This window comes from Heteronotia binoei, unplaced genomic scaffold (assembly GCF_032191835.1).
Source record: "Heteronotia binoei isolate CCM8104 ecotype False Entrance Well unplaced genomic scaffold, APGP_CSIRO_Hbin_v1 ptg000419l, whole genome shotgun sequence".
In the NCBI taxonomy this organism is placed as follows: domain Eukaryota; kingdom Metazoa; phylum Chordata; class Lepidosauria; order Squamata; family Gekkonidae; genus Heteronotia; species Heteronotia binoei.
In genome coordinates, this window is record NW_026800029.1 from 61,601 (window position 1) to 132,071 (window position 70,471).

The 70,471-nt window shown below is 49.6% G+C and overlaps 2 protein-coding genes across 2 annotated transcripts; one reads left to right on the forward strand and one right to left on the reverse strand.

Moving 5' to 3' along the window:
• Positions 1-3,853: 3,853 nt before the first annotated feature.
• On the reverse strand, positions 3,854-25,155 carry PNO1 (partner of NOB1 homolog). The gene is made up of 7 exons (XM_060263598.1): positions 24,834-25,155; positions 22,811-22,960; positions 22,603-22,686; positions 14,898-14,958; positions 11,046-11,163; positions 6,859-6,929; positions 3,854-4,169 (listed from the first exon to the last, which is right to left on the reverse strand). Exons 1-7 carry the CDS (start codon positions 25,032-25,034, stop codon positions 4,102-4,104), a joined length of 753 nt encoding a protein of 250 aa, XP_060119581.1. The 5' UTR covers positions 25,035-25,155; the 3' UTR covers positions 3,854-4,101.
• Positions 25,156-26,883: 1,728 nt separating this feature from the next.
• DNAAF10 (dynein axonemal assembly factor 10) lies at positions 26,884-50,459 on the forward strand. The gene is made up of 8 exons (XM_060263599.1): positions 26,884-27,169; positions 30,466-30,566; positions 33,465-33,595; positions 37,319-37,420; positions 38,531-38,646; positions 41,798-41,932; positions 44,796-44,893; positions 49,752-50,459. The coding sequence occupies exons 1-8, from the start codon at positions 26,909-26,911 to the stop codon at positions 49,957-49,959; spliced, it is 1,152 nt and encodes a 383-aa protein (XP_060119582.1). The 5' UTR covers positions 26,884-26,908; the 3' UTR covers positions 49,960-50,459.
• Positions 50,460-70,471: the final 20,012 nt, after the last annotated feature.

Below are 70,471 nucleotides of genomic sequence, written 5' to 3' on the forward strand. Positions count from 1 at the left end.
GCGGTTATAATTTAACAAAAGAGAAATACAGTTGATGTTTTAAGAAACATAACATGTTGCAGCAAAATCACTGAACATATTCAAAAACTAGCTGCTTGTATTTCTTATTAAAGGAAAAGGTAGTCCTGTGCAAGCACTGAGTCATTACCTACCCATGGCATGATGTCACATCACGTTTTCTTGGCAGACTTTTTACGGGGTGGTTTGCCATTGCCTTCCCCAGTCATCTACACTTTACCTCCAGCAAGCTGGGTACTCATTTTACCCACCTCGGAAGGATGGAAAGCTGAGCCAACCTTTAGCTGGCTACCTGAACCCAGCTCCCGCCAGGATCGAACTCAGGTCGTAAGCAGTACTGCAGCTTTACCACTCTGCGCCATGGGGCTGCTCATGCTGTCATGCTTGGGAGACAAAATGAGAGGAAGACAACTCCCATGGCTGTTATTTCTGTCAGCCTAATGCGTTGAGCTCTGTCCCTGCATGATTTCCAACGTCTGCCTGTAGCATTTGCAAAGCAAGGCTATTTTAAATGTTTAGCAATATACAAACTTTAAACATATAACTGTTTTCATCCCTACCTGCTAGTACTGCAATTTAACTTGCATATAAAAATATGCCTGTTTTTGGGTCATGCTTGTGTATGGAATGGACATTTTGTCTCCTGCTAAACCCAGCACAGAGTTGCAAATGAGTTTTGGGATTGTTTGATTTCACAAACAACTAGCACTTTCTACTCTGCACCATGCAAAGTAAATTTTGCAAATGTGATTGCTTTTTCCTGCCGGAGTTTACGGAGTACCAGCTCACTCACCCTCTTTCCTGACTTCTCCCATGCATAAGAGTTGCAAATGAGGGTTGCCTGCTTCTCTAAATTGCAGAAACTCCACCTCCTTTCATGCTGCTGATCTGAAACTTTCCCAGCTTTGGAAAGTTCCTACCCGTTAGCATTCAGAGTTTACTTGAAGTTTGTATCTTGATGTAATTTTTGGTGCAATTGCAAAACAGATGTTGCTGCAGTTAATTCTGAAAGAAGCTGATATTAAATCTCTTTAACAAATATTTCTGCAGTTGACACTTGCGTAGTTGTAGAGGAACATTTCATTAAGCCTTGCATTAATGCAACACTGTCTATTCATTTTTTAACTTGTGGTTATATCTGAATGGTGGTCAGGGAAATTGACAAATGAAAAATAAAATTTTAGTGGCAACCCTGTTAAAAACCTCATAGTGCTTCCCTAGTGAGAGTTTGAATAACTGCAATGGGAGACCTGGAAAGAGTCCCGGAAGTTTGAAGCTAAGGGGCAGAACACCCAAGTACAAGAGGCTCGAAGAAAAGTTCAGAGCACAAAATGGACTCGGAAATAAGACCCTGAGAAAAGAAAGGCAGAGAGAGGACAGGAAACGGAGGCAAGAGAAGCTCTGAAAAAACTTATTGTCAAACTAGGCTTCCCAATTTTGCTAAAGGACTTCCAAGCGGGACCGTTCCACCATATATGGATGGCGGGATCTTTAGCTTTTGAGCACTGCCAGCATTGGACACTGACAGTCACTGAAGCCTGCGAGTTTTTTCCAACCCTGATTTATAATTTCTGCTGAAAGGTCGAAGCTGCCATGAAGGTAGAATAAGCAACCAAGAGGTACACGGGATGAGACTCGGAAAAGAACAGCCGTGAGTAATTAACGAACAATATCCAAATATATCCAATAACTAGAGATTTGAGGGTGGAGACCGGGACACTGGGGTTTAGGGAGGGGAGAGGCTGTGGTAGGGTATAATGCCATGTAGACTGCAAGGCATTATACCTTCCAAAGCAGCCATTTTCTCCAGGAGACATGGAATAAATGTTTTAAACAATTTTTTTAAAAAGCGATTTATGCAGTCTTGAGATCAGTTGTAGTTCCATGAAATCACCAGCTTCTAACTGGAGGTTCAAAAAAAAGAAACCCACCAAAGAAAACACAATGCACTGTGTACTATATTTCATGCAGTTCATTGGAGTGAAAAAAGCATTCACAATAACGTATGTACTATGTTTCATACACTTCATTGAAGTGAAAAAAAACACTATCATTCTGAACAATGCAATGGGAGAAAATTGATAAATATTTGCTGTCTCCAGATGTTTCATCATATCCCCCAAACCTTCAAACATCTCAAGATGGAAACCAGTGATCTCATTACTTCTTTGGGGAGGGACGGTGGCTCAGTGGTAGAGCATCTGCTTGGGAAGCAGAAGGTCCCAGGTTCAATCCCCGGCATCTCCAAAAAAAAGGGTCCAGGCAAATAGGTGTGAAAAGCCTCAGCTTGAGATCCTGGAGAGCCACTGCCAGTCTGAGAAGACAATACTGACTTTGATGGACCAAAGGTCTGATTCAGTATAAGGCAGCTTCATATGTTCGTATATGTTCATATCTTCAGGACTGAAAATCGGCTTCTTTACAATAAGAGTCTGGAGTTACGGTTGGCAAAGTCCCTCTCTTTCACTCCATTAAGGCGGGGAGGGGGAAGTGCTTATAGTGATCTTTGTTTCGGAAGAACACCGCAAACACTTTTCCTGCTTTAATGGAATGTCAGAAACGCTGGCGCTTGAAGAGACTTAAAACTGTAAGCTGCAAAATTACGCTTGAGTGTTATGGACAGGGGTATCATGAATTATTTATATTAATGAAGATATATTTGGATGTTCTTTATTTACGGCTGTTCTTTTCTGTTTGCATCTCCTCTGAAGGAGCCGCTCTGCGCAGTCTGCAAATTAGCTGCAGTTCTGAGGAACTGCCAGCCGTAACTCCAGACTCCTTATTTTAAAGCAGCTGATTTTTAGCCCTGGTTTGGAGGGCCCCGGGTAGCTCAATCTCATCGGATCTCAGAAGATAAGGAGAGCCAGTTTGGTGTCGCAGTTAAGTGCGCAGACATCGGGAAGAGCTGGGTTTGACTCCCCACTCCTCCGCTTGCACCTGCTGGAATGGCCTTGGTCAGCCATAGCTCTGGCAGAGGTTGTCCTTGAAAGGGCAGCTTCTGGGAGAGCTCTCTCAGCCCCACCTAACTCGCAGGGTGTCTGTTGGGGGGTGGGTGGGAAGGTAACTGAGATTGTGACTGCTCTGAGGTTCAGAGTATAAGGCAGGATATAAATCCAATTCCTTCTGGTTGGTACTTGAATGGGAGTCCAAGGAACTCCCAAGGTGGCTACACAGAAGAGGGCAATGGCAAACCATCTCTGATGGTCTCTTGCTTTGAAAACCGTACAGAGGCACCTTTAGTTAAAAGAGAATAAGGACTTGTCTTCATCCTGGCTGTCCTTTCGCCTTCTGATCTCCTTGCCGGCCTGGTCTCTCTTACTGTGATGTCATAGAAGATGATGATGATATTGGATTTATATCCCACCCTATACTCTGAATCCGAGTGGTCACAATCTCCTTTACCTTCCCCCTCCCCCACCACAAATACCTTGTGAGATGGGTGGGGCTGAGAGGGCTCTCCCAGCAGCTGCCTTTTCAAGGACAACTTCTATGAGAGCTCTGGCTGACCCAAGGCCATTCCAGCAGCTGCAAGTGGAGGAGTGGGGAATCAAACCCGGTTCTCCCAGATAAGAGTCTGCTCACTTAACCAGGGGGCCACCTTGACCTGGACGGCCCAGGCTAGCCCAGAAGTTAAGCAGGGCCCGCCCCAGTTAATATTTGGATGGGGGACCCACCAAGGAAGTCCCGGGTTGCTAGGCGGAGGTGGGCAATGGAGAACCACCTCTGAACATCTCTTGCTTTGGAAACCCTACAAGGATCGCAACAGGTCAGCTGCAACTATCGCCAATCGTTGCATTGCATTGACCTAACAGAAGAAACAGATCAGAAACTCACATTTTGTCTGTTATCATGATGCGAAAACTATCAGTAGATCCTCTTTATTAAATAGAAATCCTCTTTCAGGAGATGAAACTGCCAGACCATCCAAAGATCCTCTGCGCCCCCCCCCCCCAACTCTCTTCTACACATAAAACTGTACTGGAAGAGAATGGACTATCGGCATTGTCGCAGGACGACGACTGCACACAAGCCGTTTCCCGGCCCTGGTGTAGAAGAAAATTCCGTTGTTTGAACTGTTGACTCTTAGAATCTCTCCGCCGCTCTGCTGGCCACAGCTCTGATGTTACCGTACACCTTCGACGGAGGACTTCCTGGAGAAGAAAGTCACATGTTAATACGGCTCACGCAGCGTTCTGATACTTCAAGGCTTAGATAGCATTTATGCTTAGGACGGGGGTGTCAAACTCATTTGTTATGAGGGCCGGATCTGACACAAATGAGATCTTGTCGAGCCGGGCCATGTGCGTCATAAAATGTAATGCCAGGTAACAGACACATAAACCTTAAAAGGACACAAACACAATAATTTTTTTTAAAAAACTTAAACCGTGTTTTAAAACGACACCACCTGTTGGTCTTAAAAGGTGCTTTCTTTGTATCTCTCCTGTGCGATCTAAGGAACTGGGTGAAGGAAGCTCTGGCCCTTCTGTTTCTTTTCCAGGGGACTAGGAGAGGGAGGAGCCTCAGCCAACAGAAGGGAAGAGAGGCTTGGCTCAGTGGCTCTGCTGTGCGATCGAGAGAGCCTGGCAAAGCAAGCTCTCCCTCCCCCCCCAAGGAAGGAGACTCAGCCAATGGAGAAAATAGAGCCTTTGCTGTGTAGCTCCTGTGCGATTGAACAAGCCTGGCAAAGCAAGCTGTGATGCAGAAGGAAGGGGGAGAGAGGAAGAAGAAAGAAGATGACAGACAGTTGCTCGGGGGCCTGATAAGAGCCTTCTGGGGCCTGATTTGGCCCCCGAGGCCACATGTTTGATACCCTTGCTTGTAGGGTTTTCAAGGCAAAGATGTTTGGGGGTGGTTTACCATTGTGTGGTTCTGAGTAGCAACTAGGGCTGACCTTGTTTAAATTCCAAGCCTGGCCCATCCAAGTCACAGCTTGGTTCTTTTATACCAGGGGTGGCCCAATTTACTTAACATAAGAGCCATGTAGAAAAAGAAGACTGCAGATTTATACCCCGCCCTTCTCTCTGAATAAGAGTCTCAGAGCGGCTTACAATCTCCTTTATCCCCCTCCCCCTGTGAGGTGAGTGGGGCTGAGAGGGCTCTCACAGCAGCTGCCCTTTCAAGGACAACTCCTGTGATAGCTATGGCTAACCCACGGTCATTCCAGCAGTTGCAAGTGGAGGAGTGGGGAATCAAACCCGGTTCTCCCAGAGAAGAGTCCGCACGCTTAACCGCTACACTAACTGGCTAAGTGGCCACTATAAACGTGAGAGCCACAAGACATGAATGTCAGATGTTTGAGAGCCGCTACGAAGGAAGGCAGGAAAGCAAATAGATAGGGGGAGGGGAGAGGTAGAAAGAAAACAACTTTAACTGGCTTGGCTTGGAGAAGTAATTTAAAGAGAAACGCCTTCTCTGAGCTGGCCAATGGAGCGGTGGGGGCTTTGAGAGCCACACAATGTGTGTGGCCACCCCTGTTTTATACTAACATCTAAAGCATTCGTGAGCTGCACTGACCTAACGAAAGAAGCCAGATCACTGGTTCCAAGCCTCTTCGGTCTAGGCAGGGGCGATGGCTCAGTGGAAGAGCTTCTGCTGGGCAGGCAGAAGGTTCCAGGTTCAATCCCCAACATCTCCAGTTAAAAGCACCAGGCAGGAGGTGATTGGAAAGACCTCTGCCTGAAACTCTGGAGAGCCACTGCCAGTAATAGCAGACAACAACAACAACAACAACAACTTTTATTTATATCCCGCCCTCCCCGCCGGAGCAGGCTCAGGGCGGCTAACACTGGCAGAGACTGACCAAGAGAGAGCTCTTGGGGTCATGGTAGAGAACCCACTGAAAATGTCAAGACAGTGTGCGTTTGCAATAAAAAAGGCCAACGCCATGCTGGGAATTATTAGGAAGGGAATTGAAAACAAATCAGCCAATATCATAATGCCCCTGTATAAATCGATGGTGCGGTCTCATTTGGAGTACTGTGTGCAGTTCTGGTCGCCGCACCTCAAAAAGGATATTATAGCATTGGAGAAAGTCCAGAAAAGGGCAATGATTAAAGGTTTGGAACACTTTGCCTATGAAGAAAGGTTAAAACACTTGGGGCTCTTTAGCTTGGAGAAATGTCAACTGTGGGGTGACATGATAGAGGTTTGCAATATTATGCTTGAAATAGAGAAAGCAGAGAAAGAAGTCCTTGTCTCCCTTTCTCACAATACGAGAACTCGTGGGCATTCAATGAAATTGCTGAGCAGTCAGGTTAAAACGGATAAAAAGAAGTCACAGAGAGAGAGAGAGAGAGAGAGAGAGAGAGGAGTGTGTGTGTGTGTGTGTGTATGTATATATATATATATATTATTTTTTGGCCACTGTGTGACACAGAGTGTTGGACTGGATGGGCCTTTGGCCTGATCCAACGTGGCTTCTCTTATGTGACACAGAATATTGGACTGGATGGGCCTTTGGCCTGATCCAACATGGCTTCTCTTACGTTCTTATGTGACATAGAATGTTGGACTGGATGGGCCATTGGCTTGATCCAACATGGCTTCTCTTATGTTCTTATGTGACACAGAGGGTTGGACTGGATGGGCCACTGGCCTGATCCTACATGGTTCCTCTTATGTTCTTATGTGACATAGAATGTTGGACTGGATGGGCCATTAGCCTGATCCAACATGGCTTCTCTTATGTTCTTATGACCAAGGGTCTGATTCAGTACCAGGTAGCTTCGTGTGTGTTTATGCCTACCGCATCAAGAACTACTAGGGTGGTTCTTTTACTCAACTGGAATATCCCTGCCCAGATGCAATTCAAGTCCCCTTCCGTCAAGCGAGTCTTACCTAAAATGAGATTGCAGATTGCCGTTCGCGCCATTTTGATGTTCTGAAAAGATCCTAAAATGTGAACTTTCCTGAAATAAAAACAATCCGGCGTGAAACGCTGACAGACTTGGAAACGCACTCCAAACGCTAAGACGACAGGCTGGAGGGTATCGCTTATCCGTTCTGCAATTTGGTGCCCACAGCTCCTGGACGGTCTCTTCCCGCAGTCCCCGACTGATGGTGGCCACCCACTCGACTCCCAGCCCTTTAGAAATCCTTCGCGCTAAGCACTGCCGCGGCCTCGATCGGCTTCTTCTCAGAGCTGCGCTGCGTGGTTAACGCCTACCCCAGCTGGCAAAGAGCGCCTGTCAGTTCAGGATTCCATTTTAATTGAGCTAATTTCTTATCTCTTCCAGCACCGGCATGGAACTCAGTACCCTTTCCTTCTAGCCTAGGGTTACAGCTGCCTGGCTTTTGAACAGCCTTCCTGCATTTGCAGACTATCGGGAATAATTCTCAAAAAAAAAAAAAAAGACAGCATGCAAACAGAGTAGAAATTGCTGTGATACGCAGGAGTCCACCTACATCTGCCGCTTATTAATCAGAGGCATCAACTATACTCATTCGGGCTGCAAGATCTGAGAGCCAGTTTGGTGTAGTGGTGAAGGGCACGGACTCTTATCTGGGAGAACCGGGTTTGATTCCCCACTCCTCCACTTGCACCTGCTGGCATGGCCTTGGGTCAGCCATAGCTCTGGCAGAGGTTGTCCTTGAAAGGGCAGCTGCTGTTAGAGACCTCTCAGCCCCACCCACCTCACGGGGTGTCTGTTGTGGGGGAGGAAGGGAAAGGAGATTGTGAGCCGCTCTGAGATTTTGTCCTTGAAAGGGCAGCTGCTGTGAGAGCCCTCTCAGCCCCACCCACCTCACGGGGTGTCTGTTGTGGGGGAGGAAGGGAAAGGAGATTGTGAGCCGCTCTGAGACTCTGTCCTTGAAAGGGCAGCTGCTGTGAGAGCCCTCTCAGCCCCACCCACCTCACGGGGTGTCTGTTGTGGGGGGGAGAAGATATAGGAGATTGTAAACTGCTCTGAGTCTGATTCAGAGAGAGGGGCGGGGTATAAATCTGAAGTCTTCTTCTAATAAGACCGGTTCTCCAGCAGTCTTACGCCGCTCTCACTCCCACTCTCCTCCACGGGGGCTTCTGTTGGATTTTCCAGAATCTGAAAGGCAACGTTCTGTTCTCGTTCGCTAGCCTGTTGCTACCAGCGTAACATTCTGTGGGTTTTTTGGAGCGCTCTTCATGCAAGTGTCTCCAGATGGACAAGTTTTATACTGATCAATACACAAGACTGAAAGAGCTGAAATCTGTGAGCGGAACAAGTTTAGGATCCACCTCAGATACATCCTAGAATGTTTTGAAATCCCCACTCATTAAAAAAAAAAGAACCTAAGAAGAGCCCTGCTGGATCAGAGCAGTAGTCTGTTCAATCCAGCATCCTATCTCACACAGTGGCCGACCCGTTCTTTTGGACAGCCAATGACAGGGCACGGAGGCTGAGGCCTTCCCCTGATATTAAGAACATCATAAGAGCCTTGTATCCTGTCTCACAAGATGGCCAACCAGTTCCTCTGGAGGGCCAACAGCAGGGCAGAGAGGCTGAGGCCTTCATAAGAACATCAGAAGAGCCCTGCTGGATCAGACCAGTGAGGGTCCATCTAGTCCAGCGTTCTCTCTCACACAGTGGCCAACCATTTCCTCTGGAGGGCCAATAACAGGGCAGAGAGGCCAAGGCCTTCATAACAACATAAGAAAAGCCTTCCTGGATCCATCTAGTCCAGCATCCTGTCTCACACAGTGGCCAACCAGTTCCTCTGGAGGGCCAACAACAGGGCAGAAAGGCTGAGGCCTTCATAAGAACATCAGAAGAGCCCTGCTAGATCAGACCAGTGAGGGTCCATCTAGTCCAGCGTTCTCTCTCACACAGTGGCCAACCATTTCCTCTGGAGGGCCAATAACAGGGCAGAGAGGCCAAGGCCTTCATAACAACATAAGAAAAGCCTTCCTGGATCCATCTAGTCCAGCATCCTGTCTCACACAGTGACCCACCAGTTCCTCTGGAGGGTCAACAACAGGACATAGAGGCTGAGGCCTTCATAAGAACATCAGAAAAGCCCTGCTGGATCAGACCAGTGGTCCATCTAGTCCAGCATCCTGTCTCACACAGTGACCCACCAGTTTCTCTGAAGGGCCAACAACAGGGCAGAGAGGGTGAGGCCTTCATAAGAACATCAGAAGAGGCCTGCTGGATCCGACCAGTGAGCGTCCCTCTAGTCCAGCATCCTGTCTCACACTGCGGCCAAGCAGTCCCTCTGGAGGGCCAACAACAGGACATGGAGGCCAAGGCCTTCCCCTGATGTTGCTTCCTGGGTCTGGGGTTCGAAGGTCAAATGCCTCTGAATGTGAAGGTTCCCCTCAGTCAACCATGGCAAGTAGCCACTGATAGACTTCTCCTCCATTGATCTATCTAAATCCCCATTTAACGCTGTCCATTTCTGTGGCCATCACTACGTTCTCTGGCAGGAAATTCCACGTTTTAATCCCTACCCGTTTAAAGCAGTATTTCCTTTTGCCTGTCCTGAATCTGCTGCCCGTCAACTTGACGGAATGCCCGTGAGTTCTAGTATTTTCCATAGCCCGTGCATAATTTTACAGACCTCTATCACGCCTCCCATCAGTCACCTCTTTTGTAAACTGGCAGCAACAAGATTTAGGGCAGGGGTGGCCAAGGGTAGCTCTCCAGATGTTCTTTGCCTACAACTCCCATCAGCCCCAGCATGGCCAATGGCTGGGACTGATGGGAGTTGTAGGCAAAAAGCATCTGGAGAGCTACTGTTGACCACCCCTGATTTAGGATGTTTTTACACCGACAGTTTGTGACTCTCTATCACCGCACTGGAAACTCACCGTTTACATTACCTAACGTTCTCACAACCATTTTGCATCTACATTTGTTTCGGTGAGATGAGTTCCGGTGTTGCTGCTGCAAGGTTTTTCTCAAAACTCGTTTTGATCCGGTCATTTCTCAACAGGCTTTTCAAACTTGCATTGTAGAAGTTTTCATGCGTTTTAAAAGACCCCTCCGAAAGCCACAAGGTGCAGTAATTTGCATGAGAACTGACAGCACTTGAAATTTTTACATATCATTGCTTGCCTCATCTTGTAATTTAAATTTGCATCGTTTTTTGCAGTGTTGACACCATTTCCAAGCAATCGGATACATTTAACTAAGCACTGGTATTTTGCCTGCCTTCTGATCAGAGATCCCCCCCCCCAATTGAAACGCTTTCAGCGGGAAATATAGAAATCTGGCTACGCAAAATGAGCAGAGTAAGTTCGCAAATGTAAAAGGAAAATAATTCAAGTGGAACAGTGGCAGGCGATTTGAAGACTCTAAAACTCTGGATCAAACTGAATGTAAAAACACCCTTATTTGGTTGACCATGTCTTTTTTGACTTCCGTAAATTCTCCGAACTGAGAGCGGAACCCATCTCCCCATGATTTAGTCAGAAGCTTCCCCTGCTGCTCAGGGGCGAAGATAAACCAACCACCTTGTGTGGGGTGAAATTGTTGGCTGTTGTTCAGTTACACGATAACTGACTTTTAAGCTCCCCACCCCCGCACCATGGGATGAGGTTTTGCTGTTTAGGACTGAGGTTGTGAAAACGGAAGTAGAAATAAAAAAAACAACAATATACACGCTTGTGGACTTTCTCAAAGAACTCCAGAAGGACGGCGAGACAGAATTTCATCAAGAGTCACAGACCGTTAGAACGCAAACTATTCTCTCCCACCTACGTCATTCCTGGTACCCGTTTTTATTAAGTGGGTGGGGCCGGCCGGGGCTTTTGCCCAGCAAGGCTTCTGATTGGCTATCGGAGATCCAATCGGCTGTGCAGATTTTTAAAGGCCACTGCCTCGGCTGCAACAGCCACCACTAGCACAAGGATCTCCGTCGTGCGATTGGAGGCAAGACGTTCTCGCCGTTTTGTGCCTGCCCTCGCCTCTCGGGGGGAGCCAATTGGCAGAAGCCGTTTCGCGGCTGTGCCCGGCCTGCCGTATCAGAAATCCAAAAGGCTGCAGAACCCCCAATCCAAATGGGATTTCCATCACGCTCATGAGGAAAACAGACTGGGAAACGTAACTTACGAGTCTGCGAGGACGATTCGCGTCCGCGTGACGTTTTCGATCGTGAACTTGGTTTTCCCGCCTTTCCCGGCGATTCTCCCGATTGCTCTAGAAAGGTGGTCTCCTTTTAACGGTTTGACTGCGGGGAAAACAAAGAAAAGAAAATGCCTTGTCTTTACATTCGCAGCTGAAACAAGCTTTATTCCAGGCCCAACAAATGATCCTTTTAACTCCACGACTCTCGAGTTTACTAAGGAGCCTTTGATGAGGAACTTTATCAACAGCTTTCTGGAAGTCAAGGTAAACAACATCTATCGGGTCCCCTTTGTCCACATGCTTGTTCACCCCCCCAAAGAACTGTAACAGGTTAGTGAGGCAAGATCTTCCCTTGCAGAACCCATGCTGAGGCTTCCTCAATAACCCGTGTCTATCCACGTGCCTACTCATTCTGTCCTTGATAATGGTTTCTACCAACTTTCCCGGTATTGAAGTCAGACTGACTGGCCTGTAGTTCCCCGGATCTCCTCTGGAACCCTTTTCAAAGGAGCAGCCTGAGGAACCCAGAGGAGCCGGATCTCGTCAGTCTTTGGATGGGAGACCACCCAGGAATTCGAGGGTTGCTACGCAGAGGCGGGCAACGGCAGACCGCCTCTGCTGGTCTCCTGCCCTGACGAGGATGAACCGGGCTAGCCTGATTTCATCTGGTCGCGGAAGCGAAGCTGGGTCAGCCCGAGGTATTAACTGGAGGGGAGACCACCCGAGAAGTCCGGGTTAGTCACGCAGAGGCAGGCAGCGGTAAGCCGCCTCTGTCTCTCGCCCCGAGCGGGATTGGCTCAGGCTAGCCGTGGTGTTTGGACGGCAGACCGCCGAGGAAGCCCAGGGTCGCTACGCAGAGCCAGGAGATGGCCGACCACCTCTGAACGTCTCTTGCCTTGGAAACCCTCCGGGGTCACCGCGAGTTTAAAAAGGACAAGGAATTATCTTCATCCTGCCCTCCTTAGCCCGACTGTCCTTTTCCCCTTCTGATCTCCTTGCCTGCCTGGTCTCTGGTGTGCTGTGGACTGGGCCTGTGAGGTCACAGAGAGTTTGTGGGTTGCCAGGGAGGGTCACTAGCCTAGTTGCCCTGGTTTCGGGGAAAAAAGTCCTGCATAATTTGGAGTCACCTTCACCTGGATGGCCCAGCCTAGCCCAGTCTCTTCAGATCTCAGAGACTGGGTCAGCCCTGGTAAGTGCTTGGATGCTTAGTGCTTGGATGGGAGACCACCAAAGAGGTCCAGGGTCACGACGCAAAGGAAGGCAATGGAAAACCATGCATAGACAGCTTCAAGAAGGGATTGGATAAGCATATGTAGCAGAGGTCCATCAGTGGCTATTAGCCACAGCGTATTGTTGGAACTCTCTGTCTGGGGCAACTGATGCTCTGTATTCTTAGTGCTTGAGGGGGCACAGTGGGAGCGCTTCTAGCCCCACTGGTGGACTTCCTGATGGCACCTGGTTTATTTGGCCACTGTGTGACACAAAGTGCTGGACTGGATGGGCTATTGGCCTGATCCAACAGGGCTTCTCTTATGTTCTTATGTGACACAGAGTGTTGGACTGGAAGGGCCATTGGCCTGATCCAACATGGCTTCTCTTATAATCTTATGTGACACAGAGTGTTGGACTGGAGGGGCCATTGGCCTGATCCAACATGGCTTCTCTTATGTTCTTATGTGACCCAGAGTGTTGGGCTGGATAGGCCATTGGCCTGATCATACATGGCTTCTCTTATGTTCTTATGTGACACAGAGTGTTGGGCTGGGTAGGCCATTGGCCTGATCCAACATGGTTTCTCTTGTGTAACACAGAGTGTTGGACTGGATGGGCCACTGGCCTGATCCAAAATGACTTCTCTTATGTTCTTACCACCTCTGAAGGTCTCTTGCCTTGAAAACGCTACTCAAAATTCATAAACTAGAGCTACAACTTAAGGAGATGCTTGTGTTGAAGTGCTTTTGTTTCAGGAGATTTGCCTTACATTGGCATTTCCCAATGGCAGGGTTGCAACGTGGCACTGGGCCGTGGAGCCCTCAATGCCGGGCCGCGGGACCTCCAATCCTCCTGGCTGCCCCTCCCTATCCCGGGCTAGCCTGATTTCATCTGGTCACGGAAGCGAAGCTGGGTCAGCCCGAGTTATTAACTGGAGGGGAGACCAGTTAATAACTCGGCATGCAACCCTCCCCCGGGTTCCATGCCTCCATGCCACCTTCTCCCTCCCTTCCCCACCACAGGCAGGTCAGTTTCATGCTGCGTAAATCCCTCCCCCCGATCGGTGGGAAATTGGTGCTGAGCTCACTCCGCACAGGGCCAAGCCAGCCCCAGGTCGAACAGACCATCGCCGAAAAGGGTGCATGGCTCCTCCCTCCTTGGCACTTCCTTCCCATCCAGGAAGTGCCAGGGAGAGAGGAAGGAGGAGCCATGTGGCGTTTTCGGCCGCGGTCTGTTCAACCTGGGGCTGCCTTGGCCCTGTGCGTAGTGAGCTCAGCGCTGATTTCCCACCGATTGGATGATCAGTCGGGGGGGGGGGGGGGGAGAAGGGCTTTACGCAGCATGAAACTGACCTGCCCGCGGTGGGGAAGGGAGGGAGGAGGCACACAACCCGGGGGGGGGGGCAGCGCAGTGCAATGCAGGGGAGTGGCTAGGGGACTGGAGGCCCTGCGGCTTGGCATTGTGGGCTCCGTGGCCGGATTTCCCTCCAAGAGTGAGCAGTTTTAAAGGTGAGTTGCTCCCATCCTGTTTCTTTTCCTTCCTTTTCTCTTTCTTCCTTTGTCCCTCCTTTCTTTCACTCCTTCTCTCCCTTTTCCTTCCTTCCTATTTCCTTTCTTTCTTTTTTTCATATTTGTTTCCAACTCTCCCCGCTCCCTCCCTCCCTTTCTTTCGTCAGTCTTTTCCCGTCTTTCTTCCTTCTCTCTCTCTCTCTCTTTCTGTCAGTCAGTCTTTTCCCCGGTCTTCCTTCCTTCCTGTAGCCCTGGGTGGGTGGGTGGGGGAAGCATTTTATATATCCCAGGCTGAGAACGTTTTATATTTTTAGTTTTCTGCTGTGTGGTCCTTGTGCTTTTTCTTAATGTTTTACTTTTAAAACTGCATTGAAAAATCCCACTATTCTCCTACCTTTCCTAAACAAAAGATTGCAAGAGTTTTAGGCTTGTCTGTACATCAGTTCCTGTCTCCCGGCTCCACCCCCAAATTTTAGTGGGCCATGAAGGAGAAGTGTAAAAATAACCGGGCCACGGGGCAGGGGGGGAAAGTTTGGGAAACCCTGCCTTACATCATAGGAAAGGGGAAAGAAGGTCTTTCCTTCCAATACTAAGTTTTATTAGAGGGGTGTCGAACTCATTAGTTATGAGGGCCGGATCTGACATAAATGAGACCCTGTTGGGCGGGGCCATGTCAGGCCAGGCCATGTATATACCTATTTAAGATTAGGTAGCAGAGATATAAACTTTTTAAAGGACACAGGCAAACATGACTACAGATTTTTTGTTTAAACTTAAAACATTAGCACTTGTTGGTCTTAAAGGTGCTTTCTTTGTATTTCTCTGAGGGGATCCAGGGAGCTGGGCAAAGGAAGCTCTGGCTCTTTCCCTCCCTCCCCAGGGGACCAGGAGGGGGAGGAGCCTCAACCGATGGAGAAAATCGAGGTTTTGCTCTGTAGCTCCTGTGCGATTGAGCAAGCTGAGATGCAGAAGGAAGAGGGATAAGGAAGCAGACAAGAGCAAGTAGCTCTGGGGGCTGATAGGAGCCCTCCGGGGGCCTAATTTGGCCCCCAGGCCACATGTCTGACACCCGTTTTATTAAATTTTGTGCTCTTCAGCAGATTTTTGGAATACTCACCGTCAGTTACTTCGAAGGATTCTAGGAAAAGATCGTCTAATCTGACGAGCGCAAGGGCATCCTAAAACGTTTAAGAAAGAAAAGTTAAGGTTTCACAAGGGTCAGGCGCAATCCAAGGCAAATGTAGGAAGTGGGTGCCCCCTATATCGCCCCCCCCCCAAAAAAAAAGGGCTCCTGAGGTCTTCTTGGAAGAGAACAATTTGTAGTTAATGGTAGGGGGTGTCATGCCTGCCCCTGCTGACTCAGAGCAGGTGCCTGCTTCTGACCCCGCCCCTGCTGTGCAGATGCCTCTACCAACGTCGGACGTAAGTCCTGAAGGAGCAAGCCAGCAGCAGGGGCCACCTGAAACCGATCAGGCCACACCAGGCACTAGCTCATCGCCTCCCGAATCACCACCACCTGCAGAACGGCTACGCGAGAGGAGACGGCTGGAGTTCAGAAACAGGCGTAGAGAAGCACGCAGGCGTACTAGGAGAGATCTGAGCCCAGAGTTCTAACAAGCCAATTAGCCAGCACACTATATCTGGGATCCTGGCCTCAGGCCAAATTGTGCTGGCAACGAATGATCACCCTCCGACGTGACCGCGCCCTGCACCCCCTTGCCTGCTGAACGAACCTGTCTGCTTCCCGACCCGGCTTGACTTTGGACTGGAAACTGGACTCTGCTTTGGCTAAGTACTTTGTATACATTCGGCTTGCTTTCCCTGGTTGTTGACCCTTCTGCATTCCTGAGACTCCGCGCTTCGCTACTCCCTTCGGCTGGCCTGATTTATGGTACAGACCAATTAAGGACTGTAAAGATAACGCTCGTGCTGCCTTTGGAAACACCCCAGCCGACAGCCAGCGTCCTGGCCGATTGCCAGGGCAACAGAAGCTGCCCGTCGTTGTCTGCAGGTCTGGGTCCTGACAGCTTGCCAGCACCCAAAACTCACCAGGCACACCATGACCGACCCAGCGGCGCGGGGAGGCGCGGACTCCCTGCCGGGGCTCCTGGATCAGGTGCAGCAGCTGACACAGGCCGTAATTGCTCTCCAGCAACAGACTGCGTCCAATGCCGTGGCCTTGGCTGCCCACGCCGTTCCCCGCTCTCGCTGCCCGGTGAGCGTCCCTGAGAAATTTGCTGGAAGCCTGGAGGAGTTCCCTGCCTTCCTCGCCCAGTGTGAATTATACATGGAGATAAGGCAGGGCGACTTCCCTACGGACAAGACTAAGGTCTGCTTTATCTTGAGCCTGCTTAAAGGGCCAGCGGCCAAATGGGCCACTCCTCTGCTGCTAGAGCCCTCACCACTGCTGGCAGACTACGCCCGGTTCAAGGCCCACTTCACGGCTGCTTATGCCAACCCCGTGCGTGCTGAGACGGCTAATCGTAAGATACGGGCCTTGCGCCAAGGCCAAAACTCTGTGTCTCATTATACCACAGAGTTCCAGCTATTGGCCCAAGACCTGGCCTGGAACGAAGCTGCCTTGGTGGACCAATATACTGAAGGTCTCTCTGATGCTGTCCTGGATGAACTAGCACGCAGTGACCGCCCAGCCGCCCTCCAAGACCTGATCCTGCTGTGCCTACGCATCGTTGGGCGGCTGCAAGGTCGACGCCAGAGGCAGAAGAGGGGCCACACCCCACCCAGGGTCCCCACGGCAGCTCCTGCTTCAGGCACCCCAGCTCTTCCGCCGGCTGCAGAACCCATGCAGCTGGGCGTCGCCCGCCCTCGCCTGACTCCCGAGGAGAAGAACCGACGGCGCACCAACAACCTGTGCCTGTATTGTGGTGGAGACGGGCATTTCGCAAGCTCATGTCCGGCCAAATCAAAGCGCCCCACAAGTTCTGCCGCCTCGGTAAAAGGCCAGCCCCAGGTCTAGTTGGACCTCCTGACCTGGGGCACTCCTCGAGGTCCTCCAGCTCCGTCCACCCACCACCCACCCCGTTCCTGGTCCCAATCCGTCTGCGGCTTCCTGACGACCGGTGGATCTTCGTCCATGCCATGTTGGACTCCGGGGCTGCCTGCTGCTACATGGACAATCACTTTGCCAAGGAGCATGGCGTCCCCGTCCGGGAAAAGAAGACTCCTACACTGGTTGAGGCCGTGGATGGTCGTCTGCTGCGCTCTGGACCCGTCTGCCACGAGACTCTACCACTCGTTTTATGGGTCCAGCAGCACCAGGGGAAACAGACCTTTGACTTGGCCCGCATGCCCCGTTTCCCGGTCATCCTGGGCCTGTCCTGGCTTGAGGCCCACAACCCTCATGTGGACTGGGTGCAACGCGAACTGAGCTTTTCGAGTGCCCTCGCGCCCTGTTCCACACTACCACCCGACTCGGCTCCGGTGCCGCCTGCCAACCAACCCGGTTCCCCACTCGCCACCAGCCTCCTGGGGGCCGCCACCACTCTACCAGCTCCCTATCAGGAGTTCGCAGACGTCTTGCCCACGATGCACCCCCGGCTGGCCACTTCGGGCAAAACAAGACCGCTCATCTATTGACCCGAGACTTCTGGTGGCCTCGCGTCCGAGCAGACGTCAGTCGATACGTGGCTTCTTGTGAGGTCTGCCGCCGAGCCAAAAACGTACCGGCCAAGCCCTCCGGTCTCCTACAGCCCCTGCCTACTCCCGCCGGTCCCTGGGATGTGGTGTCCATGGACTTTATCGTGGACCTACCACGATCCCAGGGCCACACCTGCATTTTCGTTGTGGTGGACCTGTTCACTAAAATGGCCCACTTCGTCCCCTGCGCCAAAGTACCGTCAGGACAGGAAACTGCCCAGCTCTACCTAAACCACGTCTTCCGCCTGCACGGGTTACCCACGCAGGTCATCTCGGATCGGGGCCCGCAATTTACCTCCCGCTTTTGGCAAGCCTTCCAGCACGGTTTGGGGACGGAGCTTCACTTGTCTTCCGCCTACCATCCCCAGACCGACGGGCAGACCGAGCGGACCAACGCCACCCTGGAGCAGTACTTGCGCTGTTATACCAGCTATCAACAGGACAATTGGGCCTCTCTGCTGCCCCTGGCAGAGTTCGCATATAATAACGCGCTGCACAGCTCCACGCAGACCACACCGTTTGCGGCCAACTACGGACTGCACCCCCGGTTCTTCCCTCCGCTCGGCCCATCCGCCAATGTCCCCGCGGCCGACAACCGGATCGAGGAACTCCATGCGCTCCACGACCTCTTGCGCACCCAGCTCCAACGCGCCAAAGACGCATACAAACTGGCCGCGGATCGACATCGCCAGGACGGAGCCCCCCTCAAGGTCGGGGATTCCGTCTGGCTCTCGACCCGGTACCTCCGGACTCCTGGCCGATCCGCCAAGCTCACCGCTCGTTTCATCGGTCCATTCCCCATAGAGGCGCAAATCAACCCCGTGGCGTTCCGCCTACGCCTCCCTGCCCACCTCCGGATCCACCCAGTGTTCCATCGTTCCCTCCTTCAACCAGCGGCAGCACCGGACCCAAACAGGGACACTCCACCACCGCCTCCACCACCGGTGTTGGTGGACGATGAGGAAGAGTTCGAGGTCCGTCAGATCCTGGACTCCCGGCTGCACCGAGGTCAGCTCCAGTACCTGGTGGACTGGGAAGGCTACCCTCCCGAGGACCGTTCCTGGGAACCGGCTACCCACCTGCATACCCCTGACCTGCTCCAGCAATTCCATGAGGCCTACCCAGATAAGCCAGGCGGCTTGGATGAGGGGGGGCCTGAGGGGGGGGATAGTGTCATGCCTGCCCCTGCTGACTCAGAGCAGGTGCCTGCTTCTGACCCCGCCCCTGCTGTGCAGATGCCTCTACCAACGTCGGACGTAAGTCCTGAAGGAGCAAGCCAGCAGCAGGGGCCACCTGAAACCGATCAGGCCACACCAGGCACTAGCTCATCGCCTCCCGAATCACCACCACCTGCAGAACGGCTACGCGAGAGGAGACGGCTGGAGTTCAGAAACAGGCGTAGAGAAGCACGCAGGCGTACTAGGAGAGATCTGAGCCCAGAGTTCTAACAAGCCAATTAGCCAGCACACTATATCTGGGATCCTGGCCTCAGGCCAAATTGTGCTGGCAACGAATGATCACCCTCCGACGTGACCGCGCCCTGCACCCCCTTGCCTGCTGAACGAACCTGTCTGCTTCCCGACCCGGCTTGACTTTGGACTGGAAACTGGACTCTGCTTTGGCTAAGTACTTTGTATACATTCGGCTTGCTTTCCCTGGTTGTTGACCCTTCTGCATTCCTGAGACTCCGCGCTTCGCTACTCCCTTCGGCTGGCCTGATTTATGGTACAGACCAATTAAGGACTGTAAAGATAACGCTCGTGCTGCCTTTGGAAACACCCCAGCCGACAGCCAGCGTCCTGGCCGATTGCCAGGGCAACAGAAGCTGCCCGTCATTGTCTGCAGGTCTGGGTCCTGACAGGGGGGGTGCAGGAAGGAGGAGGTCAGGAGAAATCACTCCTGCTGAGCTGTCCTACAAGTGATGCAAATGTTCCCAACCGATTGCCCCATCGCCTTAAGGAGGCAGCCGTGGCTCAGCGGCAGAGCAGCTGCTTGGCATGCAGAAGGTCCCTGGTTCAATCCCCGGCTTCTCTAGTGAAAAGGAGCAGGTAGGAGATCATGGGAAAGACCTCCTTCTGAGACCCTGGAGAGCCATGAAATGGGGCTGTGGCTCAGTGGTTGAGCCTCTGCTTGGCATGCAGAAGGTCCCTGGTTCAATCCCCGGCATCTCTAGTGAAAAGGAGCAGGTCGGAGGTGATGGGAAAGACCTCCGCCTGAGACCCTGGAGAGCCATGAAATGGGGCTGTGGCTCAGTGGTTGAGCCTCTGCTTGGCATGCAGAAGGTCCCTGGTTCAATCCCCGGCATCTCTAGTGAAAAGGAGCAGGTCGGAGGTGATGGGAAAGACCTCCGCCTGAGACCCTGGAGAGCCATGAAGTGGGGCTGTGGCTCGGTGGTTGAGCCTCTGCTTGGCATGCAGAAGGTCCCTGGTTCAATCCCCGGCATCTCTAGTGAAAAGGAGCAGGTCGGAGGTGATGGGAAAGACCTCCGCCTGAGACCCTGGAGAGCCATGAAGTGGGGCTGTGGCTCGGTGGTTGAGCCTCTGCTTGGCATGCAGAAGGTCCCTGGTTCAATCCCCGGCATCTCTAGTGAAAAGGAGCAGGTCGGAGGTGATGGGAAAGACCTCCGCCTGAGACCCTGGAGAGCCATGAAGTGGGGCTGTGGCTCGGTGGTAGAATCTCTGGAGAGCAGCTGCCTGTCTGAGCAGCCAACCCTGACAGACCGAGGGTCTGATACTGCAGCTTCATGGGGTTGTGTGTAATCCTCGTAGAGGTCCCTATGCAGCCCTGCCCCTTGCTGCACTCTCTGATCCAGAAGATTGTTTTGGAGGGTCCAATGAGCTACAGTGGGACGGGCAAAGACCCCACTGGCAAGATCTCACCGTCAGTAGTACACTGGATCCAATCAATCAAAAGGAAATCGATCCTAATGCTGTTTAAGCGAGCACTGTTGCTTTAAAAATCCGGACTCCTGGCTCTGCATAATTCCCCTTCCTCTAAAACAGGGGTGTCAAACATGCAGCCCAAGGGCTGAATCAGACCCCTGGAGGGCTCCAAGCAGGCCCGTGAGCAACTGGCTGTCCTCTGCTTCCTTCTCCTCTCTGCTTCCTTCTGCATCTCAGCTTGCTTTGCCAGGCTTGCTCAATTGCACAGGAGCCATGGAGCAAAGCCTCTGTTTTCTCCGTTGGCTGAGGCTCTTCCCTTGGGGAGGGAGAGCTGGCTTTGTCAGGTTCTCTCAATCACACAGCAGAGTTAATGAGCCAGGCTTTCCTTCTATTGGCTGAGCAAGAGTTGTCAGTTATCAGAGACTCTTAAATAAAACATTATAAGACTGCTAATGCTTTAAGTATGTTTTATTTTAAGAGCAGCCAAGATTTTAAAAAAAATCTTTAATTGTGTGCATTTGTGTCCTTTATAAAGTTTGTATCTCCATCACCTGGAATTATATTTTACGACACACCTGTCCCGGCCCCACAAAGTCCCATTTATGGCAGATCCGACCCTCATAACAAATTATTTATTTATTTATTTGATTTATATCCCGCCCTACCCCACCAAGGCGGGCTCAGGGCGGCTCACAATACAAATATTCTAACATAAAGTTCAAATTTAAATATAATAACAATTTACACAGTTAAGAAATTAAAACATTAAAAAACATTAAAAACAGTGCATTCGTCCAACAACATGCAATCCATACACTTCCTTCAGTTTTTGGTACTTTAGTGGTTTGGTGCCGGTCAGTTATAGGCCAACCGGAAGAGGACTGTCTTACAGGCCCTGCGGAATTGTCCAATATCCCGCAGGGCCCTGACCTCTTCCGGTAACTGGTTCCACCAGCAGGGGGCTGTTATTGAGAAGGCCCTGTCCCTGGTTGACTTCAACCAGGCCTCCTTAGGCCCGGGGATTACGAGCAGGTTTTGGGAGCCAGATCGCAGTACTCTCTGGGGAACATATGGGAAGAGACGGTCCCTAAGGTAGGCAGGTCCTAGACCATATAGGGCTTTAAAGGTAATAACCAGCACCTTGTACCGGACTCGGTATATTATTGGCAGCCAGTGCAGTCCCCGAAGGCCCGGCTGAATGTGCTCCCGTCTAGGGAGCCCTAATAGCAACCGGGCAGCGGCAAAATGTGCTCTGAAGAAACACAAAGTATCTGCTGTGTAGCCCACGGGTGGCCAGACTTCCTTAACCTATGAGTCACATAGAATAAACGCCAGATGTTTGAGAGCCACAAGATGTGAATGTCAGATGTTTGAGAACCAGAAGGGTGGCTGGACTGAATTCAGAAACCCAACCGTTCAAGGATCAATAAGGAAAAAAGAAACACATCTCCCTGTACATACTATGGAAAAAAGAACGCAGAAAGCGGCCTTCTATTCAATCAGACTCTTGGTCGATCAAGGTCGGTATTGTCTACTCAGAGTGGCAGCTGCTCTCCAGGGTCTCAGGCTGAGGTCTTTCCCATCACCTACTGCCTGATCTTTTAACTGGAGACGCCGGGGATTGAACCTGGGACCTTCTGCAGACCAAGTAGAGGCTCCACCACTGAGCCACGGCCCCTCTTCAAACAGATCCTTGGTCCTTCAAAGACAGTATTGTCTACTCAGATTGGCAGCTGCTCTCCAGGGTCTCAGGTGGAGGTCTTTCCCATCACCTAGTGCCTGATCTTTTAACTGGAGATGCCGGAGACTGAACCTGGGACCTTCTGCAGGGCAAGCAGAGGCTCTACCACTGAGCCACGGCCCCTCTTCGAACAGATCCTTGGTCCTTCAAAGACAGTATTGTCGACTCAGCTCTCAAGGGTCTCGGGCTAAGGTCTTTTAAATTGCCTACTGCCAGATATTTTAACTAGAGGTGCTGGAGATTGAACCTGGGACCTTCTGCATGCCAAGCAGAGGCTCTACTAGTGAGCCACAACCCGTCTCCAAATAGACCCTCAGTCCATCAAAATCAGTATGTTCTAAGACCGGCAACTGCTCTCCAGGGTCTCAGACAGACAGAGGTCTTTCCCATCATCTCCTGCCTGGTCCTTTTAGCTGGAGATGCTGGGGACTGAACCTGGGACCTTCTGCATGCCAAGCAGATGCTCTGCCACTGAGATACAGATCTTTCCTGAATGGATTTCATGTATGCTGTAAATCTATATTTTCACGAGGGCAACTCACCTCAACTTGAAATCCAAGGATGAAAGCTTTCACAAAATCAGCTGCTTTTGTTAAGGCGCTTATATCTTTGGTTTCTTTACAAGTCTAAGAAAAAGGAGAAAAAAAGAATGAGTTCTGGGGGGTGAAGGCTTGTCGATTTTGCTCAATGTTCTTGTAGCCTGGGCGATCGAGACCACGTCTACCGCAAGCAACAGATCTTATAATTTACCTTTATCTCTACCGTTCTTGTTTTTAAGTTAAATCGAATCTGAAGCTGCAAGTGCTCTACGATCGGCGTGAAGATTTTCATCCAGTTCTCTTTCAGAGGGGTGTATCTGTTTGCTGGCACTGGGATTCTCCTCATTTCAGCTTTTCCGCCCTAGACAAAACACAGTTTCAGTTCACCAGACATTTAAGCCATTCAACATACATGGGGAGGGACGGTGGCTCAGGGGTAGAGCAGCTGCTTGGGAAGCAGAAGGTCCCAGGTTCAATCCCTGGCATCTCCAAAAAAGGGACCAGGCAAATAGGTGTGAAAAACCTCCGCTTGAGACCCTGCAGAGCCGCTGCCAGTCTGAGAAGACAATACTGACATTGATGGACCAAGGGTCTGATTCAGTATAAGGCAGCTTCATATGTTCATACAAAAAAACCCAAACACTTGATTTAACTTCAGTGACAAAAAGGACGTAATGGAAAGCTGAAACACCAGCCAGAAATATCCGTTTCCTTGTAGAGCTTATGATTAACACGTGGTTTTTAAAAGGATCCTCAAGTCCCATGGAACAATAAGAAAGAGATCCCATTAGTTCATTGTCATGTCTATTGTGGAGTCTCCATGCACACCTAAGAACAGAAGAGAAACCATGTTGGATCAGGCCAATGGCCCATCCAGTCCAACACTCTGTGTCACACAGTGGCCAAAAAACCAGGAGCCATCAGGAGGCCCATCAATAGGGCGAGGACACTAGAAGCCCTCCCACTGTGACCCCTCCCCCCCAAGCACCAAGATAATGCATGGGATGGAGAAAGTAGAGAAAGAAGTACTTTTCTCCCTTTCTCACAATACAAGAACTCGTGGGCATTCGATGAAATTGCTGAGCAGACAGGTTAAAACGGATAAAAGGAAGTACTTCTTCACCCAAAGGGTGATTAACATGTGGAATTCACTGCCACAGGAGGTGGTGGCAGCCACAAGCATAGCCACCTTCAAGAGGGGTTTAGATAAAAATATGGAGCAGAGGTCCATCAGTGGCTATTAGCCACAGTGTGTGTGTGTATATTTATATATAAAAATTTTTTGCCACTGTGTGACAGAGTGTTGGACTGGATGGGCCATTGGCCTGATCTAAAATGGCTTCTCTTATGTTCTTATGTTATGTTTAATACAGAGCATCACTACCCCAGACAGAGAGTTCCAACAGTACGGCTAATAGCCACTGATGGACCTCTGGTCCAGATGTTGATCCAACCCGCTCTTGAAGCTGTCTATGCTTGCAGCTGCCGCCTCCTGTGGCAGTGAATTCCAGATGTTAATCACCCTTTAGGTGAAGAAGTACTTCCTTTTATCCATTCTAACCCGACTGCTCAGCAATCTCATTGAATACCCACGAGTTCTTGTATTGTGAGAAAGGGAGAAAAGGACTTTTTTCTCTACCTCCACGCCAGGAAATTCCTGGAGGTTTGGGAAACTCAGGGTTGCCACCTCCACGCCAGGAGATTCCTGGAGGCTTGGGAAACTCTGGGTTGCCACCTCCACGCTAGGAGATTCCTGAAGGTTTGGGAAACTCTGGGTTGCCACCTCCACGCCAGGAGATTCCTGGAGGTTTGGGAAACTCTGGGTTGCCACCTCCACGCCAGGAGATTCCTGGAGGCTTGGGAAACTCTGGGTTGCCACCTCCACGCCAGGAGATTCCTGGGGGTTTGGGAAACTCTGGGTTGCCACCTCCACGCCAGGAGATTCCTGGAGGTTTGGGAAACTCTGGGTTGCCACCTCCACGCCAGGAGATTCCTGGAGGCTTGGGAAACTCTGGGTTGCCACCTCCACGCCAGGAGATTCCTGGGGGTTTGGGAAACTCTGGGTTGCCACCTCCACGCCAGGAGATTCCTGGAGGTTTGGGAAACTCTGGGTTGCCACCATGCCAGGAGATTCCTGGAGGCTTGGGAAACTCTGGGTTGCCACCTCCACGCCAGGAGATTCCTGGGGGTTTGGGAGGTCGAGTTTGGAGCGGGTGCTCTCCACGAGGCCTTACCCCGAGGGCCTCCCCGCTCAGGGGTGGGAAGTCGGGGCGCTTCCCGGGCGGAGGGCCCCCGCCGCCGGCGGTCTCCATGGCGACGTCGCCCGCGCGCCGCTTCCTCCTGCGCACGCTCGTGAAGCCCCCAGCCTCGCCCGCCCCTTTCGTCTCCATGGCAGCCGGCGGCAGCGGCTCCTCCAGGGCAGAGCTCCCCTCCATGCCTGCCCAGCACACGCGCCGGCGACCGAAGGCGGAAGTGGGCAGCCGCCGGCTTCAAGGCGTCACTTCCTCTGCCCGCGGGGGGGGGGGAGAGTCGGCCCTTGATGACGTCAGCTGTCGCAGATCTTTTCGAAAGTCCTTCCCTTTTAATATATTTTTAGTTACATATGATATATTACGTGGGGGTATGTATGCACACGCAGTATATGATGTTTATGTATGTAATTAATTTTTTTTAAATGTATTAAATGTAGAACATACATTTTTAAAATTATATATCTGTGTATGTGTATTCAAATTAAGTGATTATATATATACATACGTGTGTGTGCATATACACATACGAACACAGACACAGATATATGCAAATATATGCATAAAATGCACACACACACACACATATACACACACACACAAATATATGTATAAAATATACACACACACACACACACACACACACACACACATATATATATATATATATATAATATATATATATATATATATATATATATATATATATATATATACACACACACACACATACACACACAAATATAAAAAGATATATATAAAATATATATAAAGCATTATATTAAAAAATATAAAAAGCAGTGGAGTGCCGCAGGGCTCGTTACTGGGTCCCATGCTCTTTAACTTGTTCATTAATGATTTCGAGTTGGGAGTGAGCAGTGAAGTGGCCAAGTTTGCGGATGACACTAAATTGTTCAGGGTGGTGAGAACCAGTGAGGATTGTGAGGAACTCCAAAGGGATCTGTTGAGGCCTGGGTGAGTGGGCGTCAACGTGGCAGATGCGGTTCAATGTGGCCAAGTGCAAAGTAATGCACATTGGGGCTAAGAATCCCAGCTACAAATACAAGTTGATGGGGTGTGAACTGGCAGAGACTGATCAAGAGAGAGATCTTGGGGTCATGATAGATAACTCACTGAAAGTGTCAAGACAGTGTGCGTTTGCAATAAAAAAGGCCAACGCCATGCTGGGAATTATTAGGAAGGGAATTGAAAACAAATCAGCCAGTATCATAATGCCCCTGTATAAATCGATGGTGCAGTCTCATTTGGAGTACTGTGTGCAGTTCTGGTCGCCGCACCTCAAAAAGGATATTATAGCTTTAGAGAAGGTGCAGAGAAGGGCAACTGGAATGATTAAAGGGCTGGAGCACTTTCCCTATGAAGAAAGGTTGAAACGCTTGGGACTCTTTAGCTTGGAGAAACGTCGACTGCGGGGTGACATGATGGAGGTTTACAAGATAATGCATGGGATGGAGAAAGTAGAGAAAGAAGTACTTTTCTCCCTTTCTCACAATACAAGAACTCGTGGGCATTCGATGAAATTGCTGAGCAGACAGGTTAAAACGGATAAAAGGAAGTACTTCTTCACCCAAAGGGTGATTAACATGTGGAATTCACTGCCACAGGAGGTGGTGGCGTCCACAAGCACAGCCAGCTTCAAGAGGGGATTGGATAAAAATATGGAGCAGAAGTCCACCAGTAGCTATTAGCCACAGTATGTGTATGAAACTAATATATTCCCCGTGTGTGAAACTAATACATGTTTAAACTCTGACTTGTGCGGGGGGGGGGGGGCTGTTGCCATGGTTCCCGGACTCTAGGACTGAGTGTCCCGGATGTTGCAGTTGGCTGCGCATGCGCAGTGGAACCCTGAAGGGTTGCGGTGTGAAGGTGGGAGGGGGGGAACCGCCTGAAGGCGTCTACCCTCATGTGTGTTTATATAAACATATATATATTATTGAATTGCTATATTGAAGGGGAGTCCCAGATAGATTTCCGTTGCCTCAAGGACTGCGTCTGGCCAGGCCGCGGCGTGCCCCGGATGTGGCGGTTGGAGGCGCATGCGCGGCCGGCGTCCCCGCAGGGAGGCAGGCGAGCGTGAGGGGGGCGGCCATGTCGTCGCCGCCGCCGCCGTGTGCGGGAGTCCGCTGGAGAAGCCGCAGATGATCGCGCACGCGCAGCAGGGCCTGAGCTACACGGTCTTCGAGTGCAAGTGGGTGCCCTGCAGCGCCCGCCTCCTCTGCCTGGGCAGCTTCCCCCGCGGCACCGGCGTCATCCAGCTCTACGAGCTGCAGGGCGGGCGCCTCTGCCTCCTCCGCGAAGTGAGTGCCCGCCGGCCTCCTCCTCCTCCACCGAAGCGCCAAGGCCACTTCAAATAATATCTCGGGCTTTGGGGGTGGAGCCAGGGGGCTTTGGGGGTGGAGCCAGGAGACTTTGGGGGCGGGGCCAGGACACATTGGGGGCTGGACCTAGGAGACTTTGGGGTGGAGCCAGGAGACATTGGGGGAGGGGCCAGGAGACATTGGGGTGGGGCCAGGAGACATTAGGGGTTGGACGTAGGAAACATTGGGGGTGGAGGGGTAGGAGACTTTGAAGTGGGGCCAGGAGACATTGGGGTGGAGCCAGGAGACATTGGGGTGGAGCCAGGAGACATTGGGGGTTGGACCTAGGAGACATTGGAGGTGAAGGTAGGAGACTTTGGGGTGGAGCCAGCAGACTTTGGGGTAGAGGGTAGAAGACATTGGAGGTGGAGCCAGGAGACATTGGGGTGGAGCCAGGCGACTTTGGGGGTGGGAGCCAGAGACATTGGGGCGGGGCCAGGAGACATTGGGGACTGAACCTAGGAGACATTGGGGGGTGGAGGTAGGAGACTTTTGGGTGGAGCCAGGAGACATTGGGGGAGGGGCCAGGAGACATTGGGGTGGGGCCAGGAGACATTGGGGGTTGGACGTAGGAAACATTGGGGGTGGAGTTAGGAGACTTTGAAGTGGGGCCAGGAGACATTGGGGTGGAGCCAGGAGACATTGGGGTGGAGCCAGGAGACATTGGGGGTTGGACCTAGGAGACATTGGAGGTGGAGGTAGGAGACTTGGGGTGGAGCCAGCAGACTTTGGGGTAGAGGTAGAAGACATTGGAGGTGGAGCCAGGAGACATGGGGGTGGAACCAGGACACATTGGGGCTGGACCTAGGAGACTTTGGGGGTGGAGCCAGGAGACATTGGGGGGTGGGGCCAGGACACATTGGGGGCTGGACCTAGGAGACTTTGGGGTGGAGCCAGGAGACATTGGGGCGGGGCCAGGAGACATTGGGGGTGGAGGTAGGAGACTTTGGGGTGGAGCCAGGAGACATTGGGGGTGGGGCCAGGAGACATTGGGGGTAGGGCCAGGAGACATTGGGGGTTGGACGTAGGAAACATTGGGGGTGGAGGTAGGAGTCTTTGAAGTGGGGCCAGGAGACATTGGGGTGGAGCCAGGAGACATTGGGGGTTGGACCTAGGAGACATTGGAGGTGGAGGTAGGAGACTTTGGGGTGGAGCTGGGAGACTTTGGGGTGGAGCCAGCAGACTTTGGGGTAGAGGTAGAAGACATTGGAGGTGGAGCCAGGAGACATTGGGGTGGAGCCAGGAGACTTTGGGGGTGGACCTAGGAGACATTGGGGGTGGAGCCAGGAGACATTGGGGTTGGGGCCAGGAACATGGTTGTGACAAGCATAATTGAACTCCAAAGGGAGTTCTGGCTGTTGCAGGGAATTGCAAACCACCTCTGTTAGTCTCTTGCCTTGAAAACTCTACGCAGTTGCCCTAAGTCAGCTACGACTTGGTGGCTGTCTACACACGCATAGAAGGAAAATGGTACTGAATAAGCCTCAGATTCAGCAGAAACTCAAAGGAGTGCAGCTCCTGAACCTTTCTGAGGGTTCCCCGTCCTCCACCCCACCTACGTTGTCCATTGAATAGGAGGTACAACTGCACAACAACCCCTGGATTAGGGGAGTGGGCAGCCAGCCAGACACCAGGAGCTTTGCCATCCCCCAACAGCCCTCATTAATTCCTGGAGAAGTCTGCGCCACCCTTTCTCCACTTCTTATTGGATTTTTGGCAGCGGGTGGCTTGCTGGTTGTCTGACGGGGGAAATGCACATGAGAGCCCCAGGCGAGCGAGGCCTGCTTGGGCTGGCTGGATCTCTAGCCACCCCAAGCAGGCCTCGCTCACTGGGGGCTCTCTTTTGCATTGGGCTGCTTTGGCTGGGGGGGGGTGGCATATGCTAATGAGTTACGCTCATGAGCTCCACCGCCTGTTTTTCTACAAAACGACCGCTGGTACTGAGTATGTACTGTTTCCCCCCCCCAAGCCGACAAAATTAAATTCATGTTGAATCGAAGCCTCGAAACGTAGGAATTTCATTGGATTTGCAGCCTACGCTTCTTTCCCTCACAAAGACAACGGCTGATTTAAATCCTAACCTTTCGATTAAAGAATGCTGGTTGCTAGCGAAGCCGTTACCGGCAATCCAAGATCCGCTTTTCCGAATGGTATAAAACGGGTGGCCAATGGTAGCTCTCTAGATATTTCTTTGCCTACAACTCCCATCAGCCCCAGCCATTGGCCATGCTGCTGGGGCTGATGGGAGTTGTAGACGAAAAACGTCTGGAGAGCTACCCTTGGCCACCCCTGGAATAAAATAATAAGGAACAGGACTGCTTGCATTGGCACGAACGCTTTCCAGCTCTGTTATGTGTGGCAGCTCGGGGTTCAGAAGTCAAGTATTGTGCTGCGCTGAATGGTGGCAGGAATGCGGTGTTGGTCGCCATGGTGATGGCCATTATTTTTGCCTGTGTCCACAGCGCCAGGGCTTCCATCGGGAGTGTTGGTTGCCGTCGCTATGGCGATGCAGGAGAGCTCAATACATTGGTCTTCTGTAGCATTGAGGAGAACGGGATGAAAATCGTTCCGTCAAATGGGTTTACTTTAACGTCTTGTTAATGGAAAACGGCTTGTTTCTTTTGCATTAGCCGTGAGCTTGGAATTACCTGAACAAAGGCAGGAGTCAAGTGGCACCTTTGAGACCAACCAATTTTTATTTCGAACGTAAGCTTTCGTGTGCTTTTAAGCACACTTCAGACGAGGGATCCAGCACAGTGAGCAAAGCCAGACATAGCTGAGCAGAGCCATACAGTGCAGGAGGGGGGCACCAGAAGTTAGCCTTGCCTAGGGGGCCTGACAGTCTAGGGCAGGGATAGGGAACGTTGGCTCTCCAGATTTTTTTTTTTTGCCTACAACTCCCATCAGCCCCAGCCAGCATGGCCAATGGCTGGGGCTGATGGGAGTTGTAGGCCAAAAACATCTCGAGAGCCAGCGTTCCCTACCCCCTGGTCTAGGGCCATCCCTGGTTGTGATTGTGGGAGATCTCCAGGCCCACTTGGAGGCTGGCCATCCTAGGCTCAGGTTGAAAATGCAATGGTTTTTTTTTTTTTTGAATCTGTTCTCTTAACATCTCGCTTCAGCATGACAATCTGTAACCTGCTAGTGTCGACTAGAAGAGGACTACAGGCCTAACTGTTATCTAACTGTAGTCTTTTAAAAAAAAGCCACACAACTTTTTCTCTCTCTTTTTCAAGATCGAAAAGTCAAAGCCCTTTAAATGCGGAACTTTCGGGGCTTCCTCTTTGCAACAAAGATATCTAGCGACAGGGGACTTTGGCGGAAACTTAAACATATGGTAAGCATGCTAGATTTGTTCGCTAATGTCCAGCAGTGTTTTAAAAAGATGTGTATTTTTTAGATAATTTGTCAGTATAAAATTAAAAAAGAACCGGTCAAGTGGTGTCAGACATGCGGTCCGGGGCCACTGGAAGGCTCCAATCAGTCCCCTGAGCAACTGGCTCTTGTTTGCTTCCTTCTCCCTCTCGCTTCCTTGCTTTGCGCAGCTTGCTTTGCAAGGCTTGCTCAATCGCACAGGAGCTACAGAGCAAAGCCTCTGTTTTCTCCATTGGCTGAGGCTCCTCCCCCCTCCTGGTCCCCTTTGCCCGGTTTTGCTGGATCCCGCAGGAGAAATACAAAGAAAGCACCTTCGAGACCCCACAAGTGCCGATGTTTTAAGCATGTTTTGAGTTTAAAAAAAAATAGTTATGTTTGTCTGTGTCCTTTAAAATGTTTATATCCCTGCTATCTGATCTTAAATAGGTACACACGTGGCCCAGCCTGACACAGCCTGGCCCAACAAGGTTTCGTTTATGTCAAATCTGGCTCTCATAACGAATGAGTTTGACGCTGCTGATTTAGAGTACTTCCTTAGAGGATCTTTTTATTTTAGGGAGGGGTGAGCTGATCCAGAGCTTCTGTTTTGTAGAAAGTTGAGTGGATTATGTCAACTCCATATGGCAAGGGTGGCCAAGGGTAGCTCTCCAGAAGTTTTTTGCCTATAACTCCCATCAGCCCCAGCCACTGGCCATACTGGCTGGGGCTGATGGGAGTTTGTAGGCAAGAAACATCTGGTGAGCTACCCTTGGCCCTCCCTGCCATATGAGTTTTCCTGGCGCTTTATATGAGGAGAGGTTGGCTGCAATCCCGGGAACTAGTTCTCCCTGCCCACAGGGACACGAGGGCTGTTTCTTTCAAGCAGCGACCTCCCCTTCCCGGTGCCTGAAGACAAACTGCTTTGGAACCGAGTTGCTTTCCGAAGCCAGGTGTCGTAAGCCCACCATAGTCAACTGCAAAGGGGAAAAAAGGACACACATTTCCACTGGGCATGCCCAGCTCTTTGAATTGGGCTTGATAGCTGCTCTTTGAATCCTGGCTGTTGTTTCCAGAAACGTCATATTCAAGTGGAAGGCATTTTCTCAAAACCGTTCCTCACAGGCAGAGTGTGGAGCCAAAGAAAGGTCTTTGGCGGATGGATTCTGTTTGATTCCTTTCGGTTTTTTTTCTTAGTAATGTAAACCCTTCCCGTGGCGCAGAGCGATAAAGCTGCAGTGCTGCAGTCGGAGCCCTCTGCTCACAGCCTGAGTTCGATCCCAGCGGAAGCTGGTTCAGGTAGCCGGCTCCAGGTTGACTCAGCCTTCCATCCTTCGAGGTCGGTCAAAGGAGTCCCCAGATTGCTGGGGGGAAGTGTAGAGGACTGGGGAAGGCAATGGCAAACCACCCTGTAAAAAGCCTGCCGTGAAAACGTTGTGAAAGCAACGTCACCCTAGAGTCGGAAATTACTGGTGCTTGCACAGGGGACTACCTTTACCTTTAAGCCCTTTCCATGCTCTCTGGATGGTGTTCACTTCGCAAAGAAGGCCGTCTGTTTGCCAGAGTAACAACACACTTCTGGTTTATAGCACCAACGTGCTGGGCTGTGTGTATGTGGTAAGTGCCATCAAGTTGCTTCCAACTTAGGGGACCCTATGAATTCGTGGCCTCCAAAATGTCCTGTCATTGACACCATTCTCATTCTGAGGGCCCTGGCTTCCTCGCTGGAGTCAGTCTACTTTTCCTAGCGTTACATCCCCCCCCCCCCCCAGTGATTCTTGTCTTCTTGTGATGTGACCAGAGTACAAACCCCTTCGTTGACTCATTTTAGTTTCTAAGGAGAGTTCAGACTTGATTGGATCTAGAACAGGGGTGGCCAAACTGGCTCAGGAGCCACATGTGGCTCTTTCACACATGCTATGTGGCTCTCAAAGCCCCCACTGCCCAGTTGGTTGGTTGGAGAAGGCATTTCTCTCTCTAAGCCATTTCTCCAAGCCAGCCAGCAGCTTGGAGAATGTATTTAAAGTTTAAATTGCTTTCTTTCTCCCTCTCCCCAATCCATTTGCCTTCCTTCCTTCCTTCCTTCCTCCCTCCCTCCCCCCCTTTCCTCCCTCTCCCCCTTTCCTCCCTCTCCCCCTTTCCTTCTTCCCTCCCTCTCCCCCTTTTCTCCCTCCCTCCCTCTCCCCTTTCCTTCCTCCCTCCCTCTCCCTCTTTCCCTCCTTCCTCCCTCTCCCTCTCCCCCTTTCCTTCCTTCCTTCCTCCCTCCCCCCTTTCCTTCCTTCCTTCCTTCCTCCCTCCCTCTCCCCCTTACCTTCCTCCCTCCCTCCCTCTTCCCCTTTACTTCCTTACTCCCTCCCCCTTTCCTTCCTTCTGCCCTCCCTTCCCCCCTTTCTTCCCTTCCTCCCTCTCCCCCTTTCCTTCTTTCTTCCCTCCCTCTCCCCCTTTTCTCCCTTCCTCCCTCCTCCCCTTTCCTTCCTCCCTCCCTCTCCCTCTCCCCCTTTCCCTCCTTCCTCCCTCTCCCCCTTTCCTTCCTTCCTCCCTCTTCCCCTTTCCTTCCTTCCTCCCTCCCTCCCTCTCCCCCTTTCCTTCCTTCCTTCATCCTTCATCATTTAAATTTTAATATGTTCTCCATTTTTCCCCATGTATTTCTTTCCAATATATTTTCGCTTTTGTACCAGTTTTCTCTTAAATAAGTAATTTTTAGTCTTGATTACTGGATCATTGTTTCCAGAATGTTCACAAACGCCTTTGCTTATCATAACAGTAACAACTATTGTGTGTGAATAAATTGGAACCTAGTTTGTTCTAAGGACGATGTTGCATGTTCAGAAACTCCACACATGTTTAGAAACACAAAATAACTGTCCCTTTTTCTACTCTTCAGGAATCTGGAAGCTCCAGAACTCCCGGTATACTCCGTGAAGGGACATCAAGAAATCATAAACAGTATTGATGGTGTCGGTGGCCTAGGGATTGGGGAGGGAGCACCAGAAATTGTGACCGGAAGTCGGGATGGTGAGTTGGCCCCCTTGCAGCGTCACTGGGGGTAGGATGGGGGGAAATTGGTCAGTATAAATCTTGCAAATGGCCTCTTCCATCTTCAGGTCAGCGTAATATGAAACCTAGGAAGGAATTTTCCCCTGTCATCTGAATGGTAAAGGATGCATTCCATGCTCAAGATATTTCCCTACTGGTTTACAAATGCCAGAGACAGATCTGGACTGTTTAAACCAGGGGTATCAAACTCATTTTTTATGAGGGCCGGATCTGACATAAATGAGACCTCGTTGGGCCAGGCCATGTTGGGTTGGGCCGGGCCATGTGTGTACCTATTTAAGATTAGGTAGCAGAGATATAAATTTTATAAAAGACACAGACCAACACAATTAAATATCTATTCCTTAAAAAAGTTAAAACATGCTTAAAACGTTAGCACTCATTGGTTTTAAAGGAGCTTCCTTTGTATTTCCCCTATGGTATCCAGGTAACTGGGCAAAGGAAGCGCTGGCTCTTTCCTTTGTTCCCCAGGGAACTGGTGGGGGAGGAGCCTCAACCAATGGAAGGAAGAGAGGCTTGGCTCAGTAGCTCTGCTGTGTGATTGAGAGCCTGGAAAAAATGAGGGAGAAACCTCAGCCAATGGAGAAAATCAAGGCTTTGCTCTGTAGCTCCTGTGCGGTTGAGCAAGCCTGGCAAAGCAAACTGTGACCCAGAAGGAAGCAAAAGAGAGGGAGAAGGAAGCGGACGACGGCCAGTTTCTTGGGGGCCTGATTCAGCCCCCAGGCCACATGTTTGACACCCCTGGTTTAAACTTTCCTGTGGTGTTAGCAAGTCAGTGGTGGTGATCACACCTGACTTACGGCAATTTGTAGGATTTCCAAGGCAAGAGACCTTCAGAGATGGTTTGCTCTTGCCTTCCTCTGCGTAGCAACCCTGGACTTCTGTGGTGGTCTCCCACCCAAGTACTAACCAGGGCCGACGCTGCTGAGCTTCCGAAGTCTGATGAGCCTAGCCTGGGTCACGAAGAGTCAGGGCAGACAGTACCCGTTCGTTACATGGCAAGATTGTGTATGGGGCCAGCTGAACGAACGGTAGCTGTGTCTTGCGGACTGGCCCCCAAGCAACTGAGCGTGGACCAGAAACTTAACAGATGGATAGAACTTAGGTGGAACACCAGACAGTGGTTTGGCATGGCACCACTGAAGTTCATACTCTGTACTCCCTGATAAAGCTGCCATCCGGCCTGGAAAGAAATGTTCTGCCTTTTTAATAGAGGCTGGCCGGGAGTCTGGAAATTGGAAGCCGGAGGTTTTTGTCGCACGAGGGGAAGGGCTTGAACCTCATTGCCTGATAAACGACATCCCATTCAGTCTCTTACAAGAACAAAACGTATTTTTTTTCCCCAGCAGTCGCGGCCCTATTGCCAGCCTCGGCCACGTGCTGCAGTTTTCTTCTTTTCCTATGTGTCGGCAAGCTGTAATAGACAATTACGTGCCAACTGGCCAAAGGGTGACTTGCAGCCGACAAAATTGGTGGGGGCAGGTGGGTTTGGAATCTGGATGGACATGACCAGTTGTTGGAAAGACAAATGTGTTAACTGTCCAGGGGTGGCCAAACTGTGGCTCGAGAGCCATATGTGGCTCTTTCACACATTGTGTGGCTCTTGAAGCCCCCACCGCCCCATCAGCCAGCTTGGGGAAGGCATTTGTCTCTTTCAACCACTTTGCCAAGTCAAGCCAGCCGGTGGCTTGGAGAATGCATTTTAAATTAAAGTTGCTTTCTTTCCATCTCTCCCGCTCTCCTCCCTCCCCATCTATTTGCCTGCCTTCCTGTCTTGCAGCTCACGAGCATTTGACGTTCAAGTCTTGTGGCTCTCAAACATCTAATGTTTATTCTCTCTGGCTCTTACATTAAGCAAGTTTGGCCACCCCCTGGTCCAGGTATACTTGGAGGTCTGGTCATGTTGAGCTGCCATTAAAGCTTGCTGATTTCTTAGAATCATAGAGTTGGAAGGGACCTCTAGGATCATCTAGTCCAAGCCCCTGCGTAATGCAAGAAACTCACAAACACCTCCCCCTAAATTCACAGGATCTTCATTGCTGTCAGATGGCCATCTAGCCTCTGTTTAAAAACTTCCAAGGAAGGAGAGCCCACCACCTCCCAAAGAGGAAGCCTGTTCCACTGAGGAACTGCTCTAGACTCACAAAACCCCTCCCCCTAAATTCACAGGATCCTCATTGCTGTCAGATGGCCATCCAGCCTCTGTTTAAAAACCTCCAAGGAAGGAGAGCCCACCACCTCCCAAAGAGGAAGCCTGTTCCACTGAGGAACTGCTCTAGACTTACAAACCCCTCCCCCTAAATTCACAGGATCCTCATTGCTGTCAGGTGGCCATCCAGCCTCTGTTTAAAAACCTTCAAGGAAGGAGAGCCCACCACCTCCTGAGGAAGCCTGTTCCACTCTAACGGTCAGGAAGTTCTTCCTAATGTTGAGCCAGAAATTCTTTTGATTTAATTTCAACCCACTGGTTCTGGTCCTCCCTTCCGGGGCCACAGAAAACAATTCCACCCCATCCTCTAGACGACAGCCCTTCAGGTACTTGGAGATGGTGATCCTATCACCTCTCGGCCGCCTCCTCTCCAGGCTAAACATCCCCAGCTCCTTCAACTTTTCCTCATAGGACTTGGTCTCCAGATCGTATACCTGATAATTATAAACCTGAAGGAGCTTTTCCTGTGTCCTCATTTCTGGGTTTTGCGCTGCTATCATGGCATATGAAACAAGAATCGTAACTCTTGCTTCTAAAGATCCTTAAAATCTAAGTCGCTTTTTAAAATTCAACAGAGAGAAGTTTAAAAAGTTGAAATCCCTAATGCCTTCTTAAAAAATAGCCCTTCCTCGTACGTAGTGATCTCTGCCTCTCTGTGGATTTTTCTCTGCCGGTATATGCTTGGTAACAGTGGTACTGGTCAGTCTTTTTTCCATTCTGGGTTCCTCAGCTGCCATCTGATAGGGTTACAAGTATACTGCAATCAGATCTACATATGCTGTATGTTCTATTTTGAGTTCTATGTGGAACGGAGTTTTTACATAAGTCATTATGGGGCTGTAGCAAGCTGATACCTGCATACGGGCGGAGGTACGAACAACAGCGCAAAGCAAGCCAATTGTGAACTGTTCTGTATGGTGTAGACATTCATAGTATTGATTTCTGGGTTATCTGTTGAATGAAGAAAACAACTTTCAGGTCCTTTCAGTATTTTTAACTGATTTCCCTTTTTTGCGTAGCTTTGCCAAATACATCATTCCTTAGGGTAAAGGGGAAACAGATGATTTCCATTGAGATGTCGGAAGCGTGGAAACCAGCCATTTCATCTGTTTGACTTTTGCAGCGCACTTAAGTGTAAGGAACGGTCAAAGTAGGTGTCAAACGATGTCCCCTCTAAGCCGCAGAGTCTTGTGAGCAAAAATTCTGCTTTGTGAGCTACTGTTGTGTGAGCTACTGGCATTCAAGTTTGTAAGCTGCTGCATCAATGATTGTGCTCTGGGGCTGTTTTTCCTGAGCGAAGACAAAAATGTGTGAGCTGCCGGCTAAAAATCTCTGAGCTACCTCACGCTGACGCAGCTTAGAGGGAACGCTGGTGTCAAACCAGTTTTCTTGAAAACAAGCAGAAGGGCTGAGAAATAAGCGCCACAAGCCATTTTGACAGAAACAGAGTAATGAATTGTCCTTTCTTCCAGGCACTGTGAAGGTGTGGGACCCAAGACAAAAAGACTTCCCGGTAGCCAATATGGAGCCGGCTCAAGGGGAGAGCAAGAGAGACTGCTGGACTGTAGCATTTGGTATGTTCCGTAGGTTAATAAGCCCTGAATGGCCGACAGAAATACCAGCCATGGGCGTTGTCTTCCTCACATCAGTTTTGTCTCCAAGTATGACAGCATGAGCAGCCCTGCAATCCAAGCTCTCTGCTCACAACTTGAGTTCGATCCCGGCGGAAGCTGGGTTCAGGTAGCCGGCATGAGGTTGACTCAGCCTTCCATCCTTCTGAGGTCGGTCAAAGGAATCCCCAGCTTGCTGGGGGGAAAGTGTAGAGGACTGGGGAAGGCGATGGCAAACCACCGCATAAAAAGCCTGCCGTGAAAACGTCGTGATGCGACGTCACCCCAGAGTCGGAAACGACCGGTGCTTGCACAGGGGACCACCTTTACCATTGCTGAGCTTTCAGAGGCCCTGTCCGTTTGCCCGCAGTGGGAATTATCAGGTAGTCACAATACGTGAAGGGATTTAAACTTTCCGTCTGCAAATGAATGCAGTCCATGAATTTCCAATTCTGGGAAAACTGGACTCTGGCGGCTTCCTTTAAAGTCTCGGATGCTCCCTGCAGAGATTGCACTGGATATTCTGTTCGCCTGCAGCAAAGAAAGTGGCATTAAACTTCCTGCTTAAATCTAAGATGATGGTGGTAGATATTGGGCCTTCCAACCAGGGCCAGCTCACCCGCTAGGCAAACTAGGTGGTTGCCTAGGGTGCCAGGGGGTGTCGAATTGGGCTCCCCCCTGGTACCCAGGACAACCGCCTTAATCTGCCTCTCTTCCCCCCGCTGCTGCCACTGCCAGCCCCCTCCCTTCCCTTATGCCACGCTCTGCCCGCTCCACCCCCCCCCCCCCAGAGAAGCTCGCCGTGACTCTCCAGGGTCTCACACAGAGGTTTTTTCCATCACCTTGTCCTTCTAAGTGGAGATGCCAGGGACTGAACCTGGGACCTTCTGCATGCCAAGCGGATGCTCTGCCACTGAGCCGCAGCCCTCCTTCGAAGTCCCGACTTCTTCACACGTCTCCTTTCCTGAACTATTTTCTAATGTGGATGCGGGCTTAGAATAATGTTAGGGATTTGCTATAGGAATGTTTGGCGATTCTTTATCCCGACGCCGATCCTTTTCTCCCCCTAACCAGGTAATGCTTATAACCAAGAAGAGCGTGTTGTCTGCGCTGGCTACGACAACGGGGACATTAAGCTGTTTGACCTCAAGAACATGTCGCTGCGATGGGAGACCAACATAAAGAATGGGGTAAACGTTTCACAAAAACACGGTTTGAAACTTTTAATATGGGGGGTCAAATGTGCGGCCCGGGGGCCAAATCAGACCCCTAGAGGGTTCCTATCAGATCCACGAGCTTTGCTTTGCCAGGCTTGCTCAATCGCATAGGAGCTACAGAGCAAAGCCTCTTGTTTTCTCCATTGGCTGAGGCTCCTCCTTTGGGGAGGAGGGAGAGCTTGCTTTGGCAGGCTCTCTCAATCACACAGCAGAGCTACTGAGCCAAGCCTCTTTTCTTTCTACAGGCTAAGGCTCCGCCCCCTCCCCATCCCCTGGGGAGGGAGGGGAAAGAGCCAGCGCTTCCTTTGCCGAGTTCCCTCGATGACATGGCAGAGATACAAAATCTTTAATTGTGTTTCTCTGCGTCCTTTATAAAGTTTTTATCTCTGCTACCTGGAATTCCATTTTATAACACACATGGCCCGGCCTGACAGCATTTATATCAAATCCAAAGACCAATAACAAATCATTTTGACACTCCTGTTTTAATAGATGTAGCTGCTTCCAGCCTGAATTTTATGCTTGCTAGGGTATTGGTTTAGCATATTCTGGATTTCCCCCCCACACACACTTTTCGGATATAGCCTGGTTGATGAGGTTTGGCTCAGTTTTGGGGGGTAGGAATCGTACTCCGTTTTTTCTTAAGCAGCGAGAAAGAAAGAAAATGCGCGGAAAAGGGCAACCAGAATGATTAAGATGGCGGAACAGCTTGTGTACGGTTAAAAAGAGTAAGGCTCTCACTTACTTGGGGAGGGACGGTGGCTCAGCGGTAGAGCATCTGCTTGGTAAGCAGCAGGTCCCAGATTCAGTCCCCGGCATCTCCAACTAAAAAGGGTCCAGGCAAATAGGTGTGAAAAACCTCCGCTTGAGACCCTGGAGAGCCGCTGCCAGTCTGAGTAGACAAGACTGACTTTGATGGACCGAGGGTCTGATTCAGTAGAAGGCAGCTTCATATGTTCAAGGCTCTTTAGCTTGGAGATATGGCAGTTGAGAGGCAACAGGAGAGCGGTTCACAAAATTATGTGTGGGATAGAGAAGGCAGAGAATGAAGGGCTGTTTGGTGTAGTGGTAAAGTGCACAGACTCTTATTTGAGAGAACCGGGTTTGATTCCCCACTCCTTCACTTGCAGCTGCTGGAATGGCCTTGCGTCAGCCATAGCTCTGGCAGAGGTTGTCCTTGAAAGGGCAGCTGCTGTGAGAGCTCCCTCAGCCCCACCCACCTCACAGGGTGTCTGCTGTGGGGGAGGAAGATAAAGGAGATTGTGAGCCGCTCTGAATCTCTGATTCAGAGAGAAAGGCTGGGTATAAACCTGCAATTCTTCCTCCTCCTCACAAAGTGGGCTTTTAATGAAATTAAGGAGCAGTAGGGTTAGAACAAAAGGAAGTACATCTTCACTCAAAAGAGTAATTAGCACATGGAGTTCAGTGCCACAGGAAGTGGTGGCAGTTGTAAACAGATAGCTTCAAGAGGGATTGGCTAAACATCCAGAGCAGAGGTCCATCAGTGGCTATTAGTCATAAGGTATAGATTGAACACTTTGTCTGGAGCAGTGAAGTCTGTGTTCTTGGCGCTTGTGGGGCAATAGTGGGAGGGCTTCTGGAGTTCTGGCCCCACTGGTGGACCTCCTGATGGCCCCTGGGTTTTGGCCACTGCGTGACACAGAGTGTTGGGCTGGATGGGACACTGGCCTGATCCAATATGGCTTCTTTTATGTTCTTAGAAGTGTTGGACTGGATGGGCCATTGGCCTGATTCAACATGGCTTCTCTGATGTTCTGATAGCCTTGTAACTTCCAGCCTTTAACGTGGGGTTGACGGGCATGTTCCTAGTCGTAGCAGTGGCAACAGTAAGTTCCACCGGTTTGTCAGGATGTCCAGTGTGGAATGGAAGTGAAAGGGTTGTCCTGCAGTGAGCTTTTAGGGCTTCTGTTTCAGAAAAGGAATAGAGGGAAAGCTTATTAAATTTGCAGATGATACGAAATTGGGAGGGGTTGAAAACACAGTAGAAGACAGAAACGGGATATAGGATGACCCTGACAGGCTGGAAAACTGGGCTAAAATCAATAAAATGAAGTTAACAGGGATAAAGGTAAAGTTCTGCATTTAGGTAGGAAAAATCCAATGCATGGTTATAGGATGGGGGAGACTTGTCTTCGCAGTAGTCTGTGCGAAACGGATCTAGGGGTCTTAGTGGATCATACACTGAACATGAGCCAGCAGTGTGATGTGGTGGCTAAAAAGGCAAATGCAATTTTGGGCTGTATCAACAGAAGTATAGTGTCCAAATCACGTGATGTGATGGTATCGTGTTACTCTGCTCTAGTAAGACCTCACCTGGAGTATTGTGTTCAGTCTTGGGCACCACATTTTAAGAAGGATATAGACATGCTGGAACAGGTCCAGAGGAGGGCGACGAAGATGGTGAGGGGTCTGGAGACCAAGTCCTGTGAGGAAAGGTTGAAGGAGCTGGGGATGTTTAGCCTGAAAAGGAGACAGCTGAGAGGTGATACGATCACCATCTTCAAGTACTTGAAGGGCTGTCACATAGAGGATGGGGTGGAATTGTTTTCTGTGGCCCCAGAAGGTAGGACCAGAACCAATGGGTTGAAATTAAATCAAAAGAGTTTCCGACTCAACATTAGGAAGAACTTCCTGACCGTTAGAGCGGTTCCTCAGTGGAACAGGCTTCCTCAGGAGGTGGTGGGCTCTCCTTCTTTGGAGGTTTTTAAACAGAGGCTAGATGGCCATCTGACAGCAATGAAGATCCTGTGAATTTAGGGGGAGGTGTTTGTGAGTTTCCTGCATTGTGCAGGGGGTTGGACTAGATGACCCTGGAGGTCCCTTCCAACTCTATGATTCTATGATCTCCCCCTTTGACCTTCATTGTGGTTAGCCTTATTTTGAAGAACAGCTTGTCCAAACTGGACAGCATGAGGTGTCTGGTACCGGCAACAAGACCACTTATTATACACCACACGAGAGAAGTTTCCGCAAAGAAAAACAAAAGTACAACACCAAGCAGCACAGATAGTTCTTGGTTACAGGTGCATAGTAAAGCTTGGAAGATTCCTTTGCAGGCATAAGGCATTCCACTGAAACCTGACGCCTGCTTCCGTGTTTCTAGGTGTGCAGCGTGGAGTTCGACAGGAAGGATATCAATATGAACAAGCTGGTAGCGACCTCTCTGGAAGGGAAATTTCACGTTTTCGACATGAGAACTCAGCATTCCATGAAAGGTTTTGCTTCCGTTTCAGAAAAGGTACAGTGTGAAATCTGGGCTGTTCCTCATTACGGAGGGAGAAGTTCCATTCTCACGGCAAGCGGGAGAGAAGAAGAGTATATCTGGAGCAAGCCATATTAAAAGTCTGCGCCGGAGCCATGACTTTCTGGCCAATTTCCTCCTGACGTCTGTTCAGGATCTTGACGCTTGACCCCCAGAGCTCTGTGGAGGATGGAACTGTGCAGAGATGTGTCCTTGGTAGTTATTGCATTGCTGTGGAGTTCCCTTTAAGAACATAAGAGAAGCCATGTTGGATCAGGCCAGAGGCCCATCCAGTCCAACACTCTGTGTCACATAAGAACATAAAAGAAGCCATGCTGGATCAGGCCAGTGGCCCATCCAGTCCAACACTCTGTGTCATACAGTGGCCAAAAAACCCAGGTGCCACCAGGAGGTCCATCAGTGGGGCCAGGTCACTAGAAGCCCTCCCACTGTGGTCCCTCCCAAGCACCAAGAATACAGAGCATCATGCTCCAGACATAAGAGAAGCCATGTTGGATCAGGCCAATGGCCCATCCAGTTCAACACTGTGTCACACAGTGGCCAAAACTCAGGTGCCATTAGGAGGTCCATCAGTGAGGCCAGGACACCAGAAGCCCTCCCACTGTTGCCCCCCCCCAAGTGCCAAGAATACAGAGCATCACGCTCCAGACATAAGAGAAGCCAGGTTGGATCAGGCCAATGGCCCATCCAGTCCAACACTCTGTGTCACACAGTGGCCAAAACCCAGGTGCCATCAGGAGGTCCATCAGTGAGGCCAGGACACCAGAAGCCCTCCCACTGTTGCCCCTCCCAAGCACCAAGAATACAGAGCATCACTGCCCAGACAGAGAGTTCCAACAATACGCTGTGGCTAATAGCCACTGATGGACCTCTGCTCCATATGTTGATCCAACCCCCTCTTGAAGCTGGCTAAGCTTGCAGCCACCGCCACCTCCTGTGGCAGTGAATCCCACACGTTAATCACCCCTCTGGGGGTTTGCGTGCCAGAGAATTTAGAAGGAGCGGCAGGATTTGTCCCTTCTGCCCAGCATGACATGAGACACCTAATCTCTGACCTCTTCATCAGCGGAGGGCTCTGTGGTGCGGAGAAGTTGCCTGCTTTGTGTGGGGCAGCCAGGGTTGGGAGATGGGCAGACGGAGTGGGGCTCTTTGCTGTTTGAGGTGAGAGAGAAGAACGGGCACCGAATGCCTTTTCTCATCTGAAAATCTGAACAGGGCGCTATCAAGTTGCAACCGACCCATGTCGACCTCGGGACAATGAGTTTTTCAAGGCAAGAGAGGAGCAGAGGTGGTTTGCTGTTTTGCTGTCCTCTGCTTGGCAGTCCCTGTCTTCCAGTTTGGTTAAGCGTGAGGACTCTTACCTGGGAAAACCGGGTTTGATTCCCCGCTCCTCCACTTGCAGCTGCTGGAATGGTTTTGGGTCAGCCATGGCTCTGGCAGAGGTTGTCCTTGAAAAGGCAGCTTCTGGGAGAGCTCTCTCAGCCCCACCCACCTCACAGGGTGTTTTTTGTTCTTTGGGGGGAGGAGGGAAAGGAGATTGAGAGCCACTCTGAGACTCTTGAGATTCAGAGTGGAGGACGGGATAGAAGAATACTGCAGATTTATACCCTGCCCTTCTCTCTGAATCAGAGACTCAGAGCAGCTTACAATCTCCTACATCTTCTCCCCCCACAACAGACACCCGGTGAGTTAGGTGGTGCTGTGAGAGCTCTCACAGCAGCTGCCCTTTCAAGGACAACTCCTACCAGAGCTATGGCTGCCCCAAGGCCATTCCAGCAGGTGCAAGTGGAGGAGTGGGGAATCAAACCCCGTTCTCCCAGATAAGAGAGCGATGGCTGACCCAAGGCCATTCCAGCAGCTCCAAGTGGAGGAGAGGGGAATCCAACCCGGTTCTCCCAGAAGACAGCTCTGGCTGACCCAAGGCCATTCCAGCAGCTGCAAGAGGAGGAATGGGGAATCCAACCCAGTTCTCCCAGATAAAAGAGCTCTGGCTGACCCAAGGCCATTCCAGCAGGTGCAAGTGGAGGAGTTGGGAATCAAACCCGGTTCTCCCAGATAAGAGAGCTATGGCTGACCCAAGGCCATTCCAGCAGGTGCAAGTGGAGGAGTGGGGAATCAAACCCGGTTCTCCCAGATAAGAGAGCTCTGGCTGACCCATGGCCATTCCAGCAGGTGCAAGTGGAGGAGTGGGGAATCAAACCCGGTTCTCCCAGATAAGAGAGCTATGGCTGACCCAAGGCCATTCCAGCAGGTGCAAGTGGAGGAGTGGGGAATCAAACCCGGTTCTCCCAGATAAGAGAGCTCTGGCTGACCCAAGACCATTCCAGCAGCTGCAAGTGGAGGAGTGGGGAATCAAACCCGGTTCTCCCAGATAAGAGAGCTATGGCTGACCCAAGGCCATTCCAGCAGGTGCAAGTGGAGGAGTGGGGAATCAAACCCGGTTCTCCCAGATAAGAGAGCTCTGGCTGACCCATGGCCATTCCAGCAGGTGCAAGTGGAGGAGTGGGGAATCAAACCCGGTTCTCCCAGATAAGAGAGCTATGGCTGACCCAAGGCCATTCCAGCAGGTGTGAGTGGAGGAGTGGGGAATCAAACCCGGTTCTCCCAGATAAGAGAGCTCTGGCTGACCCAAGGCCATTCCAGCAGCTGCAAGTGGAGGAGAGGAGAATCAAACCTGGTTCCCCGCCCACCGACAGCACGGGTGCAGTGTTCACTTCCCACAGAAAGCACGGGAGAGCGAAAGCCACCCTGACGTGCACGGGTGCATAACCGGAACCCGTTCTGTTCGCTGTTGACCTCCTTCGTTGCGAAGCTTCACACAACTTTGCTGTTTTGCCAGGCACACAAAGCCACCGTATGGCAAGTTCGGCACCTGCCGCAGAACAGGGACATCTTCGTGACGAGTGGCGGAGCTGGAAACCTTCATCTTTGGAAGTAGTAAGTGTTTCCGTTCACGTTTGGGGAAAGAGGTGGGGCTAAAAGTGGCCCTTTCCGGAATGATCCAAATGAGGAATCCCCAAGCTTTTAAAGCCTGTGGGCACCTTTGGGATCCTGACATGGTGTTGTGGGTGCAGCCGCAAAATGGCTGCTGGAAAATGGCTTCTGCGGGAGGTGGAGCCAGCTACAAAACGATTGCTCCTGCTTAACCGTCAGTCAAACAATGAAAACCCTTGTTCTGCGGTGGCAGCCTGCACAGCCAATGAACATATGAAGCTGCCTTCTACTGAATCAGACCCTGGGTCCATCAAAGTCAGTCTTGTCTACTCAGACTGGCAGCGGCTCTCCACGGTCTCAAGCGGAGGTTTTTCACGCCTTTTGCCTGGACCCTTTTTAGTTGGAGATGCCGGGGATTGAACCCGGGACCTTCTGCTTACCAAGCAGATGCTCTACCACTGCGCCACCGTCCCACCGAATGAAATCTCCAGAGGCCAATCAGAAGCCTTGCTGGGCGAAAGCCCCACCTGGCCCCGCCCACTTTCTAGAAACACCCGGCAGGCGTCAGAAAAGGTGTCAGCGGCCACCATGGAATCCACAGGCAACGTTTTTGGCGGCCCTCACTTTTAGCTCTGTACAGTTCTGCATTCTGTGCAGTGGAGCTTGGACGTGCGTGTTTAAGAAATTGTACCTACTTTTGAACATGAGGAAAGGAAAGGTCCCCTGTGCAAGCACCAGTCATTTCTGACTCTGTGGTGACGCTGCTTTCACAACGTTTTCATGGCAGACTTTTTACAGGGTGGTTTCCATTGCTTTCCCCAGTCATCTACGCTTTCCCCCCAGCAAGCTGGGGACTCATTTTACCCACCTCGGAAGGATGGAATCATAGACTCATAAGAGTTGGAAGGGACCTCTAGGGTCATCTAGTCCAACCCCTGCACAATGCAGGAAACTCACAAACACTTCCCCCTAAATTCACAGGATCTTTACAAACAAACAGCAAACAAATGGCAAGCCTTTATTGGCATAAAACAGATTTAGCAGTAAAATAGCAATATAAATAATATAAAATCCTAGATTATAGAGTACATAGGGAGCTAAAATACATAAAATAAGTAAAATATATGAGTCGAGTTTAGCCAAATTAAATAATTAAAACAAATAAAATGTCATTCCAGAACCATTCTCTGTCGTATTTCCATGGCCTGTTGGAGAAATCTAGCCACCATTAAAGTTACCTCAGCGCAAGTGTCATTTAAAAGTTTGTGGACTTTGCCTGAATCAGCACAGCCCAACATATCTGCTAAGATATCTTTCTAGTATATACAACGAATATCATCATAAAGAGGACAGTTCAATAATACATGGGAAATAGTTTTAATACACTTGGAATTACAAAGACAGTGTCTATTAGAGTACTCAATCTTGTTAAATCTACCAAATAGGATAGCAGATGGTAATGCATTACATCTCGTTAACGAGAATGCACGCCGTTGCTGTGGAGCTTGTAGAGAGGAGAAATACGACGCTAATTTCCCTACTGAGAGAGGAAGTTCGAAATTCAAAACAGGATCTTCATTGCTGTCAGATGGCCATCTAGCCTCTGTTTAAAAACTTCCAAGGAAGGAGAGCCCCCATCTCCCAATGAAACCTGTTCCATTGAGGAATCGCTCTAACGGTCAGAAAGTTCTTCCTGATGTTGAGCCGTAAACTCCTTTGATTTAATTTCAACCCATTGGTTCTGGTCCAACCTTCTGGGGCCACAGAAAACAATTCCACCCCATCCTCTATGTGACAGCCCTTCAAGTACTTGAAGATGGTGATCATATCATCTCTCAGCCGCCTCCTCTCCAAGCTAAACATCCCCAACTCCTTCAACCTTTCCTCCTAGGACTTGGTCTCCGGACCTCTCACCATCTTCGTTGCCCTCCTCTGTTAAAACAATTTTTATTTAGTAACATATGGTAACAACATCTTATTCCTGCATCATTAATAACTCCTTTTTATCTATCCCATATATTACTTACTAACCACCCCTCCCCCCGTTACTTGACCCCCGCCGGTGTTATTTACTTATAATACTGATATTAAAAGGTACCCTTAACTAATAAAAACAAAAATTTACATTCTTCTTCCTTCTAAGACTTAATCATTATCAAAAATTGTCCAACGTCCGTTTATTTTCCACTCTTTTTCTACATATCTTCTGAACTTTTTCCACTCCATCTTAAATACTTCTAAGGCATAGTCTCTTAAAATTCTTGTTAATTTGTCCATTTCACTCCATGTCATAATTTTTACAATCCAATCACATTTCTCTGGTATTTTTTTCTTGCTTCCACAATTGCGCATATAATGTCCTAGCAGCTGAAAGCAAGTACCAAATGATAGTTCTATCTTCTTTTGGAAATTTTTCCATTTGTAATCCCAACAGAAAAGTCTCTGCAACTTTCTTAAATTCATATCCCAAGATCCTAGAAATTTCTTGTTGAATCATTTGCCAATACTTTTTTGCTCTTTCACAAGACCACTACATATGGTAGAAAGAACCTTTATGTTTTTTACATTTCCAACATCTGTCTGGCATCTCATTGTTCATCTTTGCCACCTTTTTAGGAGTCATATACCATCTATACATCATTTTAAAACAGTTCTCTTTAATACTATGACACGTCGAAAGCTTCATAGAGTTCTTCCACAAATATTCCCAAGTTTCCATCTATATTTTTTTATTTACATTAATTGCCCACTTCATCATTTGAGATTTTACTACTTCATCTTCCGTAGACCATTTTAAAAGTAATTTATATAGTTTTGAAATTAATTTTTCATTCTCCAAGCAGAACTTTTTCCATTTCTGTTTGCTCTTTTCTTATTCCTTCCATTTTAATATCATTATCCACCAAGCTCTTTATTTCTTGCATTTGGAACCAATCATATTTATTATTCAGCTCTTCAGCAGTTTTCAATTCTATTTTGCCGCTTTGTATTTTTAATAGTTGATTATATGACAACCACTTTTCTTCACCCGTCTCAGCTGTTATTTTTATTACTTCTGCTGGCACTATCCACAACGGTTTTCTCTCATCTCCATATTTCTTATATTTCATCCATGTATCTAGCAAATTATTTCTTCTATAATGGTGAGAGAAAAAGCCATCCATCTTTTTTTCCCCATAATACATATAAGCGTGCCAGCCAAATTTATTTCCATGACCTTCCAACGCTAAGAGTTTTTTGTTTAACAGCATCATCCATTCTTTTATCCACACTAAACGAACTGCTTTACGATATAATTTTAAATCTGGTATTTGGAATCCGCCTCTCTCTTTTGCATCTGTTAAAATTTTCATTTTAATCCTTGGTTTCTTCCCAGCCCACACAAACTCTGAAATTTTTCTTTGCCATCTATTAAATTGTTTACTGTCTTTCACAATCGGGATAGTTTGAAACAAATACATTATTCTTGGTAGAATATTCATTTTAATTGCAGCTATTCTGCCCAGCAATGACAGGTTTATTCCATTTTAACATATCTTCATCCATTTTACGCCATAGCTTCTCAGAATTATTTTTGAACAAATCAATATTCTCCATTGTTATCTCCACACCCAAATATTTTACCTTAGAGGTAACTTCACAACCCGTTAGCCTCTGCAATTCCTTTGGTTTATTTAGTTGCATATTTTTACATAGAAGTTTTGATTTTTCTTTATTAATACAAAGTTCCGCCAATTCCCCATATTCTTGTATTTTAGCTAACAACAAAGGTGTGACTTGTATGGGATTTTCATTTATAAAGATTATATCATTATATCATCTGCTCTATATTTGTAAATAAATCCTTTTACTTTTAATCCTTCTATTTCTTTATCTTCTTGGATTTGCATCAGTAAGATTTCAAGAGTCATTATAAACAAAAGTGGGGAAAGCGGACAGCCTTGTCTTGTACCTTTGCTAATTATCATGTCTTCTGTAAGATCCGCAGACTCCTTCATAATTCTTACTCTGCTGCCTCCAACTATCTGTGTCTTTTCAAAGTTTTTATTCATGATTTTTCCCACCATTTCTTTTGTCACATATCTTATCCGGATCAAAGATATTCAGAACAGAACCGGGTCAGTTTAACACGGACTCGACACGCTGTGTGAACAGGGCCATTGGTTGTTTTTTTCGGCTCGGTTTATACCAAGTGCACACCCCTGCTCACGACCGTTCTGGTCCAGGATGGGACAAAGGCAAGAGGACGCTTTGGCTGTATTATTATTTATTTAGGTTACAGTCTACTTTTCTCACAAGGGCTCAAGGTGGGTTGCACAGTGTGAGTCAAGGCCATAAAAGAGAGAGAGAGAGAGAGAGACATTCAGGAAGTCTGGAATAGAGATGGGCATGAACCAAACCATGTTTATGGATCGCAAATGGAAGTTTGTGACAGATCTACCATCACAAACTTCCACAGACTTTTAAAGCAGTTCATGGATGGATCAGAAGGCAGGAGTTTAAAGAGACTCCCGAGTCCCTTTAAACCCCTGCTTTCTATTCCCCGTAAAAGCCACAAGAACAGCTGAGTGGAGGGGGGAGATATATAGACAGGAGTCCCTAATCATATATACAGGCAAGTTTCTTAATCATTTTGTTACAGTGTAACATATGCAGAAAAGCCCTCTTGAATAATTTGGTTTTGTATAGCTGGCGGAAAGCCAGGCGGGCGGAAGCCTTCCGGCCCATAAGCTGGGGCCACAACGGAGAAGGCACCGACAGGCAGTTGTCGATTTTGCCCACTGTTTTTTGTGAAAATGGTGTATCGGTGAAAAGGGTCCCTGGCATGTGATTCTAAACTGGGCTTGCTTTATATTTCTAGCGAGTACCCAGCCCAGCGCTCGAAGAAGGATTCGGAAGGTCGAGAAATGGGGGTCGCGGGTTCGGTCAGCCTCCTGCAGAACGTGACGCTGTCCACGCAGCCTATTTCTAGCCTTGACTGGAGCCCGGACAAAAGGGGTCTCTGCGTTTGCAGTTCCTTTGACCAGACGGTGCGCGTCCTCATCGTCACGAAACTCAACAGGGTTTGACGGGAAGATTTCTAGCAAAGAAAAACTTCCGCACGCGTTTCCGAGCGAGCCGTTCTTTTCGAAAGGGCAATGAAATCTGGGTGCCAGAGAAAGGAAATGTGAAAACACAGTTGGCCATGGCCGAGTTTCTTTAAAAAAAAAATCGTTTGGAGGCGTGGAATTGATTTCTGTAAAATGTGCCTCCAGATTTTGCTCAGTGAAATCCGTTTACAGAGTTTGACGCTCTTGGGTTTGGAGTTCGTGGAGTTCTTTACACTTACAGCCTTTTCATGTTTGTTTGTCCCTTGTTAAATTTCTCTACGTTCATTTTTGTGTGCCTCTGTTCCGCAAGATTATCCAGTACATTTGCGGCACCCTTGAAGACAGACCCAAGAAGCTGCAAGTGTGTATACTTCAGTGCACTGGATTTGTTAGTATGTTAGTCTACGTGGTTTGCACTTACTGGCGTATACAAAATTTGAATACTTTTGTTTAACAAAAATAAACGTTTGATATTTGTAGTAATGTTTTTCCTGCCTTCACCAGCTGCTAAAAGTTGCGTTATAAATGTGCACGAAGGAATATTAATTATTTACGTTATTTTTGTCAGGTTTTTGCCCAGGACAGAATTCATAGTGCCAGTCAAGGCAGTGGAATGAGAATTTTCATAAGCAATGTAATAGGACGAAGATTGCTGCCATCTGGAACACAGCACAGACATAAATTAAACAGTGCAGAAAACAGCATTACATAAGTAGAAAACTATTCAGTGAGAACAGAACACATACAGAAAACAGATAATATATACTATATACAATGGTACAATTCACAGTCCTGTACCTTTTATTGAAGCAGCTTCCTGAACTGTTCTGTTCTATTATAGGCCTGTAACTTTTTATAAAAAATGTTCTCCTTGATAATTCTATTTCACACAGTTTGTGAAATGAGAGAAGCCTAGGACGTGTCCTGACTTCTTGGGCAGGCCATTAAGAACATCTGAAGAGCCCTGTTGGGTCAAACCGGTGGTCCATCTAGTCCAGCATCCTGTCTCACACGGTGGCCAACCAGTTCCTCTGGACAGCCAACAACGGAGCAGAGAGGCTGAGGCCATAAGAACTTCAGAAGAGCCCTGCTGGATCAGTGGTCCATCTAGTCCAGCCTCCTGTCTCACAGAGTGGCCAACCAGTTCCTCCGGAGGGCCTGAAACGGCAGAGAGGCTGAGACCTTCATAAGAACATAAGAGCCCTGCTGGATCAAACCAGTGATCCATCTAGTCCAGCATCCTGTTTCACACAATGGCCAACCAGTTCCTCTGGAGGGCCAACAACAGGGCAGAGAGGCTGAGGCCTTCATAAGAACATCAGAAAAGCCCTTCTGGATCAGACCAGGGAGGATCCATCTAGTCCAGCCTCCTGTCTCACATAGTGGCCCACCAGTTCCTCTGGAGGGCCAACAACAGGCCAGAGAGGCTGAGGCCTTTATAAGAACATCAGAAGAGCCTTGCTGGAACAGACCAGTGAGGGTCCATCTAATCCAGCCTCCTGTCTCACACAGTGGCCAACCAGTTCCTTGAGAGGGCCAACAACAGGGCAAGGAGGCCAAGGCCTTGCTAAGGACATCAGAAGAGCCCTGCAGGATCAGACCAGTCGTCCATCTTAACCCAGCCTCCTGTCTCACACAACAGGAGGCCGAGGCCTTCCCCTGTTGCCGCCTGGCTGTTCTGGGAATCAGAGGCTCAGTGCCTCTGAATACAGAGGTCCCCCTCTGCCACCACGGCTGGTAGCCATTGACAGACTTCTCCTCCATGGATCTATATCATCCCTTGGAAAGCTGTTTATTCCTGTGGCTCTCACTACATCTGTCAGCCTTAAGTTGGAGTCTTGGGAGAGGGAGGAAATATTCTTTGTCCGCGCTCGCCACCCTGTGCATAGTTTTATAAACCTTTCTCCCCCCCCCCTAGTCTTTTCCACGCTGAAAAGAGCCTCGCGCTCTTCGAACCTCCCTCAAAGAGAAGATACAACAGTCCAAGGACATTTAGAATACTAAGGGGCCAAAAGTTAAGAAGATGAAGATGAGTTGTACGCATGCGCTGAAGAAAGCCGACAGCTGGCCCGTTCTCTCGGCGTAATTTGCTAAAAGCTCAAATAAATTGAGATAAGTCCGTCCTCGAGGCTAATAGTAAGAGGAAATTGCTGTAGGAGTTTTTGGTGATTGAAAGAAGTCTTCTCTGAGCGTTCCAAGGGTAAGAAAACAACTATTTTTTACTCTTCTAAGGAGGCCACGCCCTGAGCGAAAACAAGCTCTCATTAGGCCTAGTAAAGTGTGAGGAATGGCGAAGACAATTAGGGAGTTATCTGAGCAACTGTCTGCTTTTCAAAATATAGTAACAGCCTCACTGGGGCAGCTATCAGAAGAAACAGTAAACGAAGCTGTTTCAAGTATTGCTGAAGAACTCAGAAGATGATATTGGATTTATATCCCGCCCTCCACTCCAAATCTCAGAGCGGCTCACAATCTCCTATATCTTCCTGTCCCACAACAGACACCCTGTGAGGCAGGTGGGGCTGAGAGAGCTCTCCCAGAAGTTGCCCTTTTAAGAACAGAGTCTCAGAGCGGCTCACAATCTCCTTTCCCTTCCTCCCCTACAACAGACACCCTGTGAGGTGAGTGGGCCTGAGAGGGCTCTTACAGCAGCTGCTCTTTCAAGGACAGAGGTTCAGTGGCCTACAATCTCCTTTCCCTTCTTCCCCTACAGACACCCTGTGAGGTGGGTGGGGCTGAGAGAGCTCTTACAGCAGCTGCCCTTTCAAGGACAGGCTCAGAGGGGCCTACAGTCTTCTTTCCCTTCCTCCCCTACATCAGACACGCTGTGAGGTAGGTGGGGCTGAGAGGGCTCTTACAGCAGCTGCCCTTTCAAGGACAGGCTTAGAGTGGCCTACAATCTCCTTTCCCTTCCTCCCGTACACCCTGTGAGGTGGGTGGGGCTGAGAGGGCTCTCACAGCAGCTGCCCTGTCAAGGACAACCTCTGCCAGAATTATGGCTGACCTAAGGCGATGCCAGCAGGTGCAAGTGGAGGAGTGAGGGATCAAACCCGGTTCTCCCAGATAAGAGTCCATTTACTTAACCACTACACCAAGATGAAGAAGAGGAAGTAGAAGACGAAGAAGTAGAAGTAGAAGATGATGATAATGATATTGGATTTATACCCCGCCCTTCACTCTGAATCTCAGAATGGCTCACAATCTCCTTTCCCTTCCTCCCCCACAACAGACACCCTGTGAGGTGGGTGGGGCTCAGAGGACTCTCACAGCAGCTGCCCTTTCAAGGACAACCTCTGCCAGAGCTATGGCTGACCCAAGGCCATTCCAGCAGGTGCAAGTGGAGGAGAGGGGAATCAAACCCGGTTCTCCCAGAGAAGAGTCCACACTCTTAACCACGAGTCCAAGCCATTGGCTGGCTTGGTTTGGAGAGATGATTTAAAGAGACAAAATGCCTTTTCCAAGACAGCTCTGAGAGCCACGCAACATGTGTGAAAGAGCCACACGTGGCACCCAAGCTGTAAATTGGCCACCCGGCCTCGCCCACTTTTTAACAACAGTTTGGAGACACAAGGAAAATGGTGGAAGCGATGGTGCTGGGTGGGGGGCGGTTACCATGCCAGGTCCTTCCAGTTTTTTAAAAAATGTTAAAATTGGCTTTTTTTTGGCCGCACCCCCTGTTTGTTTGGCCGCACATTAGGCCGCACCCCCGTGTCGTAGCCAATCCTCCAAGAGCTTACAGGGCTCTTCTTACAGGGCCGACTGTGAGCTCCACGAGGATTGGCTACATCGGGGTGGGGGGGCGTGGCCTAATATGCAAAGGAGTTCCTGATACCAAAGAAAGAGCCCTCGGTTAAAGTTGCAAAACGCAATTAAAAGCCACATACACATATATCTGTGGGGTTGAGTGAGGCCCGCACACGTTCTCTTTTTTTGTCTAAAGAAGGAGAGACAGCAGTTGAACTGGAGTGGTAGAAATGAAACGAGTTTTCATTTCTCAGGACAGACAAATGCGTCATCTGGTAAAAGGAGTCCCATTTATCGTTTGTTCCCTACAGAAACGGCGTCACCACTCTGCCCTCTTGTGGAGAGATTGTGTGTATTGCAGAAAGGAAAGGTCCCCTGTGCAAGCACCAGTCGTTTCCGACTCTGGGGTGACGTTGCTTTCGCAACATTTTCACGGCAGACTTTTTACAGGGTGGTTTGCCATGGCCTTTCCCAGCCATCTACGCTTCCCCCCCCAGCAAGCTGGGGACTCCTTTGACCCACCTCGGAAGGATGGAAGGCTGAGCCAACCTGGAGCCGGCTAGCTGAACCCAGCTTCTGCCGGAATTGAACTCAGGTCGTGAGCAGAGAGTTCAGACCACACTACTGCAGGACTTCTGCTTTACCACTCTGCGCCACGGGGCTGCTTCTATTGTAGAAAGCAAGCCCATAAAACAGCCTTTGGAGAGTTTTCAGCGGCTCCTGTCAGGGTTGCCAATCCCCAGGTAGGGGCAGGGGATCCCCTGGTTTGGAGGTTCTCCCCCCACTTCAGGCTCATCAGAAAGTGGTGGGGGGGAAGGGAAATGTCTGCTGGGCGCTCCATGATTCCCTATGGAGACTGATTCCCATAGGGTAACATGGAGAATTGATCTGTGGGTATCTGGGGCTCTGGGGGGGGGGCTGTTTTTTGAGTAGAAGCACCAAATTTGCAGCATAGCATCTGGCGCCTCTCCGCAAAACACCGTCCGAGTTTCAAAAAGATTGGACCCGGGGGGGGGGGGGTCCAATTCTATGAGCCCCCAAAAAAGGTGCCCCTACCGTTTATTATTTCACAATGGAGAGAAGGCATTCAAAAGGTGTGCGGTCCCTTTAAATGTGACGGCCAGAACTCCCTTTGGAGTTCAATCCTGCTTGTCACAAGCTTGCTCCCGGCTCCACCCCCAAAGCCTCCTGGCTCCACCCCCAAAGCCCCCTGATATTTCTTGAATTGGACCTGGCAGCTCTAATTCTGTCAGGGGTGGCCAAACCGCGGCTCTGGAGCCACATGTGGCTCTTGGAAGGTCAGCCCTGGTTAGTACTTGAACGCGAGATCAAGGAAGCCCACGGTTTCTAAGAAGAAAGAGGCACTGACAACCACCTCTGATGGTCACTCGGGGGTGGGATTCTAGCAGGAGCTCTTTTGTGTATTAGGCCACACCCTGCGGATGCAGCCAATCCTCCAGGAGCTTACCAAAAAGCCTTGTAAGCTCTTGGAGGATTGGCTACATCAGGGGGTGTGGCCTCATGGGCATAGGCGCTCCTGCTAGAATTCCACCTCTGATGGTCACTTGCCTTGAAAACCCCATGGGGTCACTGTAAGTTGAAACAGAATAAGGACTTGTCTTCATCCTGCCCTCCTCAGCCTGGCTGTCCTTTCCCCTTCTAGGGTTGCCAAGTCCAATTAAAGAAAAATCTGGGGACTTTGGGGGTGGAGCCAGGAGACATTGGGGGTGGAGCCAGGAGACATTGGGGGTGGAGCCAAGAACAAGGATGTGACAAGCATAATTGAACTCCAAGGGAGTTCTGGCCATCACATTTAAAGGGACAGCACACCTTTTAAAATTCCTTTCTTCCATAGGAAATAATGAAGTATAGGGGCACCATCTTTTGGGGCTCATAGAATTGGACCCTCTGGTCCAATCGTTTTGAATCTTGGGGGGTATTTTGGGAAGAGGCACTAGATGTTATACTAAAAATTTGGTGCCTCTACCTCAAAAAATAGCCCCCCCAGAGCCCCCAATACCAACGGATGAATTCCCTATTATTCCCTATGGGAATCGTTCTCCATAGGGAATAATAGAATGCCCAGTAGACATTTCCCTCCCCCCCCCCACGCTTTCTAAAAGGGGGGAGGGCCTCCAAACCAGGGAATCCCCTGCCCCTTCCCTCTCTCTCTCACACACACACACACACACACTTACCAGATCTTCTTCCGAGAACTCTTGCTGTGAAAGTGAAAGCAAAAGAAAGGGCGGGGCTGTTCTCCAAAGCCCTTCCTGCTCCCTGCCCAGCCTTAAAGCGGCAGACATTTTACAAACGGCTCAGGAGCTCTATAATGAAGCCTACAGGTATGTTCTCCCCCCCCCCTCCACCCCCCACCCCCCGCTTCCCACTTCTTGAAGACCGGGAGATGAGGCTGCAAACCCAGGAGACTCCCGCCAGAGCGGGAGGGTTGGGAAGCCTATCCCCTTCTGACCTCCTTTCCTGCCTCATCTCCTTTGTGATGTCACTGGGCCTCTGATGTCATAGAGAGCTTGTGTTGCCAAGGAGTGTCATTGGCTGTCGCTAGTGGGAGGGGGCAGGGGGGGTCCTTTTCCCTTCTGACCTCCTTGCCTGCCTCATCTCCTTTGTGATGTCAACAGGGCCTGTGATGTCATAGAGACCTTGCGTTGCCAGAGAGTGTCATTGGCTGTCTCTACTGGGAGGGGGTGGAGCCCTTTCCCTTCTGACCTTCTTGCCTGCCTCGTCTCCTTTGTGATGTCAACTGGCCTGATCCAACATGGCTTCTCTTACGTTCTTATGTGTGAGCTGGAGGCTAAAAATCCGTGAGCTAGCTCACACTAACTCAGCTTAAAGGGAACACTGGTGAAGAGAAACCCTTGCCGTTTCCCCCCACTGTGTCCTAAAAAGGTAAAGGTAGCCCCCTGTGCAAGCACCAGCCCTTTCCAACTCTAGGGTGACGTCGCATCTCGACTTTTTGTTACAGGGTGGTTTGCCCTTTACTTACACTTTACCCCTAGCAAGCTGGGCACTGAGTCGTTTCACCGACCTCGGAAGAATGGAAGGCCGAGTCAACCTTGAGCTGGCGACCTGAAAACCCAGCTTTCGCCAGGATTGAACTCAGGTCGTGAGCAGAGCTTAGGACGGTAGTACTGCAGCTTACCACACTGCCCCACGGGGCATTTGTGTTCTACACCCTTGCTAATAAACCCCCCCTCCCCTCCTCTGCATAAGTTCAATTTCTTCAGATGCAAGTATAGATTGCGTGCTACTCGGGAGTATAATTGATAGTGTGGGAGTCACTCCCGTCGATAGCACAATATCTACTAAATCACGGCCTTGGCGTTCTTTGTGCCCAGTATGCTTGTCTAATTGGAAGAAATCCGTATCGACAATCTGACACAAAGGGGCCCAGAGTTAATAGCGGATTTTGAATTATTCTTGTTTGCAGTTCCTAAATTCAAATGCTACAGCATAAACATGGCAAGAATTCACTTAAATAGTGCTGTTTGGTTTTCTAAGAATGTATGAGAAGCCGTGTTGGATCAGGCCAATGGCCCATCCAGTCCAACACTCTGTGTCGCACAGTGGCCAAGAAAACCAGGTGCCACGAGGAGGTCCATCAGTGGGGCCAGGACACTAGAAGCCCTCCCACTGTTGCCCCCCACCAAGAACCAAGAATTCAGAGCATCACTGCCCCAGACAGAAGAACATAAGAGAAGCCATGTTGGATCAGGCCAATGGCCCATCCAGTCCAACACCCTGTGTCACATAAGAACATAAGAGGAGCCACGTTGGATCAGGCCAATGGCCCATCCAGTCCAACATTCTGTGTCACATAAGAACATAAGAGAAGCCACGCTGGATCAGGCCAATGGCCCATCCAGTCCAACACTCTGTGTCACATAAGAACATAAGAGAAGCCACGCTGGATCAGGCCAATGGCCCATCCAGTCCAACACTCTGTGTCACATAAGAACATAAGAGGAGCCACGTTGGATCAGGCCAATGGCCAATCCAGTCCAACACCCTGTGTCACATAAGAACATAAGAGAAGCCACACTGGATCAGGCCAATGGCCCATCCAGTCCAACACCCTGTGTCACATAAGAAGATAAGAGGAGCCATGTTGGATCAGGCCAATGGCCCATCCAGTCCAACACCCTGTGTCACATAAGAAGATAAGAGGAGCCATGTTGGATCAGGCCAATGGCTCATCCAGTCCAACACCCTGTGTCACATAAGAACATAAGAGGAGCCATGTTGGATCAGGCCAATGGCCCATCCAGTCCAACACTGTGTCGCACAGTGGCCAAGAAAACCAGGTGCCATCAGGAGGTCCATCAGTGGGGCCAGGACACTAGAAGCCCTCCTACTGTTGTCCCCCCTCCCCGAGCACCAAGAATACAGAGCATCACTTGCCCCAGACATAAGAACATAAGAGAAGCCTTGTTGGATCAGGCCATCAGCCCATCCTGTCCAACACACTGGGTCACCCAGTGGCCACAACCCAGGGGCCATCAGGAGGTCCACCAGCAGGGCCAGAACCGCAGAAGCCTTTCCACTGTTGCTCCCTCCCAAGCACCAAGAATACCAAGCATCACTGCCCCAGACAGAGTTTTCCATGTATACATTGTGGCTGAGCCGCTCCTTGACTTCTGCTCGGAATGTTTATCCAGTCCCCTCCTGAAACTGTGTTTGTAGCTTCCATCACTTCATGTGCCAGTGAAATCAAGGAAGGAAGAAAGGAAGGAAAATAGAGGGAGGGAAAGGTGGAAAGAAAGCAACTTTTAATGCATTCTCCAAGCCGTTGGCTGGCTTGGCTTGCAGGAGTGATTTAAAGAGACCAATGCCTTCTTCAGTCTGGCAGAGACGGTGGTGGGGGCTTCAAGAGCCACACAGTATGTGTGAAAGAGCCACACGTGGCTCCTCAGCCACAGTTTGGCCACCTCTGCTTTAGCAGTAGGTTCCACCACACCACAAGGATCTTTCCTATGTCACTGCAGCTGAGCCGTGGTAATCGTTTCGCGGCTGGCGCTGCCGTCCGCAGCAGCCATGTTGTGGCTGCATCCATCACGCTGTGCCACGGGATCAAAAGCTAGGCTTTTTGGGGGGAGGTAGCTGGAACTCCTTTGCCTATTAGGCCACACCCCCCTGATGTAGCCAATCCCCCAAGAGCTTACAGTGGGCCCTGTAAGAAGAGCCTTGTAAGCTCTTGGAGGATTGGCTACATTAGGGGTGTGTGGCCTAATAGGCAAAGGAGTTCCTGCTACCCCCCCCCCAAAAAAAAGCCCTGCTCAAAAGGGTCACGGACCCCTTTTGTAGATGAACAGGAAAGGGAAACGGTTATCCGTGGAACTTGTTCTTCTCAGCTGAGCAAACTCAAAGGCTATTCTGCCGGCGTATCGATTTCCTCTTCCACGTTTCCCCCTTATCCCGATAGCGCATCAGAGACACCGTTCTAGACCCCTTCGCATGAGGATACTTCAGCAAAACTCGAGTCAATAATGTAGATGTTAGGTTTATTGCCTTCGATCGCGTTTCATCGTAAGGGATGCAAACAGCACAGAGGTGAAATGTACTGCCAATGAAGAAACACCGTCAAGACAGAATATATTCGCACATCTCCGGAGATCTCCTTATAGCGAAAATGAAGATGTCACTCTGGGTTAGAGCGCTGATGTAGTAACACTGCCAAAGGAATTCTGAATCGTTGACTGGTATCCTCGCAGCCCACCGAGCAAAGCTGGAAGCCTTTCTCCCGATTAAAGCTAGTTGCCAAGCTCCAGGCGACGGCTGGAGGTCTCTCACTATTACGACTGATCTCGAGGTGACGGGGATCAGGTCCCCTGGAGGAAACGGACACTTTGGAGGGTGGGATCGATGGCCTTGTCCCCTGCTGAGGTCTCTCCCCAGGCCCTGCTCCAAAATCTCCAGGTTTTTCCCAGCCTGCCGAATGCACCTTCCTCCAATTTCTGCCTTTCTCACAAGACGAGAGCTCGTGGGCATTCAACGAAATTGCTGAGCGGTCGGGTTGGAATGGATAAAAGGATACGGTCCTTCTTCACTAGAGATGTAAAATTCCCGGAAATTTTGAAGCTTGGGAAAAAAAACCCCCTGTTTTTTCCCCGAGCTTCAAAATTCCCAGAAAAAAAAAAAACTGGACATTTTTGGAATTTTTTTTTTAAATGCTACATTAGCACTTCTTTTTTCTTTTCCAGACGGAAAGTCTTTCTGTTACTTTAGGAACATAAAATACGACGACGGACAATTTTACTTGGCTTGAAATGATCACAAATAGCATATTAAAAATATAGCATAGCCAAACAATTATTACAAACAGAATTTACATTTTAAATAATATTTATTTGTAATTGTAACAAATGGAGCAACCATCTCCTGGACTGTTGACTAGCGTATGTGGAACAGACAAAAAACCTCCACAAAACAATTTTTAAAAATCCAGAAGTAACAATTATTCATATTTTCTCTCCACAGTATTAAAATAAAAATAAAAAAACCCATTCGCATAAAAAGAATTGAAGAGGGGGAAGTGTATAGAAGGGAGTGTAGGACTAAGTTTCGATGAATGGGCATGACGTAGGACTTGCTTGTCCTCAGTGCACAGAAATTAGAATAATCTGATCCTATACATGTTTTTTTTTAGAAATGATTTGGAAAATACTTGAACACTTTTGGGGAGGGACGGTGGCTCAGTGGTAGAGCATCTGCTTGGTAAGCAAAAGGTCCCAGGTTCAATCCCTGGCATCTCCAACTAAAAGGGTCCAGGCAAATAGGTGTGAAAAACCTCAGCTGGAGACCCTGGAGAGCCATGAATGGGACTGCGGCTCAGTGGCAGAGCATCTGCTTGGGAAGCAGAAGGTCCCGGGTTCAATCTCCGGCATCTCCAACTAAAAAGGGTCCAGGCAAATAGGTGTGAAAAACCTCAGCTTGAGACCTTGGAGAGCCGCCGCCAGTCTGAGTAGACAAGACTGACTTCGATGGACCCAGGGTCTGATTCAGTAGAAGGCAGCTTCATATGTTCAAAATATTTTATTCATCATGTTAAAATAAAATGTTTCATAATCAATTTTTTCCCTTTCCTTCCCCCCCCTCCCCACAATTTTTCCAATTTTTCGGGAAAAAACAAAAAAAGGCTTCAGGAAAAAAAAATGGGGGAAAACATTTTTTCCCTCGAATTTTTCCGGCTTTTTTCCAGGCCTTCACATCTCTATTCTTCACCCAAAGGGTGATTAACACACAGTTCCATGCCATTCTGGTGGGCCTGAATCCGAAGTGAGAAAGCTATCAGGCGGAACAATGTGGCATAGCGGTTACAGCAGGGGTGTCTGAACTGTGGCTCTTTTAACACATATTGTGTGGCTCTCAAAGCCCCCACCACCCCATCGGCTGGCTTGGAGAAGGCATTTCTCTCTTTAAATCACTCCTCCAAGCCAAGCCAGTCGACAGCTTGGAGAATGCATTTGAAGTTGCTTTCTTTCTGCCACTCCTCCCTCCCTGTCTATTTCCTTCCCTCCTTCTTTCCTTCCGGCTCTCAAACATTTGACGTTCGTGCCTTGCGGCTTTCAAACATTAGATGTTTATTCTATTTTTTAAAAATTATTATTACGATTTTTTCAACAGACAAAACCAAACCAACAACAGACAGCAATATTTCCATATAGGGAACAGGACGATCTCTCCAGAAGCATAAAAGCAAACACAAGATAAATTGCAAATATATCATAATGCCCCTGTATAAATCGATGGTGCGGTCTCATTTAGAGTACTGTGTGCAATTTTGATCACCGCACCACAAAAAGGATATGATAGTATTGGAAAAAGTGCAGAAAAGGGCAACTAGAATGATTAAAGGGTTGGAACCCTTTCCCTATGAAGAAAAGTTAAAACGCTTGGGGCTCTTTCGCTTGGAGAAACGTCGACTGCGGGGTGACATGATAGAGGTTCACAAGTTTATGCATGGGATGGAGAAAGCAGAGAAAGAAGTCCTTTTCTCCCTTTCTCACAATACAAGAATGCGTGGGCATTCAATGAAATTGCTGAGCAGTCAGGTTAGAACAGATAAAAGGAGGTACTTCTTCACCCAAAGGGTGATTAACATGTGGAATTCACTGCCACAGGAGGTGGTGGCGGCTACAAGCATAGCCAGCTTCAAGAGGGGATTGGATAAAAATATGGAGCAGAGGTCCATCAGTGGTTATTAGCCACAGTGTGTGTGTGTGTGTATTTTGGCCACTGTGCTGGACTGGATGGGCCATTGGCCTGATCCAACATACCTTCTCTTCTGTTCTTATGTGACACAGAGTGTTGGACTGGATGGGCCATTGGCCTGATCCAACATTGCTTCTCTTATGTTCTAATGTGACCCAGAGTGTTGGACTGGATGGGCCATTGGCCTGATCCAACATGGCTTCTCTTCTGTTCTTATGTGACATAGAGTGTTGGACTGGATGGGCCATTGGCCTGATCTAACATGGCTTCTCTTATGTGACACAGAGTGTTGAACTGGATGGGCCATTGGCCTGATCCAACATGGCTTCTCTTATGCTCTTATGTGACACAGAGTGTTGGACTGGATGGGCCATTGGCCTGATCCAACGTGGCATCTCGTATGTTCTTATGTGACACAGAGTGTTGGACTGGATGGGCCATTGGCCTGATCCAACGTGGCTTCTCGTATGTTCTTATGTGACACAGAGTGTTGGACTGGATGGGCCATTGGCCTGATCCAACATGGCTTCTCGTATGTTCTTATGTGACACAGAGTGTTGGACTGGATGGGCCATTGGCCTGATCCAACATGGCTTCTCGTATGTTCTTATGTGACGCAGAGTGTTGGACTGGATGGGCCATTGGCCTGATCCAACATGGCTTCTCTTATGTTCTAATGTGACCCAGAGTGTTGGACTGGATGGGTCACTGGCCTGATCCAACATGGCTTCTCTTATGTTCTTATGTGTCCCAGAGAGTTGGACTGGATGGGCCATTGGCCTGATCCAACATGGCTTCTCTTATGTTCTAATGTGACCCAGAGTGTTGGACTGGATGGGTCACTGGCCTGATCCAACATGGCTTCTCTTCTGTTCTTATGTTAGTGTGGTGGTAGTTGTAAGGCAGATATATGTAAACAGTCAATATTTCAAACTAGCGTACATGTTTTTTAACCATGTCGTGCAGGCATTTCCAAAAAAGCCATAACTCAGGAGTGTCGAATGCATTTGTTATGAACAAAGCAGGAGTCATGTTGCACCTTTAAGACCAACAAAGTTTTATTCAGAATGTAAGCTTTCATGTGCTCTCTAAGCACACTTCATCAGACGAGGGGATCAGGTATTTGTTATGAGGGCTGGATCTGACATAAATGAGACCTTGTCAGGCCCGGCCATGTTAGGCTGGGCCATAAGTGTACCTATTTAAGATTAGATAGCAGTGATACAAATTTGAGCAGACTTCGGAGGATGGTGGAAGACAGGAGGGCCTGGCGTGACTTTGTCCGTGGGGTCGCAAAGAGTCGGACTCGACTGTGCGACTGAACAACAACAAAAGCAGCGATATAAATTTTATAAAGGACACAAACACAATTAAAAGATTTTTTTAAAAAGCTTAAAGCATTAGTACTCATTGGTCTTAAAGGTGCTTTCTTGGTATTTCTCCCAAGGGTTCCAGGGAACTGGGCAAAGGAAGCTCTTTCCTTCCTTCTCCAGGGGACCAGGAGGGGGAGGAGCCTCAGTCAAAAGAAGGAAGAGAGGCTTGGCTCAGTAGCTCTGCTGTGCAATTGTGATAGCCTGGCAGAGCAAGCTCTCCCTCCCCACTTCCTCCCCAAGGGAGGAGCCTCAGCCAATGGAGATAATAGAGGATTTGCTCTTTAGCTCCTGTGTAGCAAGCTGTTACACAGGTGGAAGCAAGAGAGAGATCGAAGGAAGCAGATGACAGCCATTTGCTTGGGGGCCTGATAGGAACCCTCCAGGGGCTGGATTTGACCCCTGGGCCAGATGTCTGACACCCCTGCCACAACTACTCAGTGCTTAGGCAAATCAAAAGTAAATAAGATGATAAAATCTGTTTTTGGGGAGAACATAATTTTGAGCTCTTACGTTAAAGTTTGGCCACCCCTGGGTCAGCGATAGACTAGGATCCGGGGCGACCCAGGTTCGAAACCCCGCTTTCACTCACAGAAGCTCGCTGGGCGACCATGGGCCAGTCGTAAACTCTAAAGCAGCCTTGAGCCCCAACTGGGGAGAAAAAGGCGGATGTAAAGAAACAGAAAGAGCCCCATGGTGCAGAGTGTTAAAGCTGCAGTACTGCAGTCAGAGCCCTCCGCTCACGACCTGAGTTTGATCCCAGCGGAAGCTGGGTTCAGGTAGCTGGCTCCAGGTTGACTCAGGCTCCCATCCTTCTGAGATCGGTAAAATGAGTCCCCAGCTTGCTGGGGGGAAAGTGTAGAAGGCTGGGGAAGGCAAGGGCAAACCACCCTGTAAAAAGGTATGCCGTGAAAACGTCGTGAAAGCAACGTCACCCTAGAGTTGAAAACGACTGGTGTTTGCACAGGGGACTACCTTTTACCTTCTTTAAAGAAACAGATGCAAATGCAATGCTTTTATTCCTGTAAACCCGCCCCTCTGAGTCACGGTTTGACGGAAAGAGCTCTATCTAAAGAAATGCATGCAAATGCAATGCTTTTATTCCTGCAAGCCCGCCTCTCTGAGTCCCATCACGGAAAAAAGCCATTTGCAAGGAAATGCATGCGAATGCAATGCTTTTATTGCTGCAAAACCTGTCCCACCGACTCCCAGCTAGGGAGAAAAGCACTCTCTCAAGACCTGAGTTCGATGCCAGCGGAAGCTGGTTCAGGTAGCTGGCTCCAGGTTGACTCAGCCTCCCATCCTTCCGAGGTCGGTCAAAGGAGTCCCCAGCTTGCTTGGGGGGAAAGTGTCGAGGACTGGGGAAGGCAATGGCAAACCACCCAGTAAAACGAAAGCTTACGTCCTAAATAAAAATTGGGTGGTCTTAAAGGTGCCACTTGACTCCCGCTTTGTTCAAGAAATGCATGCGAATGCAATGCTTTTATTGCTGCAAAACCTGTCCCACCGACTCCCAGCTAGGGAGAAAAGCACTCTCTCAAGACCTGAGTTCGATCCCAGCGGAAGCTGGATTCAAGTAGCCAGCTCCAGGTTGGCTCAGCCTCCCATCCTTCCGAGGTCGGTCAAAGGAGTCCCCAGCTTGATGGGGGGAAAGCGTCGAGGCCTGGGGAAGAAAAGGGCAAACCACCCCGTAAAACGAAAGCTTACGTTCTAAAAAAAAAAATATGGTGGTCTTAAAGGTACCACTTGACTCCTGCTTTGTTCAAGAAATGCATGCAAAGGCAATGCTTTCATTGCTGCAAAACCCGCCCCTCTTCCCACCCCTCGAGGCCAGCCCCACCCAGGGCGACCAATGCATTGCAAGCCAAGCAACGAGAAGCGCGAGAAGCCACAGCCGCCCGCCCCAATCCGGAGTCGCTCCGCTTTGCGCAGCCGCCCGGGAGCTCCGCCTTGCAGCTTCCGCCGCGGGTGCATGCCGGCCGGCCGGGCTCCAGACCGCAGGTAGGAAGGGAGAGCAAGGCGCGCACTTCTTTGCAAACAACAGCAAGGCTCCTCGCTCGGGGAGGATGCCGGCCTCCCGGTGGGGGCGGGAGATCTCCCAGAGATCAGGGTCCTCTGGAGGCAGGGTTGCCAATCCCCAGGTGGGGGCAGGGGATCCCCCGCTTTGGAGGCCCTCCCCCCCACTTCAGGGTCATCAGCGGAGGGGGGGAGGGAGAAGTCTGCTGGACGCTCCATTATTCCCTATGGAGAACGAATCCCATAGGGTAGAATGGAGAATTGATCCGCGGGTATCTGTGGGTCGGGGGGGGGGGCTGTTTTATGAGGTAGAGGCGCCGAATTTGTAGCATAGCATCCGATGCCTCTCCTCAAAAGACCCTCCAAGTTTCAAAAAGATTGGACCCAGGGGTCCCATTCTATGAGCCCCCAAAGAAGGTGCCCCTATCCTTCGTTATTCCAAATGGAGGGAAAGTGTGCGGTCCCTTTAAGCGTGATGGCCAGAACGTCCCTTAGAGTTCCATAAGGCTTGTCACAGCCTTGCAACTGGCTCCGCCCCCAAAGTCTCCTGGCTCCACCCCCGAGTCCCCGGATATTTCTTGGATTGGACTTGGCAACCCTACGCCTATGGGATTTTGCAAGGAGGTGCCGGCCGGAGCCCTTCTTTGCAGGGAGCAGGAGGTGGGGAAGGAGAGGGAAAGCCCCCTCTTCCTCGCTCAGGGAGGGTGCCAGCCTCCAGGTGGGGACTGGAGATCTCCCAGACCTCAGAGATCAGGTTCCCCTGGAGGTAAGGGCTGCTGACATAGGGATGCCAGCCTCCAGGTAGGACCTGGGGATCTCCTGGAATTCCAGCTCATTTCCAGATTGCAGAGGTCAGGTTCCCCTGGAGGAAATAGCTGCAGGTTTAGGGATGCCAGCCTCCAGGTGGGGCCTGGGGATCCCTCTGGATCTCCGGATTACAAGAGATCAATTCCCCTGCAGGGGTGGCCAAACTGCGGCTCGGGAGGCAAATGTGGCTCTTTCACACATATTGTGTGGCTCTTGAAGCCCTCATTGCCCCATTGGCTGGCTTGGAGAAGGCATTTGCCTCTTTATATCACTTCTCCAAACCAAGCCAGCCAACGGCTTGGAGGCTGCATTTAAAGTTGCTTTCTTCCCACCTCCATCTCCCTCCCCATCCGTCTGTCTGTCTTCCTTCCTTTTTAATATAATATAACATAATTTTTTTATTTATACCCCACCCTATCCCGTGAGCGGGCTCTGGGTGGCTTACAGCATTAAAAGCCTTGCAAAACATTAAGCAAACTACATGCAACTGAACAGTCTCAGAATGAACGGAAACCACGATTAAAAGAAGCTATGGTTCCTTCTCTCAAGCATCTGATGTTCACGTCTTGCAGCTCTCAAACCTCTGATATTTATTCTGTGTGGCTCTTGTATTAAGGAAGTTTGGCCACCCCTGACTTGGAGAAAATGGCGGTTCTGGAGGGCGGAATCAAGGGCGTTGTGCCACACGGATGACTTTGTCCTTCCCGGACTCTAGCCCCAAATTTCCAGGAGTTTTTAACCTGGAGTTGGCAACCCTGCCCTGCTCCCACATCTCCATAGTGGGGACCAGGACTGGGGTTCTGGCAGCCCTTCTTTGGAAGGTGGGCACTATGGCATTATCCTAGGGTTTCCAGGCTCAATTCAAGAAATATCTGGGGACTTTGGGGGTGGAGCCAGGTTGTGACAAGCACAATTGAACTCCAGAGGGAGTTCTGGCCATCACATGCCTTTTAAATGCCTTCCTTCCATTGGAAATCATGAAGGATAGAGGCACCTTCTTTGGGGGCTCATAGAATTGGACGCCCGGTCCAATCTTTTTGAAACTCGGAGGGTGTTTTGAGGAGAGGTACCGGATGCTCTGCTACAAATTTGGTCCCTCTGGCGCAAAAAACAGGTCCCCCAGAGCCCCAGATACCCACAGATGAATTCTCCATTACACCCTATGGGGATTGGTTTCCATAGGGAATAATGTCCAGCAGACATTTCTCCCCCCCCCCTCCGACTTTCTGATAACCCTGAAGTGGGGGGGAGGGCTTCTAAACCTGGGGATCCCCTGCCCCCACCTGGGGATCCTCGTTCCTCCAGAGGGCTTCCAAAAGTTTAGCGAGACGATGTACTTGAGGACATTAATGAATTGTTTAGAATGCTTTATGAGTTATGTTATTAATTGAATTGTTGTGATTATGAGTTTATAGACGCTGTAGTGCTTAGGGAATTGAAAACAAATCAGCCAGTATCATAATGCCCCTGTATAAATCGATGGTGCGGTCTCATTTAGAGTACTGTGTGCAATTCTGGTCACCACATCTCAAAAAGGATATTATAGCATTGGAAAAAATCCCGAAAAGGGCAACTAGAATGATTAAAGGGCTGGAACACTTTCCCTACGAAGAAAGGCTGAACCGCTTGGGACTCTTTAGCTTGGAGAAACGTCGACTGCGGGGTGACATGATAGAGGTTTACAAGATAATGCATGGGATGGAGAAAGTAGAGAAAGAAGTACTTTTCTCCCTTTCTCACAATACAAGAACTCGTGGGCATTCGATGAAATTGCTGAGCAGTCAGGTTAAAACGGATAAAAGGAAGTACTTCTTCACCCAAAGGGTGATTAACATGTGGAATTCACTGCCACAGGAGGCGGTGGCAGCCACAAGCATAGCCACATTCAAAAGTGGTTTAGATAATAACATGGAGCACAGGTCCATCAGTGGCTATTAGCCACAGTGTGTGTGTATATATAAAAATTTTTTGCCACTGTGTGACACAGAGTGTTGTAATGGATGGGCCGTTGGCCTGATCCAACATGGCTTCTCTTATGTTCTTAGTGTTTTGTATATTTGCTAAACTGAAATGATTATTGCTGCTGCTTTTTGAATTTTTGTTTAAGTTTTTGGGATTACTATTTATTGCATTTTGTCATTTTCCACAATCATTTACCTGTTTGCTATCAAGCTTTACTGTGGTTCTCTGGTTTTTCTATCCCCACCTGGGGATTGACAACCTTAGCTTCATCCCTTAATCTTTTTTTTTTTGAGGGGATTTAAATATTTTTATTATTAATAGAAATGACATCAAACAATCAAGACAAACAAAAAAGACCTACAAGGACACAATAATTACAATATTTACAATAATAAACTGGAGAATAAGGGTGAAATTTTGTTAATTACAATTTCTGTTAGTTTGGTATAATGGTTAAGTGTGCAGACTCTTATCTGGGAGAACCAGGTTTGACTTCCCACTCTTCCACTTGCAGCTGCTGGAAGGGCCTTGGGTCAGCCATAGCTCTCGCAGGAGTTGTTCTTGAAAGGGCAGCTTCTGGGAGAGCTCTCTCAGCCCCACCCACCTCACAGGGTGGCCATTTTCCCACTGAGCTTACCTCGGAGCGACGTCCCTCTTCACCGTGCAGCGTCTGCGCGGATTTCCCACCAACTGCTCCGAGGCTGGTCTGAGGAACCAGGAAGTTCCCGACCTTTTGCGTCGCAAATGGAAACCGCTAAAAACCAGTTTACATCTGTGACGCAAAAGCCGCGGCTCTTCCTGGTTCTGCGGAGCAGTTGGTGCGAAATCCGCGCAGACGCTGCGTGGTGAAGAGGGACGTCGCTCCGAGGTAAGCTATGTGGGAAAACACCCGGTATCTTTTGTGGGAGAGGAAGATAAAGGAGATTGTGAGCCACTCTGAGATTCAAAGTGGAGGGCAGGATATAAATCCAATGTCATCGTCGTCTTATTACTATTACTACGTTGTAATATATAATGAAATAATTATACAACTCAAGGCCCAGTTGCTAACAGGCCACGGACCAGTACCGGTCCACGGCCTGGGGGTTGGGGACCGCTGTTCTAAACTATTGTAATATTTTCAGCCAGTCATATAAAGGTTGCCACGTTTCTTTACATTCTTGTATGCTTCCTTCTTCCATCCCTTCATCTTCAGGGGGTTTCCAGTGCAGAGTTGGTAACTTTAAGAAGAGCTGTGCTGGGTCAGAGGAAAGGGGAATCCAGCCCAGGGCCCTGTCTCTAGAGTGGGCACGTTTTAAAACCTTTGAGCCTCACAACAGCCTTGCAAGGTCTCCGGGTGTGTGTCATGTGACTCTTCGGGTCCACCACCCAGCACTCTCTGTGGCAGATTTTGAAACCGCCTCTCCCTGATCCTGCTGTAAGGGGGTAGCCATGGAGAAGCTGGCAACCAGGCCCACCTAGTGAACTCATCGGCAGTGTGGGAATTTGAACCTACATATCTCCAATCTGACTGTAGAAGGCTATTTGTGCTAGTCTGTTGCACTGCAAATAAGGAGTCAGTCATGAGGTTGCCAACTCCAGGTGGGGAAGTTCCTGGAGATTTGGGACTAGCGCCTGGGGATATTGGGGTTGGGGAGAAGAGAGACCTCTGTGGGGGCCAATGCTGCAAAGTCCGCTCTCCAGAGCACCCATTTGCTCCAGAGGAACTGATCTCTGTAATCTGGAGATTACTCCCGGCCTTCGACGGCGCGCCATTGAAACCAGCGCGCCAGGTAAAGAGTCTGGGTGTTTTACTGGAGCCTTCATTATCAATGGAGGCCCAGATAGCAGCCACTGCCAAGTCAGCATTTTTCCATCTGAGGCGGGCAAGGCAGTTGGCCCCTTTCCTAGAGCGTCGCGGCCTTGCAACAGTGATCCATGCAACGGTCACCTCAAGATTGGACTACTGTAATGCCCTCTACTTGGGGCCACCTTTGTGCCGGACCCGGAGGTTGCAGCTGGTGCAGAACGCGGCAGCCAGGCTGTTGTTGGGACTCCCGAGATGGGAGCACATACGGCCGGGGCTGCGTGGACTGCACTGGCTGCCAATTACATACCGGGTCCAGTACAAAGTGTTGGTCATTACCTTTAAAGCCTTGTATGGCCGAGGACCGGCCTACCTGAGGGACCGTCTCTCCCCATATGAACCCCAGAGGGCACTGAGGTCAGTCGGGAAAAATAAAATGACTATCCCTGGGCCGAAAGAGATCAAGCTTCAGAATACCCGAGCACGGGCCTTTTCAATCGCGGCCCCTGCCCTATGGAATCAGCTTCCTGAGGAGGTGCGGGCCCAGCGGAACCTTGATCAGTTCCGCAGGGCCTGC

Bases quoted from the DNA above. Each gene is read 5' to 3' on its own strand.
- DNAAF10 (XM_060263599.1), top strand. From the start codon at position 26,909: ATGCGCGGCCGGCGTCCCCGCAGGGAGGCAGGCGAGCGTGAGGGGGGC. The intron at 27,170-30,465 runs GTGAGTGCCCGC...CTCTTTTTCAAG, and splicing joins GCCTCTGCCTCCTCCGCGAA to ATCGAAAAGTCAAAGCCCTT. The intron at 41,933-44,795 runs GTACAGTGTGAA...CTGTTTTGCCAG, and splicing joins TTGCTTCCGTTTCAGAAAAG to GCACACAAAGCCACCGTATG.
- PNO1 (XM_060263598.1), bottom strand. From the start codon at position 25,034: ATGGAGGGGAGCTCTGCCCTGGAGGAGCCGCTGCCGCCGGCTGCCATG. The intron at 22,961-24,833 runs GTAAGGCCTCGT...TGTTTTGTCTAG, and splicing joins TGAGCGGGGAGGCCCTCGGG to GGCGGAAAAGCTGAAATGAG. The intron at 4,170-6,858 runs GTAAGACTCGCT...TTTCTTCTCCAG, and splicing joins AATCTGCAATCTCATTTTAG to GAAGTCCTCCGTCGAAGGTG.